The following is a 72089-nucleotide window of genomic DNA, read 5'->3' on the forward strand; positions in this document are numbered from 1 at the left end:
ACAGCTTTAGGAAAATCATAAAAATCTCAAGAATCTACTATATCTACCGTGTCACCCTTAAAGTCACACGTTAGCTTTGCGCAATCATTGTAAGTCTGAAATACCACAAATCATCACAGTTTAACTAAATTTTAATTATTTCAGTGTGGTTTAAAATATGCCTACATGAGATTCCAAAATCTTGGTTTCAGTGTCTTTTAAACTATCATCGGTATTAGTCAAGTCAAGTTGAGTGGTTTCCGGTAGTTCACTTTTTCCGTAAGTTTTCTGAAATAACCTCTGATAAGAAGGGAAACTAAATAACAATTACTAAAATCAATAAATTGGCATACTCTAGAAGATGTAAATATGCTTTGTTCTGGAATAGATATTTTTGGGAGCTCTTTCCAATTCTTGTTTTAATAAAGAAATTATTCATATTTCAGTAAGTTTTTTATTTCAGAATGTATAGGGTAATTTTTACTTGTGTAGGTACAGCATTGGATGATAAAATACGCGAAAAAGTAGATTAGTCCATAAATTGCCATAATTAACTTAACTTTAGGTACAGCATTTGCTTCCAATGATGCCTTCCATTTTGAAAGTAAATTTCATCCGGCAGAAAATGTTTACTAGACACAAAGTCATATCAAGTAATTGAAGATGGATTCTAATTTTCGCGATTTACCGCTAAAACCCAATTTCCTAGTAATTCATCATTTCTCAGAGGAAATCTTAGTGTAAAAAAAACTCTTATTCCGAGATCATTATAAAATATTTACTATAATATTACATACTTATGAAATGAGAATTTTATTTCTTTCCCAGACTGATCTTTCTTTACAATGTGAAAAAGCGTAGTTTTTAACCATTTTTGCGGATATGCTTTTAGACGCAAAAATTTAAACACGAAAAGACCGCCGCTGCGCACGACGTGATGCGCAGTGGATCGGCTTTTTTCCCCCTCTTCGCAATTCGCGTCGTAGCCATGGCGACAATGTTTAATGCGTTTGTCAGATGGCGCGTACATCGCGATTCCACCCTAATGTCAGCCTTCTAGCTCGCCTGTTTCCCTTGGGATTGGCGGAAAGGGCAGTGCTTCTAGTCTAATTTCTATGTAATCCTGTGTCGTTTTGCCTCGTGATCTGTGACGTGATTTAATGTCATGGCGGCCGTTTCAAGGCGGGGCTTAGTTATGACGTATGCCTATGACGCTACGAGCAAGCGCACAATAATAGCAAAAGCGACATATTATTATCAGGAAACTATATAGGTATACACTTGGAATGTCTAGGAAGATTTTTACGGCCGTGATGAAGCTCGTAGAAAAGGGCGTTTCTTAAAGCGGGAAAACTCACGAAAAAAACTCTCGCGCCTCGCTACCCTAATTCGATGAAAACTCGTCATTAAGCCTAGTCATGGTTATTATATTATTAGCTTACCTGATTATCTCTTTTATAACCATACAAATACCTGAAATTAGGTATCACTGCACTTCTTTCGCGAAGAACATTATGATTACTTCAAAATATTAAGTACGATAACAAATTGAGGTTTTTAAATCCATTGTTTTATAAGCCTTTTATGCGCGGGAAGATCGCCTATTTGTTACCATGACGACGCATTCTTTTCGCGTCAAACCTCCAGCCAATGAATTTGAAATGTCGTGTTACGTCTTTCGTATCACCGTCTCAATGGAACATTCCAAGTGTATACCTCTATAGTTTCCTGTTATAATTATTATCTGTATATTTTGTTATTATTATAATAGTTTTTGAAATAAATCGCTTGTCCTAATAAAAAAAATCACTCCGTATGATACTTCTTTATAAAAGTATCATCTGCTTAGAGCGATAGAGTACAGTGGCATCATTCAGTACATAATGTTATCAATAAATATACAGTGTTATCGGCTTAACCTCAAGTGTGAGCTTCCGTTTACGGTTAGAGACTAACATTACGACACTGTTTTGACGATTTTATCAGCCTACTAGAAAGATATTTGTATTATGGAACTTACAAGGCCCTATTTTTAGATAAAAAAATTAATTTAGATAATTTTATATCGAGCCGTAAACATAACATTCCTTATACGGAACCCAGACGCAAACATGCAAATTAGGATCTGACGCTTTTGAAATTCTTAACTAATTATTTTAATTAGATTTTAATCATTTCCCATTAAGCGTAATCAACTCGTAAAGTCTTCGCTATTAATTGAAAACCTTATCTTTAACTTTTTCTCGTACCACGCTTCTACGAAAGAAAGTTTTCAAGTGAGCCTTTCCATTGGCTTCAACAGAAATTTGTTTTCATCAGCCCTTAGACTCGCGCGCCATAAAATTTCTATTTTTAGAACCAGACGTTGAGCTTCGTGAATATATGAAATAAAACATAACCGGAAGTCGCCTCTTTGTCGACCAATGGCGTTCCTCCGCGTCCGGACACACCCTTTTGGCAATAAGGGTACAGGGGGGATCTTCCTGACGTTTTAGGATCAATCCTCCTAGTCCCCGCCTCCGTCTTGTTTATACTCCAGTTTCATTCCCCAAATCTGGCCCCTTCGAAATTGTACGAAAATACTTGTACGGGGCCGCGGAACGAAGAGTAGGAACTAACACGAGTCTATATAAAAAAGCACCTAGAACGACGAGCCACCGAAATAAAAAAGACGCGTTTTTTAAATCGACTATTCGGCTGTGAGAGAGGAGAGAGACTGGCGTTGGCGGGATTGGGAAATTCGACGCGTTTTCAGTTCACGTTCGGTAACCGCGATAGTCGGAAGAAGACGCGACTAGTTCCGATTTTTGTCGAGGGAATTTAGCATTCTACTTAGGCGGATCTAAAGGCGTTAATTAACAGTTTTCTTCGGCTTAATTGCAACTCTAGATTTGTCATTTCCGCTAATTTTAATTGGTAGGAACGTTCGAGCGACTTCCACTCTAGGTATTTAATTAGGAACGTACCGAGGTCGGTCAAGTTCGCGTTATTTTGGTGGATACCTTACTATACGGCCTAGGCCTTGGCAGTTAGAAATTTTATTAGTCATTTTTATTTAATTATTAAACTTAAATCCAAGTGTTATTCGTTCGGGGACGCAGTTTTGATATAAGGAGTTCGGTTCAAATTAATGGCAAGTTTTAAGAATAAAACTAGAGATGAAATTGGTAAGCGTTTTTTTTTTTAATGTTTTCGTTGCTAATTAGTAAATAATTACGGCTTATTTATAATTTGTAATTTCAATGATGGGGCGTAGCTTTTAAGACTTAACCTTGAAATTATTATTAATTAAGCGTATTTTAAAAATGAGCTGAACGAGTAAAAAACGCTGTATATTTTTTCGTGATTGGTAATCACGCGTACATAGCTAGTGCGGTATAGAGATAAGAAACTTAATTTGAATAATTCCAGTTAAAAATTAACAACCTTTATTTAACCAACAAGCGTATGCGTAAAATAATTTATTCGTATGTCGAAACAAAATAATAATTATAAAATATGATAAATACTTTCGGCGTTTATTTTAGTATGGAAAAATTTACAAACACGAAATTTATAAAAATATTACGATCAATTATTAAATGTACTTTACTTCTGTAGCCACATAGAATCGTTATTTCCTATGATACTTGGTTGGTCTCTTCTAGACCACTTCCAATGGGTGTCCCATGAAATGGAAGAGCAATTTAAAGGGACGAATTGTTTAAAGTAATAATATATAGTAATTTTCAAGTTTATCCCTTGGGCGCAGTTGTTAGGTGGTAATAACAGCCCTGCGATTAATTATGGAGTGTTGTAACTAGAACTCCTAATTATATAGGCGTAATATCAAAGTTTGTAATTGATGCGGATAATCTTGATCGTATTCGTTATATTTACATTTTCTGTAAAAAAGTTAACCGAAGATTTTATTTAATAGTGGAATATTATAATCGGATTTCTGTGTCTATAATTAATGAAATCTGATGGTCTCATAAGTTTTGCCCTATTTTTTATTTAAAGTTATTTTTTTTCCTTAAAAAATTAAATCCACCCGAGGTAATTTCCTGGGGTAAGTAGACCTTTATGTAACTTGAAAATTCCCAAAAGGAAAAGTTTCGACATACTTTATTTTTGCCATGTTTTTGATTACTTAAAATGGAAATTAACATGGATTTTTAGGGTCCCCCGTTTGAAAAAATTTCAATAAAAAAATTGTTTAAAAAAATGTACATTGAGTAAATTCAGGTTAATTTGGCCCATTTGGGGTAAAATTTTGTCAATTTACTTGCATTTTTACTAATATTTACTGAAATATACCCATTTTAAATAATAACTCGAATTTACTTGTATTTACCCAATTTTCTTATCCCAAATTAACTTGAATGTAATTTTTTTAAATATAATTTATTTTTTTAATGTTGAAATTTTTTTCAAACCATTAAATCTGTGATTTATCCATGTCAATTTCCATAGGGAAATGTAGGTTTTAAGTTACCACAAACATTTTTTGTTGCCATGGCAAAACTAAAGCCCGTCGAATTATTTCCTTTTGGGAAATTTTAAGTTACATAAAGGTCTACTTATCCTCCGAATTTGAACAAAATCTGTGAAAATCCCCTCGGGTCGTCTCCAAGTTGGAGATCAGTAACCATCTCACATTAATGGCAATTTTCAGTAGACAAACTCGTCTATGTAAGGTCTTAAAGAGCTCTGTCTACAACACTGCTAAATGGTATTGGGTTTGAAACACGTCCTTTGGGACGTTACCGCTGATTTTTCAAAATTCGTTTCTTAAAAAAAAAATACTAAGATTGGTGGCGAATGAACGCCTCTTTATAAGGGATTGGTGGCGAATGAACGCCTCTTTATAAGGGATTGGTGGCGAATGAACGCCTCTTTATAAGGGATTGGTGGCGAATGAACGCCTCTTTATAAGGGATTGGTGGCGAATGAACGCCTCTTTATAAGGGATTGGTGGCGAATGAACGCCTCTTTATAAGGGATTGGTGGCGAATGAACGCCTCTTTATAAGGGATTGGTGGCGAATGAACGCCTCTTTATAAGGGATTGGTGGCGAATGAACGCCTCTTTGTAAGGGATTGGTGGCGAATGAACGCCTCTTTGTAAGGGATTGGTGGCGAATGAACGCCTCTTTGTAAGGGATTGGTGGCGAATGAACGCCTCTTTGTAAGGGATTGGTGGCGAATGAACGCCTCTTTGTAAGGGATTGGTGGCGAATGAACGCCTCTTTGTAAGGGATTGGTGGCGAATGAACGCCTCTTTGTAAGGGATTGGTGGCGAATGAACGCCTCTTTGTAAGGGATTGGTGGCGAATGAACGCCTCTTTGTAAGGGATTGGTGGCGAATGAACGCCTCTTTGTAAGGGATTGGTGGCGAATGAACGCCTCTTTGTAAGGGATTGGTGGCGAATGAACGCCTCTTTGTAAGGGATTGGTGGCGAATGAACGCCTCTTTGTAAGGGATTGGTGGCGAATGAACGCCTCTTTGTAAGGGATTGGTGGCGAATGAACGCCTCTTTGTAAGGGATTGGTGGCGAATGAACGCCTCTTTGTAAGGGATTGGTGGCGAATGAACGCCTCTTTGTAAGGGATTGGTGGCGAATGAACGCCTCTTTGTAAGGGATTGGTGGCGAATGAACGCCTCTTTGTAAGGGATTGGTGGCGAATGAACGCCTCTTTGTAAGGGATTGGTGGCGAATGAACGCCTCTTTGTAAGGGATTGGTGGCGAATGAACGCCTCTTTGTAAGGGATTGGTGGCGAATGAACGCCTCTTTGTAAGGGATTGGTGGCGAATGAACGCCTCTTTGTAAGGGATTGGTGGCGAATGAACGCCTCTTTGTAAGGGATTGGTGGCGAATGAACGCCTCTTTGTAAGGGATTGGTGGCGAATGAACGCCTCTTTGTAAGGGATTGGTGGCGAATGAACGCCTCTTTGTAAGGGATTGGTGGCGAATGAACGCCTCTTTGTAAGGGATTGGTGGCGAATGAACGCCTCTTTGTAAGGGATTGGTGGCGAATGAACGCCTCTTTGTAAGGGATTGGTGGCGAATGAACGCCTCTTTGTAAGGGATTGGTGGCGAATGAACGCCTCTTTGTAAGGGATTGGTGGCGAATGAACGCCTCTTTGTAAGGGATTGGTGGCGAATGAACGCCTCTTTGTAAGGGATTGGTGGCGAATGAACGCCTCTTTGTAAGGGATTGGTGGCGAATGAACGCCTCTTTGTAAGGGATTGGTGGCGAATGAACGCCTCTTTGTAAGGGATTGGTGGCGAATGAACGCCTCTTTGTAAGGGATTGGTGGCGAATGAACGCCTCTTTGTAAGGGATTGGTGGCGAATGAACGCCTCTTTGTAAGGGATTGGTGGCGAATGAACGCCTCTTTGTAAGGGATTGGTGGCGAATGAACGCCTCTTTGTAAGGGATTGGTGGCGAATGAACGCCTCTTTGTAAGGGATTGGTGGCGAATGAACGCCTCTTTGTAAGGGATTGGTGGCGAATGAACGCCTCTTTGTAAGGGATTGGTGGCGAATGAACGCCTCTTTGTAAGGGATTGGTGGCGAATGAACGCCTCTTTGTAAGGGATTGGTGGCGAATGAACGCCTCTTTGTAAGGGATTGGTGGCGAATGAACGCCTCTTTGTAAGGGATTGGTGGCGAATGAACGCCTCTTTGTAAGGGATTGGTGGCGAATGAACGCCTCTTTGTAAGGGATTGGTGGCGAATGAACGCCTCTTTGTAAGGGATTGGTGGCGAATGAACGCCTCTTTGTAAGGGATTGGTGGCGAATGAACGCCTCTTTGTAAGGGATTGGTGGCGAATGAACGCCTCTTTGTAAGGGATTGGTGGCGAATGAACGCCTCTTTGTAAGGGATTGGTGGCGAATGAACGCCTCTTTGTAAGGGATTGGTGGCGAATGAACGCCTCTTTGTAAGGGATTGGTGGCGAATGAACGCCTCTTTGTAAGGGATTGGTGGCGAATGAACGCCTCTTTGTAAGGGATTGGTGGCGAATGAACGCCTCTTTGTAAGGGATTGGTGGCGAATGAACGCCTCTTTGTAAGGGATTGGTGGCGAATGAACGCCTCTTTGTAAGGGATTGGTGGCGAATGAACGCCTCTTTGTAAGGGATTGGTGGCGAATGAACGCCTCTTTGTAAGGGATTGGTGGCGAATGAACGCCTCTTTGTAAGGGATTGGTGGCGAATGAACGCCTCTTTGTAAGGGATTGGTGGCGAATGAACGCCTCTTTGTAAGGGATTGGTGGCGAATGAACGCCTCTTTGTAAGGGATTGGTGGCGAATGAACGCCTCTTTGTAAGGGATTGGTGGCGAATGAACGCCTCTTTGTAAGGGATTGGTGGCGAATGAACGCCTCTTTGTAAGGGATTGGTGGCGAATGAACGCCTCTTTGTAAGGGATTGGTGGCGAATGAACGCCTCTTTGTAAGGGATTGGTGGCGAATGAACGCCTCTTTATAATTGTTTATTATTGTATATCTGGATTCAATGAATTTGGTTTGTCCGCAGCGTCTGCAACATTGATAGCCCAATTGACTCCGATTAAGAGTGAGCACGTTTCGTTTGGAAGCGCTGAATCATGGCACTGCGCCTTCACTCCCGATGAGTCCTACTTTGCCTGGTCTTGCGGAAACAGAGTGGTCACTCTCGTTCCTTGGAATCGTTGCAAATCTACCCTGTGAGTACTCTTCTTCTTCATACACGCGCGCAGACGTTTGCCCTTTAAGATAAAGTGTTTGCCCAGGTCCGAACGCTCTCTCCGCTAAATATTTAGCCGAGAGATATTCGTAGCTCGCTCGTGGGTGTGACCCGTTTCCGTTGCCACGGTAACGGGTTTATGGCGGCTATGGCATTAAGACGTCCGTGTACGGTGGTCACGTGATTATTTGCATTGCGGGATCGGGTGACGTCTTACATCGTGATTTATGACGTCAATAAAGCCGCGTTCACACTATCACTTGTTTTCATCGAGAGTTTCTCTCGATTTCATTGGTCAAAACTCATTCAAACCGACTTAAATTGGGCTTTAAAGGCCGACTACATAAATATTCGGTTTACTCTGTTTTTCACTGGAAGTAGGCTTACTGCATGGCACAGGTGTATTGCAGTCAGCCTACTTCCAGTGAAAGACAGAGTAAACCGAAGATTTATGTAAGTCGGCCTTTAAGTTGTAGAGTGACTATCCGTAATCGCCCATACTTTTGACTGTATTTAAGTGATTACGTAATCGATTAGATATTTACAGGGCTCCCAGAGTTCCTATAATTCCTATAAATTCCTATAATTTCAATATGCTCTGATATTTCCTATTTTCTCAAAATTGTTCCTATAAATTACTATTTTTTCTAAATATTCTAGTTTTTCTATAGCTATATCCAGAAATTCCTATAATTTTAAAAATTATGTATTAGAAAACAGCCTTAACGTTTGAGAAAATTTTGCCTTCTAAATAGAGCTTAGCTCTGGCTTAGGTCCGGTGTTCCCGAAAACATCAACGGTTGGGCTCCCAGAGTTCCTATAATTTCAATTAGTGTTGGGCCCAAACCGATATGAAATCGGTATCGGTCACCAATATCGCGATTTTCCCGATTAATCGGTTCGCGTCTAAAATACCGATTTTACCCGATTATAAAAAAAAAACTTCCGATACCGATTTTACCCGATTTTTTCCCGATTATTTAAAACCGATTTTGAAATTGAAAGTATAATTTCAATTTTAAATGTACCTAAGTGAGGTAAATAACTAAATATTAAAAATTTAAATTATTTTGATTTTTTTCTAAATTCGATCAGCTATTCTCAAAATACAACCCACCCTTCATTTGATTTAGACCATTGGCAATGGTTTTTACAATTCATTAGTCTGTACAATCGGTAAAAAATCGGTATCGGTGGAAATCGGTAAAAAATCAGGAAAATCGGTATCGGTACCGATTTGCCATATCGGTAAAAAAATCGGTATCGGAATCAGTTGAAACGTGAAATCGGTATCGGTATCAGAATCGGTTAAATTACGATATCGGCCAACCCTAATTTCAATATACTCCTATAATTTCCTATTTTTGCAAAATTGTTCCTATAAATTCCTATTTTTCGCTAAAATGTTCCTATAAATTCCTATTTTTTGGCTATAAATTCCTGTAATTTCTATAATATTTAAAAAAAAATCGCTGGGAGCGCTGTAATCGGTGTACAGAATTTAAGAAAGTGGTTAGCCCCTCGCGCTTCAGTTTCTAGGCGAGAATTAGCTACGACCAAATACGCATTCAGATGAACAGAGTTCTTCGGTTTCCCCTTCCATAAAACTTGTAGAGGTTAACGGTAATAGTAAGTGTAGGGAGCTGTTAGCTCGCGTGGCATGAAGGGATTGTCACCACCCTCCTACGCGTTGCAACCCGGCTACCTGAATTAATGGCTTCAAAAGTCGCCTGTTGATTTAGGCCTAAGGTTGTGCCTTGGGTATTAGCCTAGCTCAGATATGGGTACAGCCATAAGTAACACAATAAATATAAGTATGACCCTTAATATTCACCCAATGCAATTTTTTTAATGATAATCTGTTTCGCCAATGACAATGTAAACCATTACGTACCGACGAACTGCTCCTAGTATTTGGAGGATGCCTGTAAAATCGTCGACGGTCCTGGCCGGCAGCCTTTTCGACGGACCAGCCAAGGCCTATTGAAAATGCCTTCAAAAGTGTAAATAACACTCACTTTTGGAAAATAATGATGAATTATTGAATCGGAAGATAAAAATAACTATTATAAACACTGCCTTTATTTCGAATTTTAAACCTAAACGCGCGTACGCTCGTATTTCTCGCCATCAAACTAACCAACTATTTTGCCAACGGAAAGAGTAAGAATAAACGAGTTTCCTGTTCGGAAACTTCCTTTTTCGCAATCACTCACGACAGACTGTCATTAACCGAATTCGTTCTGTGCCATACTTACGTTTATTAGGTTACTTATGGTACAGCCGATATATCGGCTATATATCACAAATCGAATACCGTTGTTTTTTAGCACCCTGCCAAATAAAAGGTATTATCAAGAATGTATTTATTTATACTCAGGGAGAATTAATATGTCGAGACTATCGACGGACACGTTGAGGCCCTAACCCCGTCACGCTAAGGGGGGGGGGGGGAGTAAAAAAAGAGGCCGTCTTATTTTTTGCGTCCTTGCTGCAGCGTTAATCGCGTCGAAAAACGTAATTTTTAAGAACCAATGAGATTGCAGTATTATTTGATTTTATTAAAGCGGAGGAGCATACCGGGGGCCCCAACGGGTTAAATTGGAGAAACGCTAAAAATAATCTCGACATATTCATTCTCCCTGAGAATGAATAAATACATTCTTGGTATTATCTAGCTTCTGAAGTCTGGCGTACGTGGCGCAGCCCATCAAATAGTAATACCGATATTAGAAAAATAGGCCGATATATCGGTGCATCCCTAGTTCTTTCGTATATTCTGTCGATAGGGGGCGGGGCGGATGGTAGGCTAAATCTCTCTCTGCTTGTAGGCGGAGAAAATCTTCCGGAAATCATGAAAACAAAGAAAATGGCCACCTAGCGAGCCCGGTCAAAGGCTACTTGTGACGCGAGAGCGGGTGCTCACGAAAACAAAGATCAATTATGTAACGCCAAAATCGACACTTACACCCCCTCGTAACAAAGATTGTAGCAATTCAATGGACCACCACCCCTAAATTATATAACACACTCTAAAAGCCCTCAATTACAATTGAATCGTATTATATTTAAACTAATAAATTACATTCAAAATGAAGGTTACTAATTGTTTTACTTCTGGAAAATTGATCGTTATATTTTAAATGATAAAAACAAGGTATTAAATTGCGACCGCAACTTAATATATTCGATAACTTAGGTTACTGTATAGAATTATATGTAACGTGGAATTCCTTATATGTTATGTGGAATTCCAGTGACCCCCCCCCCTGTTGCATTTAGTAATCCATCCCAAACTCCCTACTGCGTTACTAAATCCGTTTTAGTCTGTGTTGAGAAAGCTTTCGGTAGAGGTTTTTCCATCATAACAATAATAGTGAGTTTACTGTACAGTAATTAATAATAATAATAATAATAATAATAATAATAAGTGTAAGTTTATTGTTCAGGAATTACAAATATGAACAATGAGTTTATTGTACAGGAATTACAAATATGAACAATGAGTTTATTATTCAGGAATTACAAATATGAACAATGAGTTTATTGTTCAGGAATTACAAATATGAACAATGAGTTTATTATACAGGAATTACAAATATGAACAATGAGTTTATTATACAAGAATTGCAAATATGAACAATGAGTTTATTATACAGGAATTGCAAATATGAATAATAATTATGAGTTTATTATACAGGAATTGCAAATATGAATAATAATTATGAGTTTATTATACAGGAATTGCAAATATGAATAATAATTATGAGTTTATTATACAGGAATTACAAATATGAACAATAATAATAAACAAATAATAATAATAATAATGAGTTTATTGTACAGGAATTACAAATATGATCAATAATAATGAGTTATAACTTATTGGACCCCGTGTCTTGAGCAATAATAAAATAAAAAGAATTGCGTAGAAATGTTTAACATTAATGATAAATTTTAGATAAACAATCGAATTTAAGAAAAACATTCAATTTTAAACACGTGAGAAACCTTAATTTAACTTTCCAAAACCTTAGGAAGTGTCGTACTTTTGAAATATTATAAACTTGCGGTATTCGTGTAATAATAATTTAACAAGTGTTAGTCTCTGGGATTTACTAGAACGTTTGCATTTCTCGTGGGCGCGGCAATAGCACGTGTTTTATCTTTATTATTCGTTGTTGTAATTTCTCGTTGAGATTATCATCACTTCATACGAGGAACAGTCTAGTTTCACAAATGATGTGAAAGAACCCCCAGCGCCATCATGCGGCACTCTTATTTTTCAAAAAAACCAAAACATAAATTCTTATTTTAATTTTGAAACACGTTTTAACTAAATATTGAAGCGATATTAAACGTGATAGATGAAAATTAGTTTTTAAAGTATTTGATTTTTGTTATAAGGGTTTTTTTAATGGGGAAGATGTTCCTATATGATCCTATTTTAAGAGATTTTAGTTATTTTATCTATAAATTCTATATTTTCTGTTTTAAGTTCGTATAATTCATATAATTTAAAAATAATCTCTAGGAGCCCTGTTAATGTTAATGGACGAAAATACTTAATAAACCCAAGAGGAGTTTTATCGAAATGAATTTTTGAGTTACCTGGTTTTGGAAATAATAAATCGAAATGCAAACACGTTAATTTAAATGAATTTTTAGGCAAACTGAATTTTTCGAGTTACCTTGTTCTGGAAATAATTAATTTTCACTAAAGCCGAAATATCCCAATAGTGTTGTCGTCTGAAACCCTGCGCTTCAAAAGTCGCTTGATGACTTGGGCCTAAGGTGGTGCCTTGGGTATAAGCCTAGCTGATTATTATATTATTGTTATCTCACTTAATTTTTTTTGTAAAGTACTAAAATAGGTTTAAAAAACAAAAACTTCTATAATGATTATTAGCTTAAATTGAATACATTCATTATACATATATATAATGTAAGTCTTTAAAAAATTAAAACTTATTTGTTTTAGGTAAAATTATGATACTAAATTATATAAAACTTTGAAATTTTAATTAAAATTAAAAATCCATAAATCAAAAAAATCAATAAAATCCGATTTAAATAAAAAAAAATCTATTTATTTGATTGTTTTTTTGCCAACCCTGATACCAAATATTTTATATCCTCCATTTGTTGTGACCAGCAAATTTCTAACGTACCCATACGGACCATCTTTTATTGAAATCTCTTATAGATATATCTTTACATAATTCAACAACTGCCAGTCAGCCGCTAAACCAAGCGAACAGCTGTTTCACGCTTACACGTAGTTTACAAACTCCCCCCGTACGCAAGAACGCATTGCAGACTGACAAATCTCGATAAGCGACAAATCCATATACTGATTTCACCGAGATAAAACGGGGTTTTTAACCTTCACTTTTAATCGAACGGTTTATTACTAGAAATTTATCTTCGCTTGTTATTGAAATATTTTTACTTCCTGAAACGTATCCTCGAAATAGCCAAATATTCTCTTTCAGTCTTAAAGGCCGAGTACATAAATCTTCGGTTTACTCTCTTTCACTGGAAGTAGGCTGACTGCATGGCACACGTGTATTGCAGTAAGCTTACTTCCAGTGAAAAAAGAGTAAACCGAAGATCTATGTAGTCGGCCTTTAACTCCCTTTTCAGCGTTATTATTAAAGATAAGGTTTTTTTTTAAAAACTATCCAAGGTTTTTCCTACATTCCTAATTTATTAAGCTGTCATTTTATCGCGGTAAAATCGAATGTTTACAATAAGGAAAGTGAAAGTGTTTCCCAAAATGGTTTTGATTGGCCGAGTGAAATCAATCGGGAAGATTCGTTAAATTTTTCTTTTTAAATTTCAATAAATTGTCGATATGCATTTAAAATATTGGAATTTAATTTTATAAAATCTAAACTCAGTTTTAAAATCAGTTTCATTTTAAATAAAATTGAATTTTTTTATTTTCATGGTGAATGCAGTTCTCATTTACTTAAAGGACTTGTGCTTCCAAAACCGGGCAGTCGGTAAGAAAAATTTTATTAATTTTATCATGGTTATATCACATTTGGGGAATGTTAGAAGATGCGAACTTTTGGTCGCCTCACATTAACCAGACGTGCCTTCAGCTTCAGTGTACGCCAGAGCCATCTTGACCACCCAATTTTATTTCAGAATAAATTGTTCTTATTATTACTGTAATCATATGTAACATCATTACTCATAAGTATGCCACTGTACCTTTTACAGGGTTCGTACACGACCTGGAAAAGTCAGGGAATTTTAAAATGTTTCCAAAAGGTCAGGGAATTTTAAAATGTTTCCAAAAGGTCAGGGAATTTTAAAATGTTTCCAAAAGGTCAGGGAATTTTAAAATGTTTCCAAAAGGTCAGGGAATTTTAAAATGTTTCCAAAAGGTCAGGGAATTTTAAAATGTTTCCAAAAGGTCAGGGAATTTTAAAATGTTTCCAAAAGGTCAGGGAATTTTAAAATGTTTCCAAAAGGTCAGGGAATTTTAAAATGTTTCCAAAAGGTCAGGGAATTTTAAAATGTTTCCAAAAGGTCAGGGAATTTTAAAATGTTTCCAAAAGGTCAGGGAATTTTAAAATGTTTCCAAAAGGTCAGGGAATTTTAAAATGTTTCCAAAAGGTCAGGGAATTTTAAAATGTTTCCAAAAGGTCAGGGAATTTTAAAATGTTTCCAAAAGGTCAGGGAATTTTAAAATGTTTCCAAAAGGTCAGGGAATTTTAAAATGTTTCCAAAAGGTCAGGGAATTTTAAAATGTTTCCAAAAGGTCAGGGAATTTTAAAATGTTTCCAAAAGGTCAGGGAATTTTAAAATGTTTTCAAAAGGTCAGGGAATTTTAAAATGTTTCCAAAAGGTCAGGGAATTTTAAAATGTTTCCAAAAGGTCAGGGAATTTTAAAATGTTTCCAAAAGGTCAGGGAATTTTAAAATGTTTCCAAAAGGTCAGGGAATTTTAAAATGTTTCCAAAAGGTCAGGGAATTTTAAAATGTTTCCAAAAGGTCAGAGGAGCCGGGTTCGATTCCAGCTAGTGGCACTGGGTGAAAACTCGGAACAACTCCTTCCGCGTTGATGTTGCAAGTTCTCTCCCCACTGGTTTAAGGGGTTTTACCCGAGCTTTTCGGTTTCCCCTTCCACAAAAAAACTTGTCGAGGTTAACGGTAATAGTTAGTGTAGGGAGCTGTTGGCTCGCGTGGCATGAAGGACTCGCCATCACCCTCCTACGCATTGTAACCCGGCCACCTGAATTAATGACTTTAAAAGTCGCATGATGGCTTAAGGGGAAGCATTTTGAACTATTAGTACCAAAGAAAATCAGCAGATGGCGCTGATCGTTGCACCTTTCGCGGGTGTTCCAATCTTACTACGCCATCTACAGTTATATTTAAATTTACAAAATTTAGAAAAAAATATTTATTTAAAAATAAATATAAGTAAATATTGATAATATAAATTTATAAAATATGAATGTTATTATTATTAATTAATACGTAAAATAATTATATTTAATGTCTGTTACTTTCCTCCAAAAGCACGCGCCCGTTTATCAATCCTTTAGGGCACGATGGAATGTTATTTTAATTAACTAAAGTTCTCTTTAGGAAGCAAAATTTCTGGATTACAGTAGGTAACTGCAGTTTGTGACGTCAGTAGAGGTCAAGGTTGTCTAATTTAAATAACTGATTTAATCAAATTGATAACAAACTAAATTATAGGCGCGAATTGATTTATTAAGATAAATTTCCATTTTAGTTTACACTACCAATGCACGCAAATTATTCATAAATTTTTCAACGAAAAAAATTAATCTGTCTTTCTATAAAATAAGATACGCTTGCTGAACTTGTTTTTATGTAGGTTATTCGTCACGAAATACGTACAAGCAGGCCCGTAGCCAGAAAAAATTCTTTAAGGGGCAGTAGCTTTTTGTGAGGGAGCACATTTTTTTCGTTACCTAATTTCGAACAGGGGCGTAGGAACGTTCTAGAAGTTGGAGGGGGCAAAGAGAAACCAAAAGGGGTCTGGAGAATGTTTTTGAATTTTTAATCGAGTGTAGCTTTTCCGAATGCAAGTGTACCTTTTACTACTATGTAAATTGGCGGGAAAAGACTGAAATTGAGGTTCTATAAGCTTTTTATGCTTTTAAAATGAGAATTTGAGACTTGTGAAGATTTCAACTGACCAAAAAGTTGGAGGGGGCAATAACATTAGTTGCCCCTCCCAGCAAAATTCTAGGGAGGGGCATTGCCCCCCTTGCCCCCCCTGGTTCCTACGCCCCTGATTTCGAAAATTAACTTAACCCTTGCTTTCTGAAGCAGACCATTCTACAACTTGTATTTTATTAAGAATTAGTTACCTATAAATAAGGGGCAGAGAATATTCTTTGAGGGGGAATTGATTAAATTGAGGGGGCAAATAAAATTTCATTTGAGGGGGCAACATTTATTTTTGAGGGGGAATTGCCCTCGTATGCCCCCCTCCCTCCGTGGCTACAGGCTTGCGTACAAGTTCAGCCTATTAAATGTTTAGAAATCAAGATAATCGATAAACTTTGATTTAAGAAAAAAACAATTTAAATTTCTTTATAGGAAAAAAAATCGACCTTGGTAGAGGTAGTAAAATCAATATTTTTTGTATTTCGGGCAAAGAAAACTGGTTAGTTCTTGAAACAAAAGTGACATTTGGAAAAAAGACATTCACGTTCTCAAGTAAATGCGATACGCGCTGTTTGATGTCTGACGTATTTTATAAAACTCAGCCAGAGGGGGAAATGGGAATGCAGAATGTTGGAACATCAACTTCTATTTAATCGTGATAGATGGCGCTAGCGGAAAATCGGCGTAAATTAACCCTTCCACTATCCAGTTTGACTTATCGTCATACCTCCTCCAAAGTTGAATAACCACGATTATCTCGTTTCGAAACTTTATTGACCAGGGAAATCAAGGAAAAGTCTGTGAATTTAAATATGGGCCTAAAAAGTCCGAAACAATTTTAAGAATTTGTAAAAATTCAGAGAAAGGTCGGGGAATTCAATTTTATCTTGACACTTTTTAAAGGTAATTTTACTCTAGATCTATGACAAATTCTACGATTACCATTTATTTTCTTGAAAGTTCGGCTAAATTTTTCAACATTGCGATAACCTTTTTACCGAAATATAAGTCCATTAAATTAAACAAGTCCCGATAAAAGTAAAAATAACAAACACTATTTTGAGCTTAAAAAGTCAGGGAAAATATCTTCAAATGGTGAGGGAAAACAGGGAATTCCAACACATTGACTGTATAGATGGGAAACAGAAGTTAGTGAAACGGATTTTGAGGATTTATCAGTATCCATTACCGCTATTTCGATATTGAAAATTCTCAATCCCTGTAATACCAATATTAGTACCGGTATTGAAACTTTTTTCCTTAACAATTATTAGATCAATTTGGGGTCTTCAAAAGACATTTATATTCAACATCGATATTCGACATCGATATTCGACATCGATATTCGACATCGATATTCGACATCGATATTCGACATCGATATTCGACATCGATATTCGACATCGATATTCGACATCGATATTCGACATCGATATTCGACATCGATATTCGACATCGATATTCGACATCGATATTCGACATCGATATTCGACATCGATATTCGACATCGATATTCGACATCGATATTCGACATCGATATTCGACATCGATATTCGACATCGATATTCGACATCGATATTCGACATCGATATTCGACATCGATATTCGACATCGATATTCGACATCGATATTCGACATCGATATTCGACATCGATATTCGACATCGATATTCGACATCGATATTCGACATCGATATTCGACATCGATATTCGACATCGATATTCGACATCGATATTCGACATCGATATTCGACATCGATATTCGACATCGATATTCGACATCGATATTCGACATCGATATTCGACATCGATATTCGACATCGATATTCGACATCGATATTCGACATCGATATTCGACATCGATATTCGACATCGATATTCGACATCGATATTCGACATCGATATTCGACATCGATATTCGACATCGATATTCGACATCGATATTCGACATCGATATTCGACATCGATATTCGACATCGATATTCGACATCGATATTCGACATCGATATTCGACATCGATATTCGACATCGATATTCGACATCGATATTCGACATCGATATTCGACATCGATATTCGACATCGATATTCGACATCGATATTCGACATCGATATTCGACATCGATATTCGACATCGATATTCGACATCGATATTCGACATCGATATTCGACAGTAGTTTTTTTTAGATCATTTATTTGAAGGGGGAAGACTATAGTAAAAACCTCTTTTCCGTTCAAGCTGAACGTTTTAGTTTTAACAATTACACAATCGAATTATATTTTTATTAATAGGCCGAACCTTCCTCTAGTGCTTAAAATAATTTTGATAATTCTAATATTAAGTTAACGAGATATAAGGCTATAACTAAAGGGTAGTTTGGGCGCTTGCCCAACTTGTTTAGCTCCGGGGGTCCGAATTAAAACGTAATAATTAAATTACTTTGAAATTTGAATTTAAAATAGTCTATTCCCCCTGAAACAAAAATATATTCAACGTAATGTTTATTACATTTACGTGCTTGTCATAATATCTATGCCGTAATCAACTTTTCATTACAATAACATATCGTCCGATATTATAGCCCAAATCGGGGCATCCCTACTGATTTTGATTGTTTTAGACCATGAGCTGATTGGAAGCGTTGCTTCAAATCGCCTCAACATAACCGTTCTCCCTACAGTATAAATAAATACATTTATAAAACATATTTCGAATCAGTCTGCCAAATTTTTAAATGTTTTCGGAAAACAATTTGAGCCACCATTTTCGTATAAGTGATTTCACAGACTATTTTTCAGTAACGGCAGGTCACTTTGCGAAATATTCATTCCAACATTAGAAAAATTACATTCTTGGAAGAACGGAATATACAGGGTGTTTCAAAAGGTGATGCAAAAAAGTATGCATGTTTTTTTACCATTTTCCTACGATGAGTTAAAAGAGCGCCAGAGAGCTTCAAAGTGTGGCCTACTGGAAGTAGGCTGCAACAAGCGCAAAAATAAGCAGCAGGGACTTTAAATACTGTTTAAGTTTACATTTTTACGCTGGTTACCTCGATTTGTTTACAAACTCCTTTTTTACTTATCACCCAAACCTTAATGTTAACGTTTCCTTGCTGCTTGGTTTTGCGCTCGTTGCAGCCTACTTCCAGGGGCTAGTAGGCCACACTTTGAAGCTCTCTGGCGCTCTTTTCACTCATCGTATTAAAATGGGAAAAAACAGGCATACTTCTCAACTCACCCCCTACAACTCCTTCAAATTTTTGCAACACCTTTTGAAACACCCTGTAGGCGTATAGAGTGGGAAAGTCGGGGAATAAGCAAAACTATAAAGTAAATTTGGTTTTAACCAACTTGTTAAAATGGGGAAACAAAATCACGTGACTACCATATCACAGCCTACTTCGATTCGGTCACTCGTGTTCATAGTTGGCCGTGCGACGGTAAAGCAAAAATATTCCTTCCCGATACTGCAGACAGCTAATTAACTTCCACAAGATATTTTAATTAATAATAATAATAATCAGAAACTTTAGACGAATCGATCAAAATTTAAACCGCTTTTAGCAAAATAAAATGGATAATAGTTCGTATTTCTTAAGATAGATGGCGCTGCAGTTCTCCACAAATTCACGTGACTACCATTTTTTCAGCCCCCCTGGACTTTATAGTTTCGCGTATTATAATTTGAAAAAACTTGGTCAAATTTGAATCTATACTTAGAATAGCGTAGCAATTATCTCATGGACTTCCATTTTATGCCTAATTTGGCAGCTGCGTTTAGAGGAATTTGTAGTGTGAAAAAGCGCATATTTCGCGATCGGCGCTGCGAATTCCGAAGCGGCTAAAGGCGAGACGTGCCGCGGCCCGATATTCCGATCCAGCGTTGCCAGGTCCCAAAACTGAAATTATAGTATCGAAGCCGAAAAATTATCGAATTTTCTAGAAAATTATAGTACACAAGTACGGCCAACTTTGATTACTCGCTAGAGCGTGTTAGCACTTTATCATAGTTGGCCGTTACTAACATATTTCATTTTCGTTAGGTTACAACACGCTTGATCAAGTCAGCCGTATTTTATAGTACAAAATAAACACTCCAAGGAGTACAATATTTCAATTCTTAGCCTACTAGGAGTAACAAAAGAAACTGGAAACGCCGTTCTTATGTTAACAGATAGGAACTTTGTAAATTATCGCCTAAATATCGGAAATATAATAAAATTATAGTACAATTATCGCAAAAAGCGTACTATATAGTACTCGATTGAAATTATAGTACGGAAAATTTCGAAAGGTAAAATTATCGAAATGTACTATAATTATAGTACGGTTGGCAACGCTGTTCCAATCATTCCTTTTCGGCGATTGGCACTGTGCCCGAAAACGTTCGAAATATCGAGAGCGATGAACACGATTCGTTTTGCTCTTTTTTTGGCCCGTAATGACTTCCAAACATTTTGTTTTAAATGCCTTTTCGAGAATCTAGTTTTTGTTTTCATGAAGTGCACGAAAGTGAAGCGTCGGCGGGAATGTATGGTAACTTAAAGAGCGCGTAATATCATAAGACTGCAGTAGGAATCCATACCTCTACTTGGAATGCTTATCCTGCCGTACACTCTGACGGCTTTGGCCCCGACCACGAGTGAAAAAATCCCCTCTGGGCGCGCTCCCCTCTCACGTTGTTGTCTGTTCTGTTAACATAGTGACGTCAAAAAAAATTTAGTCATTTCGCGAGTTCCACGTTACCAAGAAAAGCCAGTCTTTTCGCGAGCCCCATGTTACTAAGATAAAAATTTAGGCCTTTCGCGAGCCCCATGTTACTAAGATAACAAATTTAGTCTTTTCGTGAGTTCCACGTTGCCGAGAAAACCCCTAGTCTTTTCGCGAACCCCATGATACTAACAAGGAGACATCCCGAAGTGTAACCCACAGATTTTGTTCAAACTCGGGGGATTGGTAGACCTTCATGTCTCATGAAAAATCCTAAAGGGAATTTATTCAATGGGCAACCGTTTTGCCATGGCAACGAAAAATGTTTTGACAACAACAAATTTAAATTTCCCCATTGAAAATAACATGGGATTCTGATCGAGTTCCACGTTGCCGAGAAAATCCCTAGTCTTTTCGCGAGCCCCACGTTACTAAGATAACAAATTTACGCCTTTCGCGAGTTCCACGTTACCAACAAAACCCATAGTCTTTTCGCGAGCCCCATGTTACTAAGATAAAAATTTAGGCCTTTCGCGAGCCCCATGTTACTAAGATAACAAATTTAGTCTTTTCGTGAGTTCCACGTTGCCGAGAAAACCCCTAGTCTTTTCGCGAACCCCATGATACTAACAAGGAGACATCCCGAAGTGTAACCCACAGATTTTGTTCAAACTCGGGGGATTGGTAGACCTTCATGTCTCATGAAAAATCCTAAAGGGAATTTATTCAATGGGCAACCGTTTTGCCATGGCAACGAAAAATGTTTTGACAACAACAAATTTAAATTTTCCCATTGAAAATAACATGGGATTCTGATCGAGTTACACGTTGCCGAGAAAATCCCTAGTCTTTTCGCGAGCCCCACGTTACTAAGATAACAAATTTACGCCTTTCGCGAGTTCCACGTTACCAACAAAACCCAGGTTTTCTTGCTCTTAGACTATACATGGATTTTCTTTTTAACATGAAATACGCGATAAATATGTTTTTCTCATAGAAATGAGATTAGAACCACTGCGCTTTCCTCCAATCCCAAAAAGGAAACGGGCAAGCTAGAAGGCTGCCATTAGGGTGCAATTGGGTTATCCGCGCCATCTGACAAGCGCGTTAATCATTGTCGCCATGGTTACGGCGGAAATTTTGAAGGCGGTGAGCCTCTGCGCATAGTGTCGTGCTCAGTGACGGTATTTTTGTGTTTGCTTTTTTCACGTTTATAAGCATAATCGCGGTAAATTCGGAATGGTAAAAAATTACGGGTTTTCTCGAACTCATGTCATAAGTACGTAATATTATAGGAATTATTTTATACTAATCTCGCAATTTAAGCGTTCTTCAAGACCCCATGTTTGGGCCTTCATCGCCATAGTTCAATTAGAACCCTAACTAATTATGTTTATCTAAAAGTTCGCTTGGCACAAAATTGCAAAATTGAAATGTTAAACAATTAGACATAAGCTTTCTAAGCTTATTTTATTTCAAGGCCATTAAATTTAAAACGTTTATTAAACGGGCTTACCTGTAATTTAAGGTAATTTAGATTATTGTGATCGTAATGATTTTCATAGTTGTTTAAACTAGGAGCAACAAACACAAGTAGAACGCAGCTAGCCTTTAAACACGCTAACGAAGGGTTGTGTACGAATTTCATTGGACGAGCGTCACGAGCCTTTACTCTGAACGTTTTACGGGCGGGGGGGGGGGGGGAGACCGTTTCGTATTTTCCCCTACCGACGGCAGCAGGCGCTAAAGCGTCTAGCCAATGAAAAACGTACGCAAGAAAATCCACGACTTTTGACGGGTTGCGTTCTCCTTGTGTGGGGTGTTGTGTTTGTTGCTCCTAGGTTTAAATAACTTATATAATGTCGTTGAAATAATGTCTTTTTTACAACTCTACCATGTCGAAATTTGATCGGAGAACATAAACAAACCAGACGACGTTGCATACGACGTTATGCCACGTGATCGTATTTAGTTTCATTTTTTTTATTAGATGGCGCGGATATGGCGATTCCACTCTAATGGCGGCCTTTTAGCTGCTACATCTCCCCCAATCCGATCGTTGTTCTAGTTTCATTTCTATTTCTGGCTATCGGAAAGCCCGGTAAAAGATTGTGGGGTTTCTTGGTTACGTAGAGCCCGCGGAAACAGTTATTTTTCGTGGTAACGTGGAGCCCTCGGATTTTCTTGCTTTTAGAGCAATTGGATTATCTTTTTAACGTAGAGTACGCAAAAATGTGTGCTTTTTTGGCGGAAAACCTAGTTCAAGCGTAATAAAAATTTATAACAGTGGTACCAGAAGTATAATAATACTCAGTTTGTGGAGAGTTGAACCCGAGGGGTCGGACATTCCCAAAAAAAGCGTCCGGGATGTCGCGGTTTCGTCGGAGATTTCGCGATTTCATAAGATTTTGCGATTTCGTCAGAGATTTTGAAATTTGGTCAGATTTTGCGATTTCGTCGTAGATTTCTTCTGAAGTGTACGGGATTTTGTACAAATGTCCGACCCCTCGGTTGAACCCCCTTACCGAGAATGTTAACAGGGTGATAATTCTTCCTTAATTTTATAATTTTCCCTATATTTCAATCCTTTCCTTTATTTTCCTATAATTCAACCATTATTCCTATAATTAGATATTATTTTGATTTTCGCGCTTTTTTTTCGAAATTCCCGCGTGCCTAGTTTGCTTTTCGTAATACAGATGGCGCTCAATGTACTAAATCCCTTTGATAAAATGTCGAGGTTTTTAAAAATCGTGCATGCAGATAAAATGTAAACTGCTTCGCCAAAGAACTGCACTGAACGGAATTAATATCGTCGTGTGCTTAATAGAAGTTCCTTTTATATTAAAACAAATTTAAATTTTATTTATGCAAATTTTCGTATATGTTCCTATATTATAAAAGAAAATTCTCCTATAAACGACTGTTGAATTTCCTATATTCCTAGAAATTTTTAGGGTTTTTAAGTGGTCACCCTGTGCTAAGAAATAACGCTTATGATTAAAGGGCAACGCAAGTGGCCATGCAGGGGGTAAATTATCTTATAGTTAAAAATAACGACTACGCACGCGCTATCTGCCCTAGCCTTTCCTTTTGTAAAAAAAAAGCAGAACCATATTTGCCGAATTTATTTTGTATCAATGCGCTTCTCGCGGATCTAAAGCTTGTTTTCCACTAGCGCGCGTCATAATGTTATTTTCTTTACGCGCGTAAAAACGTTTGAACGTTTCAATTCTGAGAAACGCGTCGTTGCGCGCGCCAGTGGAAAACAAGCTTTACGCGATAGCAAAATCCATGCATTGCGAGCAAAGCGAAGTTTTTGAGGTTACCGACAAATTGGATCCTTATACAAAAGAAATTTAATAAAACAAAGATAAATATTCTGTCGGGGTATAATGATTGAAAAAATGTTAAGGAAGACTGGATGAGGTTAGCGGCAGAGATATAAGGCGTCCAAGGCCTAATGTTTCAACTTCCATCATTGAAAATATTCAATTGGCAAATAATTTTATTCCAATACATTGTTTAATCGAAAATATCAACGTCAAACTAAATCGGTTCTTTTCTCCATAATAAAAAATTTATTCCAATACATTGACGTTGATATTTTCGATTAAACAAACTAAATCGGTTCTTTTCTCCATAATAAAAAATTAAGCTAAGCCTAAAATCTTCGGTTCGTCGGTGGTGAGCTAAGAAAATCGAATAATTCGCGAATGAGATCGAAATTGCACCACGTGGTTACACCAATTAGAATAAGGCTTCTGGGCGGTATAAAATCCTCCTTGGAAAACCAACTTACGAATTGTAGAACAAAACATAGTTCCATTCAAACCCCCTTCTCCCCCTACATTGCCCTTTAAATATCTCAATTATAATTCCCGCTGAGGTTTGAGGCCGTGAAAACGGTGAAACTAGGGTCCCCTTTGTTGGCGGTAATCCTCTGCATCTCCCGTTCTCGGAGAGAAATCTATTTATAACGGCGCTGGCAGCGTACTGGCAGCAGCCGAGGTGCGCTTGCCGCATTGTTCTCCGGATCAAGGATGGGGAAATTCTTCGTGACGTCATCGGTATCGCGGACCGCCCGGGAAAACGCTGTTTTCGGGCACCCCTCCAACTCCCTCCACCCTCCCCCCTCCACGTCATTGATTTTTATTCCGGGACTTCCGAATCCCGGATTGGATGTCGGGGACACGCCCGCTTTATTAAGACCCTTCGTTGTCCTTCTGAAATTAGGGCTTTACCCCCCTCCCTCCCCTTTCCCTATGTGTGCCGTTATTAGTTCGTTACTTCGCCGTTAGGGTTGTTTGGCTAAAGTGCGATATTCGCCTAATCTTTGCAGGCCTGTTGCTGAGTTACTTTTGTCACTTAAAATAACTTCTTTTAATTCTGTCACTAAAAGTCACTTTTTTCACCATTTATCACTTTCTTAGGATTTTTGCGTTTTTAATATTATTTCGTCTTCAAAAAAATTATCTTCTAAATTAAACTGAAATGAACTCCGTTTGATTTAGCTAAAAAAATATTTCTTATAAATCCCGCTGCAGCTGCGCTCGGAGAGTTTGAATTCGTCTGCTTGCTTTGCAGCTCGAAAACACATTTTTTTAACTTTTAAAACCTTGGTTTTTCTTCTTTTTAAGTCACTTAAATCACTACATTTTGCTGTTTAAATCGGCAACAGGCCTTTAATTGAAAGTTTCTGCCATCTAGGAGCAACAAACGCAAGGAGAACGCAGCTAGCCTTTATGCACGCTAACGCAGTGTTGTGTACAAATTTCATTGGACGAGCCTTTACGCTGAACGTTTTACAGGCGGGGGGAAGACAATTTTCGAATTTTCCCCTTCCGACGGCAGCAGGCGCTAAAGCGTCGAACCAATGAAAATTGTACGCAAGAAAAGGCACGACTTTTGACGGGTTGCGTTCTCCTTGTGTGGGGTGTTGTGTTTGTTGCTCCTAGCTGCCACAGTGACGTAACCAGGGAAGGCAACAAGGGCACGTACCGCCTCTGAAACGTATGGATATATGAACAATTTAATTTTGTGCCCCCACCCAACCAAAATCCCGGCTACGGCATTGGAGGGCTGCCACGTGTCAAGGAAAAGTTAAGGAATTTAAAATCTCCTAAAAAGTCAAGAGTTCAATTTTATCTTGACAGTATTTTTTAAGGTAATTTTTACCGTATATCTATGACAAATTCGGTGATTATTATTTAGTTCATTTAAAGTTTTTTAATGTTGCAATAACCTATGTATTGAAATATAAGTTGATTTAAATTTATTAAATTCTGATAAATTTTAAATTGTCAAATTTTGGCGTTTAAAAGTCAGGGAAAATTTCTTAAAATGGTCATAGGCGAATTTCGAGTGAGTATTAAAAATCCATACATGACATCACGAAATATGGTGCAATATTCTGTAGTCTCGATTTCTAAATTCGAGAACTGGATAAATGAAATTCTGTTAGAATTTCGAGTGGGCGTAAATTTTGAAATATCGTTCAATTATTTACATAAAAAGGGTTCATGATCGTGATGTATTTCAGAAATTCTCATTGAACTCACGATTGAACGATATTGAAGTTAAGTGTCACTTGCGCTCGCGTAATAGGCGCTTAAATAAAACATCTTCAAGGAAATCACCAAGAAATAATATTTCTGAGAGCCAGGACCCGCAAGTCACTGTTTATACAGTGTTCGTAGAAATAATGGAAACTTTTCACCTTTACGGCAGCAACAAGTGTTTCCTTTAAAACAGGTACCTTTAGTGACATGTAAAGCTTAACAAAAACACGACGTTCTGTTTACAGGGGAAAAGTTTCCATTATTTCAATGAGCACTGTTTAAACAGTGACTCGCGGTTCTTGGCTCTCGGAAATATTATTTCTTGGTGATTTCTTTGCAGATATTTTATTGAAGCGCCTATGGACATTTTTTAGTTATGACCTTTTCGCTTAAAATTTATTTCGGTAAGCAATGTAGTAGTATTATTACGCGAGCCAAGAATTCAGAGTGAATTTCCGTTAGCGTATGGCAGAACTTATTTGAAAAGCCTCTTAAAGAATACGTCACTTCCGTATTTGTTTTGCAAGAAAATACTACTTTTGTAGAAATGAACGGAGAGGAAATTACATTCATTATTTCTAATAGAAGGGGTTTGTTGAGTGGAGTGCCTGTATTGCCGTTTGTATATTTATGTCGAAAATACATTTATTTCAACTTAGGGATAATGATCTAGCTCTTCAATGACGTCAGTTTTAGGGAACCCATTGAAATACCAGGCTGATTTGATTTATGGGGGAAGGAGGTTACTGTTAGAGCGTGAGGGGGATTGCCAGCAACGTTAAAGGGGAACGGCCATGCTTTCCCAAATATGGCCTTATTTCCGTATCAAAAGATTAACAAGACGTTCAATATACTAACACGTACCTTTTTTTGTCTTGAAAAAATAGCTTTTGGCCCAAAAAGTTGAAACGAAAAATAACGCCAGGTGTTTGGGTTTGAATTTTCGCCGCCATCTTAGGGGCTGCCGCCAGCGCCCCTAACCCCGTATGAGCGATTGGCGAACTATCCTAACTTTTAAAATCGCGCAATTTAGGCTTAAGTCCAGAGCTGCCAGTTGGGCTTTTTTACAGCCCAATTGGGCTTCTTTGAAGATTCGTTTTCGGGAGAAAAAACTTTGGGCTGTTGGGCTAGTTTTGGGCTGCTTTATAAAACCTTTAGTCCGTATACGAAAATCGGCTAAAAGGTGGTTGCATTTTGGGTTTTGACCATTTTTTCCGAGAAAAAACACGGGCAATCGGCTTAATGTTAAACGTTTTTAACGCGCCACCGTGATGCCAGCAGGAGAATGGGGGCTGACAAAAAAGGGGTAAGCATTTGGTCTTTTTTTCCCACGTGATGGCATCGAAGTTCAAAACAACCAATCAGCAATTACTGTAGCTGGCGCCCTCTCTGAGTCTCTTAGGATAACGTGTTTCAAAGTATGAAATAAAACAAACAAATAAACAATGCAGTATTCAAAGTAGTTATCCTGAAAAACATTTGTTAAAAGTCGCCGTTTTCAAACGTCTTTTATCTAAATAATTTTATTAAATTTACGATAGCAACGCGTACTAGCGTTTGAAATATGCGCCTTATCCTTTTTCCGAAACTAGAACGTAAGAAATTTGGCTGGAATTTGGGCTAATTTCAAAAATACTGAATTTTATATTGGGCGGGAAATTGGGCTACTTTAAAAAGCAGTTGGGCGGTAGAAGTAATTTTATATCTGGCAGCTCTGCTTAAGTCTCTTATAACTGGAACGCGCCGCGCGTGCGAAACAATTTTTTCGCGTCTTCAGCAGCGCGCGCTTTTACGTTGTTTTTCTGTCTCACCGACTTCTCACCAGGTGTCGCGGCGGACGCGCGCTTTTCGATTTCCCGAAATTTCTTTATTTTATTAAAAATTAACCACTCAATATTTTTTTCGCCATAAATTTTAGTTTTTAATGGGCTATAGGGCTATCTAACTGGTTAAAGCTTGACCGTTCCCCTTTAAAGATCGTCGCAACTTGATCACGGTCCCTAATTTGAAATAAATGACCTTAATACCTCGTTTAAGCAAAGTTGAAACTAAGAAACGAAAAATGACAAATATCTGAAAAACCCTTTTTTATTTTGAAAAATTTCAAATTCCTGTAGAGGAATTATTAATTATTATAACTTAACAACATGAATAAGCCTATTCGGTCCGTAAAAGGTGGGCATTAGGCCCAATAAGACGGGTATGTAAAAGAGAGCACGTTAGGCTCAATAAGCTTATTCGCGTATCTTAACCTCGACATTTAAAATAATGGTTCCGGGCTTGCTCGCTTAACTTTCGGGGTTAGCGGTATTAAAATTAAAGGAAATCGTTGTCTAGGGGAATTATTAACGTATTAAAAATAATAAGAGAAACCAAAGTTTAGAAGGTTGCCAAAGTAGAGTACGTTTAATGAAATCATGAGAATTATAACACACTTGAAAATAAAAGAAATAGGTGGCCACCACTAAATGATTAACAAAATAACTAACTTTGAATTAAAAATTATAGAACGAGGCATATCTCGAGTCTTAACATTCAAAAATGCATTACGCAATTAATGTTCGGTAGTCATAATTAATGTTCGGTAGTCATAATTAATGTTCGGTAGTCATAATTAATGTTCGGTAGTCATAATTAATGTTCGGTAGTCATAATTAATGTTCGGTAACAATAATTACCTGACCTTATGGCCGTTACGCGTGAGGGTAGAATCTACCGACCGGATGATTAAATGAAAGTTCGATACTTAAATATTCTGGACATCCAATGTAGCATCGGTGGTCATCCCGAACATGGACTAATTAATGTATACACAGGGACGGTCCGCACAACGCCACTCTCTCATAAAATCGGCGACTAAGTCTTGTTAATGCTGTTCCCTCTTTTCCTCCCCCCTTAAGCAAAGTTAGCCGAGTCAAAACGTCATCAAACGGAAAACGATGCTGCCCTCTATCTGCAAGTCTTGGAGTCTATCGATGTTGGCGTCTGCTTATAATTTGAAAAATAAACGTTTTTTTTTGGTTCATTTGAATAAGGTGTATGATTTAAGAGCTTTAATTTATTTAAGTAGTTTTACAAATTAATTATGAGTAAAAAGCTGTGTGTTTACCCTTCGTGTAAAAGTGATTCGAAGTATTGTCATAAAGAACACACGAAAGATTTCTTTATACCTTTCCTGTTCATCTTTTTCTAAGCCTTGTCCAAAAAAATCTTTGAACTTTGATTTACCATTATCGGAATCACTTAAATCCACTTTTTTAATTTTATTTTTGTCTGGAGAAATTGAGAATAACGTCTCGAATGTATGGGCCGAAAAATTAATATCAATCAATTTAATAGATCTTAAAAGAAATTGATTTGAAAATCTTCATCGGTTCATTGTGTAAATTGGCGCGTGCTTGCTCGGAAGGGATAATCTTATTGGCTAAGACAAATGCAGATAAATATTGCTAAGCCCACGTGATTCTATTTTATTATCAGAATAAATAATTACACGTGCGACGAAAAAATGGGCGATATCATCGAGATTCACGCGTTTTTAATTTATACATTAATTAGTCCATGTCCCGAAGGCCATGCTTCCTGGTTGCCTCGGCTTGATGGCTGGGCTCCCTCGGCTCGGTGGCTCGGTTCCCTTGGTTGATGTCGTTGACGACCGGATCACTGCCGGTCTCGTTGCCGCATACACACGTTTTTAATTGCGAAGTCGTTTCATAGAGCGTGACTCGCGTATCGCGATCTCGTCAACTTCTGCCTTCCTTTTTTTCAAAACTCGACCGTATTATTTCTGCCAACGGTCCTGACCTACGTCATAGTACCCTCCAGAATGCGCGCACCAAAAACATCGGAAATTTACCGAGCACCATACGCGCACGTGATAAATATTTTGCAAGTACAATCATGGCAACCCTCCTTTTTTTGGATTCTTAGAAAAAAGGGTGAAGGGGAAACCACTATATTGGAAATTTTTAAAACGATTAGGAAAAACCCACTAATCCCAAGGAAAGAGAAGCGAGCATCCTCAAAAAGAAACGAAACACGAGGGCCGAGCTCTGGCCAGGGGGTCCTGACCCTCGCGAAACGTCAACACTGGCATTGACAATGGGAACGCCATATCTCCTCAAGGCCTACGCGACCAGCGCGCCCGCCAAGAAGGGACTTGGAATTCCCAGAATCAATGCCACCAAAAGTTAATAGTACACTTATTATGAAAGGGCTAATATTTGTCGTTACATTCCTATGGAAGCCGAGAAATTTAAGGTTAATGAATTTAACCTGATTTCAGTAAGATGGGTTGTCATGACAACAAGAAAGAATAATAAATGTCTTCCGTGAGATTACAATAGTTCTTTCTATATTTAAAGTAACATGGCCTTTTTGTTTTAATGTAGCTCTTACGTCACTGCATTTACCTTCTCCAACACTACGAGCGCGCGCTCGCATCACGAGGAGCTTCCTATTTTCTAACGCTCGTGCAAATTGCGCGTGCTAAGATAATTCCACCAAAGCTCAGTCTTGTGACGTAAGAGCAACATGTTATACTTCTACTTTTAACAAGTTGGGTAAGCGTAAAACATTTATAGAAAGAACTATTGAAATGTTGAACAACACTATGAACTCCGTCGTTAAACGAGCTCAAGCATATATCGTAGCCGACGGTGGCATAAATGTACCGATGTTAACTACTCAGTATTTATTTGATTTAGTCGCGTTAAAACTAATCAGATTATTTTATAATCAAACACTGAATTAATTAACCTTCAATTTATCGGCTTCTTATTGGTTCAAGGTCATTCAATTGTGCACTAGTAAATGTCCCCCCTGCACGAGGAATATTCCCCTGCACGAGGAATATTCCCCTGCACGAGGAATATTCCCCTGCACGAGGAATATTCCCCTGCACGAGGAATATTCCCCTGCACGAGGAATATTCCCCTGCACGAGGAATATTCCCCTGCACGAGGAATATTCCCCTGCACGAGGAATATTCCATAGAAATTTTAAATAAGAAAAAGTTTTTCGGTTATTTATCATTTTTCGTTTTTAAGTGGACACCCTGTGTTGTTCATTTAGGAACGAAACAAATATTTCGTGGAAGCCTAAACTTACTTTAAACCATTTCAACAGAGCTTCAGTGGACAGTACCGATGATGAAGGTCAACAGCTAAGCCAAAAATCGATAACTATCGACACTGGTAACCTGGTACGATCCGTGGCGTTTGGGTCATCCACAGCTGATAAATCCCACTTATCATCCTTGGCATTCTGGACTCGCTTCAGCCTTTCCAAGGACTTGGTTTTGGCCACCGGACACAGCAACGGACGCATCCGAACATGGGACGTCTACACTGGTGAGTTTCTCGGCGATTCCATCATTTTATTATCTTTCTCCATAAATATATTCGTATACACCCGCGAATATGGAACGTCAGGAATCCATACCTCTACTTGGAATGCTTATCGCGGCAGATTTTCGCCTCGATCTGGCTGATGTTTTTTTTGACGTCACTATGTGAACTTAACAAGCAACAACGTGAGAGGGAGTGCGCGCAGAGGGGATTTTGTCTCGCGTAGGCGGGGCCAAAGCCGTTAGAATTTTTAGCATAACGCGATACGGCAGGATAAGCATTCCAAGTACGTACATAGATCTTCTGACTAAGATGTGACTGTCGTAGAGGCGGGGCTAAGTTTATTAATTTTTATGACGCTCTAAATGCCGCTCTTAGTTGGCCCGAGCATAGCCAATGAGGAATTGGTCTAGCTCCGTCATCATTGGCGATCTCTTTTCGCAGCTAGACCGAGTTGTCATCGGCTTTTTAGCTTCTTCCTCAAATAATAGAGGAAAGAGGCTGTTATTTTCGCTCCTGATGTACGCGGTGATGATGGTGAAGGTGAATAATACAGTGGAAGCTATACACTCTTTTTTTGGGGAATTTGCTGGGCGCGTTCATGTTGAGTTTACCCCCCTTAACCCCCCTTCTCATGGGACCAAAGACCCGAGCCTAGACCCCCCACAGGTGGTTCCAGGTAATGGCCGACTAGCGGGCGGCCAAAAAGAGGGGTCGAAAAGACCGCGAAAAAGAGTTTATAGCTCCGTATAGGTCCCCGGGAATCGACGAATTCTCTTCAACGGCACTCGATTTAAATTTAATTCTGGCGCCATTCGATTGGTATTAGTTCTCTCTATCTACCTATGCCAGGGCTGAGCCGCGGTTTTTAATCAAAGGGGTAAAATCAAGAGTGCTGGATATAAGGCTAGTCGTGTAAAAACAATTTAAAGGTGACCTGATGCCTGCGGGACAGTGGGGGCTGACAAATAAGGGGGAAAATGGGGTCCTGATATCAACGTGTGTCGGCTAGGAGCAACAAACACAGCACCCCACACAAGGAGAACGTAACCCGTCAAAAGTCGTGGATTTTCTTGCGTACAGTTTTCATTGGTTAAACGCTTAAGCGCCTGCTGCCGTCGGAAGGGGAAAATTCGGAAATTGTCTTCCCCCCCCCCCCCGCCCGTAAAACGTTCAGCGTAAAGGCTCGTGACGCTCGTCCAATGAAATTCGTACACAACTCTGCGTTAGCGTGTTTAAAGCTGCGTTCTCCTTGTGTTTGTTGCTCCTAGGTGCCAGGAAGCTGTGGCTCTTTCTAAATGTCAGCTCCCCGTTGTACCACTGGCATGATATTACGACCTTTTCTCCATGCCATGAAGTCCATTTTAGAAATGGCTCTCAATAAACATTTAACACGCGGAAGATATGGAACTGGCATACTTGTATTCGACTCGGTGATTGTGCCGTACTTACGACGTTACGTTTAAAGGCAAACTGATGTTGGAGTTGATGGACCACACGAAGCTGGTGGCTGACCTGTCGTTCGCGCCGGACGGAAGCTTGCTGCTGATGTCGGCGTCGCACGATGGCTCAATGAAATTATGGGACCTGAATGACGATGGAAACATGATGAAGACTCTCAAGACGAGCAACCATCCTATTTACGCTTGTTCGTGGGCACCTGATGCCAAATCCCTGCTCTCAGTTGGCTGCTGTAAGACGGTACGTACCTCTTGCTACCCTCCGAAATTATACTTTTCTTCCTCCATCTAACCCTACTTAGCTAATATACAAACAAATAATAAAACCTAGCTAATATACAACCAACTAATAAAACCTAACTTATAAAAGCTAGCTAGTGTACACCCAACTAATACAACCTAACTGAAATAGGTTTCGTTTGTTTTTAAGTTTAGGTTTATCTGAAATAGACCTATCTAAACTGAACCTAACCCTACAGATACCCGAAACCTATCTAAAATGAATCTAACCTACAGATACCCGGAACCTATCTGGAATAGACCTAACCTTACAGAAACCCGAAACCTATCTTAAATATACCTAACCCTATAGATACCAGGAACCTATCTGGAATAGACCTAACCTCACAGAAACCCGAAAGATATCGGAAATAAACCTAACCATAAAAAAGCCCGAAACATAACTAAAATAGACCTAACTTAAACCAACTTATAAAACCAAGCTAATATAAACTCACCCATGCAGGAGACATAACTGGGAGTTAACAGCGGTGGCCCCGTTAAATGGACCCCGGCGTCGGCTAAACAAAAAACCAGTTTTTCCCAAACACACTCTTTCTACCGACTCCTCAAATTTTAGTAATGTCTCCTGACTCGCCTTCCAAGCTAATATAAACTCAACCTAATATCTCTGAAGAGTATGTACCGTAGTTTTGCCCAGGCACCATTTTAGCTTGTATATCACTTACCAACTTCGACGGTAGTGTGCAGGGCTGATACTGGGTTACTTTTTTAACTAAAAGTTACTTTTTTTTAAATCGGTTACTAAAAGTTACTATTTGTCTAATTTGGTTACTAAAAGTTACTATTTGTCTAATTTGGTTACTAAAAGTTACTATTTGTCTAATTTGGTTACTAAAAGTTACTTTTTTGAAATTTGTTAGGTTATCTCTACGAAAAAATATTTTAAGATATTTAATTGTATCATATTTAATTTTGGTACTGCCCATAGAAATCAAAAATGCCGTCTTTTAAAAAAATCCTTTATTCGTAACGAAGGGAAACGTGTTTAGCTACAAAACTAGCGGGAGAGGCCGCCACCGGCCAATTCCCTAGAAATGAAACGGCGGCTCCCTAAGCCAACTTATGTCTACTCCTATTTTGGCAGCCACATTTTAGTGCGATCTTTTTAAGCAATAAACTGTGATTTTTACTTTAAATTCGTGTTTTGAAGTTATTTCTTAGTGACTTTTAGGTTACTTTTTGGTTACTATTTTTGAAGAGGTTTGTTACTATTTCCACTAAAATTAGTGATGAATTTGGGTATCAGCCCTGTAGTGTGGAAATAACTTATTTTTTATTGCTGTAATAGGTGGATTTAGCATAAGCCTATTGCTCTGTTTCAGGGTCACGTGTGGGACATGGCGACGTACAAATTGAAAGTGAAACTGGAAGGGCATCACAATGAGATAGTGTCTGGCGATTTCTCCCCGGATGGCTGCCTGATAGCCACCGCTTCCTTCGACACCCGGGTCATTCTTTGGGACTCGCAGACGGGGAAAATGCTCAAATCCTTCGGGTAAACACGCTTCAACTCAATTAACTCGCGTCTTCACGTTTACCATCTTTAAACTGTATCTGGAAATGTTTAGACATTTGCATCCTGCCCCAAGTCTAATATTTGCCAGTGGAGCGAATGGGACTTACGTCCGAGGACTTTCCTTCTCCCGAGATGGCGCTCATATCGCGTCTGTAGCAGACGATGGGTAAATATTTTTTTAATATATCAGTAGGCGAAAATTATTTATTGCTTTGGGGCGCTAAGTGTAAAGAGTAAATCAAATAAATCTTCACGAATTATTGCCTGAGCATTAAAATCAGGCCGGGAGTAACCGAGCAGTGTTGCAAAATCGGTCTTATAGTTTCGGGGTGCGGTAGAGTACGCGAAACGTATTTATTGGTTTCAGGTAGCGATATAGTACGATAAAACCTATTTATTGGTTTCAGGGTGCGGTAGAGTACGCGAAACAGGTTAAAGGCTTTTCGGGCCAATAAAATACTGTAGTAATGTTGTGAACAGTGGCGGATTAAGTTCCCTTGAGGAACTTGGCGCAATTCTCTCATAAAGTGGTTTTCATGTTTTTTATTGCTTATATAATTTTGAGGACCCCCCCCCCCCCCCGCGCGACCTACGATGTACTAGGCGCGCGCCTATTGGATAATCCGACACTGACTGTGAGCTCTTAGGCCCTGGGTAAATCTATCGATGACCTTACAACATTGACCCGTCTTTGTTGGTGAGCGAAGTTTTCCACCCTGGTTCCCGAAACACGTTGAGGTTTCAATCAAACGCTCTAAGCAAAACGTATTTGCCAGTTTCTGTTTAGCTGTAGAGTGCGCGAAACAAACTAATTTGTTTTAAATTTATTCGAAGTAGGCAAAAAAATAACATACTTTTCATAAAGAAAAACCCTTGCTTAGCAATCGGAAGTAAAAAGAATTTTGGCACAGGTTCAACAAAAAAGTCTCAAATAGCAAATAGCGCAGTACAGGGAAATTTACACTGTTTTTGTTTTGGTACTTTATATATTATAACAAAAACAGTTCTCCGAACGAAAAAAAAACGGTTTAGAGCTCTTACTAAATAAATGAAGATATAAAATTAGAATCAAAGTAATATTTGCACCTTTAAGGCTTTAACTGGTAAGAGCGCTAAACAGTTTTTTCAGTTCGGAGAACTGTTTTTGTTATAATATATGACCATTTATTAACACTCGAAAATTAATTTTCTCTTCATTCAAACATAGTTGTCAATCTTAAAGGGAATATAACCTGCAAAGCAATCTTTATGGAAGACCCCTTCAATTTTTCAAATGTCCCTGTACAGTGGCGCCAAACATTTTTAAAGCCAAAGGCATGAGCGGCCAGAGCTGCAAGCGTTGGTGTTCCACACCAAATACCTGAGGTTATATTCCCTTTAAGATTGACAACTATGTTTGAATGAAGAGAAAATTAATTTTCGAGTGTTAATAAATGGTCATATATTATAACAAAAACAGTTCTCCGAACGGAAAAAAACTGTTTAGAGCTCTTACTAAATAAATGAAGATATAAAATTAGAATCAAAGTAATATTTGCACCTTTAAGGCTTTAACTGGTAAGAGCTCTAAACAGTTTTTCAGTTCGGAGAACTGTTTTTGTTATAATATATGACCATTTATTAACACTCGGAAAATTAATTTTCTCTTCATTCAAACAGTTGTCAATCTTAACACGTGACTTTAACACAAAAGATTATTTATGGATCACCCAACAACCAACTATCACTTACTTACGTTCTTTATGAACGACCCCCAAAACGAACTTCCCGTAGCGCATGCCCAGCATTGCGCACCAATGAGAAACTTGAGAGAAAACGAATGCCTCTACCGTAATTTCGTGGCTTCAAAAACTTATATTTTAATGGCGTTATTGATAAAATTATAAATCGTGGACAGACGGGCCTATGAAGTGAACCACCTTGTTTTAAATCCGTTTACAGAATTGAAATATGACAAATGGTTGAGGTTACAGCGCGACCCAAAAAAGGGCTAAAAGTCTCTCAAGTTGAGTTGACGTCTTCCACGACAAAACCGGTAAATTGCCAATATACGCGCAGCAGAGGTGGAAATGGGGAAAAACGTTGAGCTCTAAATATAGTCCGCGAATTTAAAATCGCAATACAGAGCAGATATCCCTCTTGAAAATAAAAACATAAATAATTAAATAGTCCTAGACCCTGCTTCTCCAGAAATGATTAATTTGCAGCTCATTTTCGGGAAAAACAAAAATGTCGGGATTTTCTGTGTATTTCAAACAAAATAATAAGATTCTGGCGGCACTGTTATCTTTTTTTTCGCCTTTAACGCTGTTTCTCTCAAAATGGGAAGCGTTTGCGCAAACGCATTTTTTTCTTCCTTTAGTTTGAATTATCGACTGAGAAGTTAGATGTTTTTAAGCAAAAATAAATATCTGCTCTCAATTAATACCTTTTTGTTAACAGTTATTTGAGATTTTGGGACATAATAAGTGAAGATGATCCCGTAGCTGTCGGTACAGTTGAGGATGCCTTGTGCTGCTCGTACTCCCCATCAGGTCGAGTTCTGGCAGTTGGGTAAGTTCGATTTCATCAATTTTTATGAAGCGTATATATATTTAAAAAAATTTTGTATTCAAAATGCTGTTTGAATTTGAGAATGTATAAATGCATTTTTTATGTAAACGTTGCTGCCAGGCTATTTCACACTAAATTTCCTAAACGTTTTGCTAAATATCCCATTATATGCGAATTTTTGTTTGAATTTGTACCTTGAAATACGCCATACCAACATATGCAAAGAAACATTTTTAACATTTATTTTATAGGAAAGCTGTTCTTGTTTTCGAAATGTATCAAGATTTTTAAATTAATAATTTTTTTAATTGTGTAATTTTGAAGTAAAATATGCACATTTTGCCACGGTTTGTTTTTAACCTTAAAACGTTTTTGGTGGAATGAGCACAACGCCGCCATCTTATGGTATTTTCTTAAAGCCCTATAATTTATCAAATTAATGTGCATAGTTTATGGATTAATTTTTCTTACGAAGTAATTTTTACAGTTGACGGTCTGCGCAAGTGCAGTTTCTGATTAGTTAATTATAATTGATACATTTTAATGATTAAAGCTTTAGATTCGATACCATACCTTTAGTTCTATCATGGACTGTTTGTTGAGCTTGCAACTGAAGATTTACGTGTTTGTTAAATGGTAGGTTAATAATTTCCAAAGATCTAGGTTTGACAAGATTATACTTCTGTCCACTTGCTAACTTTATGGTAGTGGAGTGTATTTTTTTGCATATGTTGCTGACGTAACCCATTTTTTAAAGCTTTTTGGCATTATAATTTGAAAATATTTTGGCCACATAAGTACTTAAAGTAAACGTTTATCCATTGCATTGTGGGCTAGTCGGTTATTGGATATTTTAAGGAAAAAAGCAAACAAGGGTGCCCCATATACCAGTGGCGTAACTAAGGTCTCCGCGAGGTCATTCCCCACGGGCCCTTCATTTACGCCACTGCAAAATATGCACACGATGTTTGGAATATATTTATTTTGTTTACTTTGCTAAAATTGGTTCTTAGCTTGCTTTAGTTCAATTACTCTATGAAGTACACACATTTTCAAATGAACTTGTCTTCGGACATTTGGCATTATTCCAGCTTATTTGTCGTCTGCTAAATATTAGTTCAGCAACTACAGGCTTGGAAATAAGCTTTTTGAAAGTACTGGTCTACTTATAATTAATGAACCCTTCATGAACACCACTATCCTCTTACTTTTCTTTAGTTTGGCAAAATATTTTTTTTCTAATTTCTATTTATCACAAGCAAAAGCTAAACTGGGAACCTAAACGAATCGTGAGAAATCACAGGACGTTTGTCCAAAATCCAAGAACAAAGGGGACTGGATTAAAATTCCCACGTATACAAACAATTTAGATGAAAGATGGAAACTTTTTGTTAATTACTTTCATTTTCGTAATTCTTTTGTTTTCCTTATAAAAATGAAATCACTATCACTATACCGTTGATCAATGAAAAACCGATGACTTCATTGAGCAACCGTTGACCAACGTGAAAAGGTACCGTTAGAAACAGGGCTCAACGTTTACTCTAGTGCAGCGGTTCCCAATTTTATTTTTCTATGGAACCCTAAATTATCCACCTAATTCTGGCGGAACCCCAACTCATTTTTTTTACTCATCTTAAACTCTTGACACAAACAAAGATGGCCGCGCTGCGAATTCTCGGAACCCCTGTGACCCTTCCATGGAACCCCAGGGTTGCGCGGAACACCTTTTGGGAACCGCTGCTCTAGTGAACGCGGCCCCAAGTTCTGGAAGATGGTAATTCTTACTGCTATTTCAAAAGAAGGCAACTTCTAAATTCGATATTTAATAATAATAATAATGCGTTAGAAAATAAAAAAAATACTATATTCCGAACATTGTGGAAATGAAAATAATTTTTTTAAATTTAACTTCGATTTGTCTGTCTGGCAGCAATGTCTGTGTGGTTAGGCGTCGACTTTCATAACTTTCCATTTGCAGTGATTAAGTCTCTTTGGTGGGGAATCTTCGGGGTTTAACGGAGGCGGAGCCAGCTTGGGCGGCGACACTGCGGCCACGTCCCCCTTTGACACGCCCAGCAAACCCAACGGTTAACCAATATGATAATGGTCCAATCTCATGTCTGCTTCGGCAGGTTTTTTCACCACTTTTTATCAAAAAGGTTCTTGTTCTAGGCCAAATTTAAATATATTCTAAAGAACAAAACCTATAAATACATGCCAGTTAAATTTATCTAATAGCGTAACTATACGGCAGATTAATTTGAAACTATGATAACCAGGTAAATGATTTTTGCGTTTTCTGCAGTTCATATTTGTGGAAAACCGAATTGTTAGAATTAATTACTTTCATTTCGTTCCGAAGGAAACGGAACCTAATTTTCATGTGGGCGAGGTTCTTAGAACACAGTTTAGTTTAAGAGGGGAGGAGCTCTTGCTTGGATGTGGATTATGGTCAGATATTAGTGGAGCTCTTTATTTGTGGAAGGTTTTGTTAGGATAGGTTCGGAACTCTGGGTGGAAGGTGGGTTTTGGTCAGATATTGGTGGAGCTCTTTATTTATGGAAGGTTTTGGTTATTATAAGGTTGGCCTTGCTATGATAAGGTCGGAACTCTTGGTGGAAGGTTGGTTTTGTTACGATAATGTCGGAACTCTTGGAGGTAGGTCAGTTTTGTTACCATAGGATCGGAGCTCTTGATGGAAGATTTTTTGTTACGATAGGGTTGGAGCTCTTGGTGGAAGGTAGGTTTTGATAAGATAGGGTCGGAGTTCTTGGTGGAAGGATGGTTTTGATAAGAAAGGGTCGGAGTTCTTGGTGGAAGGATGGTTTTGATAAGAAAGGGTCGGAGTTCTTGGTGGAAGGATGGTTTTGATAAGAAAGGGTAGGAGTTCTTGGTGGGTCTGTTTATTTATGATAGGGGCGGAACACCCGTCCTGACATAAGGTTTTTACAAAAACACAGTCTTAGTGTTACATGACTACTCAAAGTCTAAGATTAATTTAATGAAACAGAATTGATGTTAGAAAAACGATTTATTTACCTGGTTACATTGTAATATTACTATTAAAACAATTTTTAAATATAAAATAAGAAAATTGGCTTTAAAGTTAGATGCATGTTGAATAAAATTAGTTTACCGGTATTTGATAATTGCAGACAAACTTGGGCTATCTGCTTTCTCATTCCATGATTTCGTTATCATTGCAGAACTCGTACTGGTACTGTCAGTTTTTGGCAAGCAACCATGGCAGTAAAGCCTTTGCTCTTCCTATGCAGAATAACAATCAGGCGACAGGTGAAATCGCAAGACGTCGACAAGCTGTTCATTCCAAAGCGGTTGATCGATTACCTTCATTATAGGGAGTGGGAATAAGTGAAGCCTAAGTTTCTACATTTGGTTCACTGTTCTTTTAAAGGTTAAATTTTAGTATTGAGCTATAAAACATAAATAATTTTAAACGTATTTTTTACCACTGAGGTTAAAATTTGTTAATCTCGACGCGATCAAACCAGCCATTTTCACTGAAGATCTGTTTCTCAAACCTGGGTTATTTTATAATTTATACTTTTTACGTAACACTTCCGGTTTAAACCATCCATTTTCAAAGTGGCCGAGTATTACGAAACCGCCATCTATGGGCGAAATAAGCGATTAAAGGGTATGTGTGCTGAAAATAATTACCGAAATATAACTTAATAATTCTGAAATCTACTTAGTATTACCAACAAATGTAAATATATCAAGTCTTAAAAGTACTATATTCCATCTTCGAAGACAAATATAAGTGGAAGCTTATGTATTAAAAGAATTATATCGTGGCCTCGAATTTCAAACTTATAGAGCCATTTACATCTAGCCCCGAAATAATCATAGGGCTTTTTAATTTCGTTTAACGCAATACAAGCACCATCCCTTTCCAAATAAGAGGCTTAGAAACTGATCATCGATTTTAATTTAATTAAACAAAACTTAGTCGAAACTAAGACATCCACCATTATTGAATGGGCAATTTATTTACACGTCCATTTCTTTAACTCTTTTATGTCAGTGCCAATGTTAAGTCCTATTTCATGATATAAATGCCACTCGCGAAGCGGTTCAAAAATGCGTTTTTATTTTAATATAAAATAAGTTTTTGGTTCATCCGCAGTAAATTGCGCGTGAAATATTTCGATTTATTAAAAGATTCATAGTTTTTGTAATGAGCTTGTATACTAAGTCATATTTGAAATAAAAGGAATTAAAATGCTAGGAGTATTTATTACGTGTAGTGGAACACACGGAAACGATTTTATTGGTTTACTAGTAGGCGATAAACTAAACGTAGAGCATACTTCTAAACTTACAAATAAAATGGTATATGCGGAAATTGTTTTATTTTTCACTATGATGTTGGTACTACTTTGTGGTGACAACAAAATGTTTGAATTTACGAAACATCATTTTAAGGTAACTAAAAGGCTCAATCATTTTTAATTCAGTAATGCTTTGATTTACATATCTTGCCAGTTAATAATTAATATCCGGTACTTATGTATGGATGATACTTGACCTTAACAACTTTATGTTGAGCCCTTTACATCAAGAACTTTACGTTTGCCACTGGCTAATAAACGTGGTGAACCAAAAGCCTGATATTTTTGATATAATAATAATAATCAGCTAGGCTAATATCCAAGACGCCACCAAGTTACCTAGCGACCTTTAATGCCATCAATTCAGGTAATCGGGTTACAAGGCGTAGGAGGTATACTTTGGAAGATCTTCATGCCAGGTGAGCCAACAACTCCCTACACTCACTATTACCGTTAACCTCTACAAGTTTTTATAGAGGGAAACCAGTACCGTAATCAGAGATCGAGTCCGTCTCTTCTTTGCTGCGAGAGGTAAATTCTATCCACGTTGCCAAGACTACTAATGAAATAAAATACACGTTGTCAAAACTACTAATGGAATAAATCAACCGTGTCACTCTCGCGTTATTAAGACTATTAATGGATAAATAAACGTTGTCACAAATAATGATAATAAAGGACTAAAAAGGTGCCTTCTGCTTGCATTATACATCTAGCTAGGTGACTAGGTCACGTTGAGAGTTACTATTTACATCTCCATTTTCTTTCTAGGATAGGTTTCCACTAAATACCTTGATAGTGTATATTCCCTTTTATCGACAAAATGTTTGGATAACCGTACTTTCCTAAAAAAAATGGAAAGTTTTGTCTTTATAGATAGTGGTACGAGATATTTCAGCATAGGTTTTAAAACTTTTAATTTTTAGCCGACATTACTAACCCACCAGAATTCTAAGAATTCTTCCCTTGATAGTTAACGGGCAATGCAAGTGGCCATGTAGGGAGGGCGCTTGATTGGAACTGTTTTCTTCTACAAGTCATAAATTGGTTTTCCAAGGAGGATTTAATACCGTGCGGAAACCAGGCCCGTACATGGGGGGGGGGGGGCGCCAGGGGATGCTTAGCGCCCCCAAATGAATACTTGAGCATCCCCAATCCGACCGACCGAAAAAAATCGATTGCTCAAATACCGAAAGATATGATCTAAAATATTTGTATATTAAAAAACCGATATAACATAACATCTGTTACATGCATTTTTGTATATAAAATGTATTTAAATATTTTTAATAAAATATGTTTTCAAGGAAATCGAAATTTAAAGTTTAAAAAATAACACAATAAACCAAATGTTGGTATATATACTAATTTCATCGGTGGGGAGATAAAAATGACTCAAGGTAGCACCCCCAAAAAGAATTTGAGCGCCCCCGAGTTTTGGCGGCTGTGTACGGGCCTGGCGGAAACCTTATTATCCTTGGTGTAGTTGTAGCCACGTGGACGTTTTTTTTAGCTCAACACAGAGGTGGGCATTATCATATTTCAATGTTCAGAAATGAGTGTTCAGAGTTAAAAAACTAACTTTATTTCTGAGTGAGTTATCAAAGATATTCAGCAACTGTGACAGGTAAATACGTGAGCGTGCTCACTCTGAGCGAGAGACATATAGCTCGGGCAAAATTATCTCCGCCCACAGAGAGCAAACTCCCTCTGTTCTCAGCGCAGAGTTCAATGGCAGCTGCTCAGAGAGGACGAGTGATTTTATCCCGAATGAAAAATAATAATAATAGGCCTAAGTCATCAAGCGACTTTTAAAGCCATTAATTCAGGTGGCCGGGTTACAATGCGTAGGAGGGTGGTGGCAAGCCCTGCATGCCACGAGATTGAGCCAACAGCTCCCTACACTAACTATTACCGTTAAAAGGGGTCTTGTTCTTTTTAATTGTTCTCAGCGTCACGTTCAGTGTCGTTTGCTCACAGAGGACGAGATATTTTATCCCGAGCAAAAAGGGGTTTTGTTCGTTGTTATCGTTCTCAACGCCGCGTTCAGTGGCGGTTGCTTACTGAGGTCGAGCAGTTTTACCCCAAACGTTTTCATCGTTCTCAGCGCTGAAATTGGCGCCCCGTGCTCGGCTTTTTTTTTCTAGCTCAACGCCACTATTATGACCTCTTCGCTACCTTCCGTACCCATGCTGCGAGTTCTTTTTGGCCAATAGTAAACAATGCCGTGCTTGGAGGTATACTCTCACTCAACCCCGACGTGCAGCCGTTGGGGCACTTCTCTAGGCGCAGATGCCCTTTTTTACATAAAAAAACTCTTATTGGAATTACGCGAGGCTCTCCCCGGGAAAAGCCGGGTACAAAATGGTAGTTATTATATATAAAAATATGGTAGTTTATTATCGAGGGGCTGATCACTCCGCGTAATAGGTGTACAGAGCCGTACCTTTGACTGTACTAATGGGATTATGCGTAATCTTTGAAGTCCCTGCCTTTGGCCAAGGTTGGTAAAGATACTGTGTATTGGCCTTTGGCAGTGCTAATCTAAGCGTAATCCGGTGTATATATAAAAATATTTCGTAAATACGTCATGAAAATGTGATTTTTATTTACTGAGAACTGATAATACTTGTAATTTAAAGGAAAAGACCACCATCGTTAAAAACCATTTTAAAATGGTAGAAATACAAGTAATAAATAGGAAAATGTTGGCCAATAATAAAAAAAATATCATTAATAATGTAAATTATATTTTTTAAACCTTTCAAAAGACCCGCTTCCATAGAAATCTCATAGGTAACTAGAATGCTGCCGCCTACGGCCGAGCTTGACGCCAGTTCGCCTTGAACCTTCAGCCAATGAGAGGCCGTAGAGTGGTTCCGCCAAGGAGGATAATAATCCTCCTTGGTTCCGTTACTATAGCGGGAGATAGGTGACGTCATTCTCTCCGGTGACATTAAATTCTTGGCAGAACCGCTCTTTGAGCTCTGATTGGCTGAGATCTGGATTCGTCTGCCACGGCGTTTGGGCCATTTGCCAGTTACACGGCAGCATTCTAGTTACCTATGACACTGCCTTCTATAATACTAGGCCTAGAAATGGTAGCTACGTCGATTTTTTAAGTGACATTTTTTTTTCAAACTGACATGATTTTCGCGCTAGATGTCGCTCTTTTGGGTTTTTTTGGTTTGGGGTAAAAAAGGTTAAACGGTTGCGGCCAATCAGCAGTCTCCTATGAGATTTCTATGCCCGCTTCGCTGCGCGCCATTTTTTATCAACGAACCTTCATTGTGACCACGGCCAACTTTGATCACGCACTGTTCGCGCTACTACGGCCAACACATTCGTCGAAATTCCGCGAGCAAGGATTTTCCCCCTATAAACTGTACTATAATGTGTAGGAGTTCAGCGCCACGCTCGGTGGTTATATTGTCTTCAATGTAAAAACTATACTAAAAATAATAATCCGCTAGGGGCGCTGACGTCATACACATCTTTTGCTCATTGGTTAACACAGAAATGTCAACGAATGAGATGGCCGCTGTAGCGCGAGAGATGCGCGAGAAATCAAAGTTGGCCGTGTTGTGACGTCCCTATGGAAGTGCGATTTAAATGGATAACTTTTCGTCAATGGGCCAATGGCATTCTTAGTTTCTAAGCGCGGCCAGCGAGTGTTTATTTATTTCATCTTGACGTGTACGGCGATCAGTTTGATTTAAAATGTCTTACTGTATTATTAAAAACTGTGGCAATAAAACCTCAATTAAAGAAATACAATTCTTCGCTGTTCCTAGTTTCGTTAAAAATCCTCAACCTGCTCTGCAATGGACTGAAAATGCGAAAGATAACGTCAAAACATTCTACCAACAAGTAACGAGACCCAAGCCTTGGCCACAACAAGATAGGAAATTGGAGTTTGAAGAAGGTTTTGTTCGTAAATCCAATCCATATAGAGTGTGCGAGATACATTTTACTCAAGATTGCTTCAAAGTTAACTTAAGAGCAAAGCTTTTAAAGAATGTTTATAAGAAAGAACTTGTTGAAGGTGCTGTTCCTACATTATTTAATATTAACAGTGACCGTGACAATATCATTGAACAACCTTATGCAACTACCGCAGCAAATTTTATGCTACCGATAACTAGTGCCCAATCAAACCAAGGAACACAGACTGATGGAGTATTCATTCAAATTTTTAAGCCAAAACAAACTTCTGTTGGAACTCAAACTTCAGTATGTACTTCAGATTTCTCTACCAGCTTCAACTTAAAATTTAAGCACAAAGACTGAAAGCAGCAGAGGTTTTAGAGGATCATACTTACCCAGTTTTTCAAGCCAGTTTGAATCCATTAAACCCTGTAGATAATCCAAATCTAGAATATTCCGAAGAAGTGAAAACCCCAAGAAAAATAATACCACACTCTCATTCTACTCCTATTTCATAAGTGAAAATTTTTTAATATTTATCGCCTATTATGGAAAACCTTTCTCTTGATGAAAATTTAGACACTTCGGTTTCTACAAAAACTGAATCAACCAACAAAAATATCTCCAAGTATGTACCAAGCCTTGAAAGTGAAGATGACCCGGATGATTTTCCTATCTAAACAGAAGAGGACCAAATTCCCGAATGCCTTGTAAAAGAAACGAAATTTGTTGTTTTTGAAAGCAACTTAGATAATTTACTAAGCAGAGTTATATGTGATTGGGAATCGTGCGTCCGTGTAATAGCTAAAAGTACTGTTAAGAAATCACAAAACGAGGGTAGCCAACTTACCATACGCTTCAACTGCCTAGATGGTCATTCTAATGTTTGGAAATCTCAACCAGTCCTCGGAAAAATGCCTTGTGGTAACCTTCTCATAGCGTCATCTATTTTGTTAAGTGGGGGTACTTATCACCGAATAAATACTTTCTTTGAATTTATGGGCATGCGTGTAATAAGTAAAACTAAGTATTACGATCTACAACGAAACCTTGTTATTCCTGAAATTAATGAAGCTTGGAAGGAAGAGCAAACGCAGGTACTAAGTGAAATTAGTGAAAAAGAGTATATTAGTTTCTCGGGCGATGCAAGATGCAGTTCACCTGGCTATTCTTCAAAGGATTCCGCTTATACGCTTATGGAACAAGACAGTGATTTGATAACTCATTTTGAACTAATTAATAAAACAAACAAATTACATATCCGGAAACATGGAACTTTTGGGATTAAAGAGGTGTATGGCCAAAATGATCGAGAAAGGTATTGAAATTAATCAAATTACCACTGACCGACACATTCAATGTCGTGCATATTTAAGAGACCATCATCCTTCAGTTGATCATCAATTTGATTTATGGCACTTATCTAAAAGTATCCGAACTAAACTGTCGACTGTTGCCAAAAAAGAATCTGGAAAAGAATTAGCGCCTGGGCTTAAAGCTATAAATAGACATCTTTGGTACTGCTCTGAAAATTGCGAAGGTGATAAAAATATATTAATTGATATGTGGATGTCATTATTGTACCATGTCAGAAACATTCACAAATTTCCAGATCTAAAATTTTTTTCTGAATGTGGTCATGAACCATTAAGCTCTGAAAAAGAGACTTTGACAAGATGGTTGGATGTTGAAAGTGATGCGTGTGAAAAATTAGAGAAAATTGTTACAAACCCCAAGCTATTAAAAGATCTTGCACAAGTTAATAAATACTCTCACACGTCTGGTCTAGAGAACTACCATAGTCTAGTGAACAAATACTGCCCAAAGCAGCTAGATTTCGATCATGATGTTATGGAAGCCAGGCTTCAATTAGAAGCTTTGGACCACAATTTCAACGTTGGCCGCCAAACATTATACAGCCTAAATGAAGGCTTAGAAAGCAAACCTGGTAATAAAGAGGAATTTGCATATTACTTTTCTAAAGCTACATCGAAATGGCACGCTCGTCCACTTAAAGAGCCAAAGACGTATTTCTATAGTTACAAAATTCTTGGAAATATAATTAGAAGGAAGATCCGAGGTATTAATGAGGGCAAGGAACTTACAGTTATGCCAATTATAGCATCAACTCCTCAACCTCCCAAAGATGAATTAGTAACTGCTGCTAAGAGAAGAAAATTAAATTTTTAAATCTAAAACCCTGAAACCATCATTAGGGAAATTCACATATGAAATAACACAAAAACCAATGATTTTGACACCCACCTAACAGAGTAATAATTGGAAATATCCCCTACCCTCTAAATTACCTAACAAACACTAGAGCCCCTTCCTTAATTATAATAGCACCATAAACTATTAAACGAAAGCAAAACCAATAACTTAATTTGTGTGACTTTTGCTGTAAAGAGATTTAAATTGTATGATTAATTCCAATTACGCTGACTAAAACTGCATTCATTTAGAACAAATATTTGCGATGGTATAAATTTTGCTATAACACATCACCTACTCCTTAAAATTTTTTAGTCAATATTTTTCAAAATGTGCACCAAAAGGTTACATGGTTTTTGCCTTCAGGTGTTGAAACCATAAAAATCGAAAGTAAATTCATTTACTTATGATAAAATATTTAAATTTCTATCACAAATTAAACCTATTTGTTGTTTAAAATATAAAACTAAATTGCGACAAAAAGTTAAAATAATTGACAATTTAGGTTCCAATATAGTATGTTAGGTAGTAAATAAATAATATTTCAGCTAACCCTCGCCCTATAACACTAATACAAACCTCCACTAAGTATATTATGTAATTTGTGAATGGCCCTTTATCAGTAAAATGTATTATTGGTGAACTTTAGTATTTTTGTTTACTTGTCCAATATTAATTATCACAGAATTATCACTTTCAGGAATAGTTTAAATTAGGAACATTTAAAACTATACCTTTTTGTAAATTTAAATTTTAAACATTATAATTTTTACTAGAAATGGTTAAAAATTATTAATATTAGAAACATTTGAAATGATTTTGAGGAACAATAAAAATTAGTACTTTAGAAACATTGGCAATTAAGTAATTTTTTATGAAGGTTAAAGATGGTAAATTTTACTACTAATAATTAAAATTATCACTTTTACTAAAAATATTCTTGCCGTTCTGTAGGTACATATAAATATAGACTAGACAAACATGGTATGGTGCTAGATTTCATCAAGAGGTCTGCTTCTAATAGTTGAGCTTGTTATGTCATTGTTGTAAGCGATTTTGACCCAATTAGTGCTCCTCTCGGTATTATTAACTCCTGATAAAGTATTTCACTCAACAAAATCACTTTTTGGAAAGTTTAAATGCTAAATTATACCTAAAATTTAAATTTCTAGGACTCCTATTACCATAGTCTATTAGATACATTAAGCTTGTCCTAGAAAACGTGTAAGACTAAACGTAACATTAATATGCGCAATCCACGTTCTTAGAAGTTTCCTCTACAAATTTTCTAGCCAGTCTATATTCAATACAACTATTCAACTATTCTACTACTTTAATAAATTAGAGCTACACCTATAACCAGAAGTATATAATAAACCCCTTCAAGGGTAAGTATGAAAGATCCAATATAAAAAATCACCAAAAGAATTAAAAACAATTGATAGATTTTGAGCTTGGCCAGGGACAGAATTTGCACTTACGATCGTCCAACTAACAAAATAGTACGCTACTGTTGCACCAGATTAAGGAGCGTGAAAGTAAACTGTTGTTACTCAATTTTACCCAGCTATCATACTTCCCCTCAAAAGGGGTTATTGACTTCTGCTATAACCAACAGTTTGCTACCTGAGAGCCAAGCAAATCTAGAAATACCTATTTAACAAAGTTTTTTAATCTATATATTATTAATTTAAAACTATAGTAATCTAATAATGGAATTACGCTTAAAGAAAGTTAAAAATTGCTAAAAACAATTAAATTAAGTATTGTGTCAGTTTATTTTAAAAACACATATTTCAAATTTCCTTCCAAAATCACGTATCTCAGCTTGCTTGACTTTGAGAATTAGATAATAATAGTAATCTATTATTTACTAATTAATAATTCAGGTAAATGGTTCTTAAATTTCAATCTAAAGCATGCTGATCTTCCGGGACCCCGAAGCGTTTATATCCAACATAATCTTCTACATTTTCTTCTGGAAATTCTAACCTAATTCTTAAGAGAGCGCATACAGGAAGCATTCTGCGGTTATTTTTTCCAAGTTTTTCATATATCATATGAACATAATCCCTGTAGCTAGTGTATCTGTAAGTTTTACAGAAAAAAAATTAGACAAGATTTATTTAAATTAGATCTATAAATTCACCTATTTGAGGGTTGATCAGCTACAGGTCTGTTTCTATTTTCCAATTTGCGATAATGTAGGTAAGATTTGTAGAATGTTTCTAAAACTACTTTGTTTAAGCACATAGTTTTGAAATTTGTATTTTCAGTGATACACTTTGGGTCTCCTGGCTGATTCGGATGCTTGTTTAAAAACTTTCCAACATCAGGTGTTTGTTGGCAGCATACAACACCCATGTTTATATCATTTACATTGAGCAATCTTTTCAAACCGCTTTCCAAATTATTGTCAAATTCTTGGGGTATTTTAACACATCCATTATCACAGGAACAGTTTTCTCTAATCCGTCCAATGTCAACATCGGCTATAAGCAAAGGCCTAACAACTGCGGCACGGTTTCTTATTATTTCTAGCTCTTCCGCAGTATATTCGGGGTCAAATTCATAGCCCTGTACTCTCCTCCCTCGATTTGTACTCATTTTCGGCTTTAAATTTAATTTACTATAAAATAAAGCCACCAAATGAGCGGTTTTAGTAAGAGCTTCTGTTTTGGTTAAAAAAATAACTTGAGGAAAGGGATTAAGGGACCAATAGTTGAGCAAGAGGCCTTTAATTGAAATTAATTTAGAAACCCAAATTAACGCTAACTAAAGACCTTTTCACACGAGCCAACTTTTCAAATCAAAATGCTGAGTCAGCAAAAATGGATCAGTGATCCATTTTTTTCTCGCTTACTTTTTTGGTGGATCAACTCATCGAACTTTTATTCACACGAACCAACTAGTTGACTCAACTCAAGTTGACTCATCTAGTTGGATCAAAAAGTTGGCTCGTGTGAAAAGGCCTTTAGAAACTCTCATATCACGGCCTTTGACTAAGAATTATGTTTCAACGATGGTGAGCCTTTCCTTTAAGTATTAATTTTGCAATTAGGAAATCTTTTTCGATGTCTGAGCAATTTCTTAAATAAAATTATAAAACTAAACAACGTGGAATATTCCCACTTATGATTGGCATCGTGGACAATGCCTTACGATTTAAATGGCGGGCCTGGTACTAATATGGTAGGCTACAAAGGAGGAACTGGCTATGGGGTCACATCGACCTAGGGATCCCTGCTATAGGGTCACATCGACCATCCCTCGGAGTTTTACAAGAGTTTGATTTAAATTTGTAAACTATGCCCTATTTAACTGGGCATCACTTTGAAAGTAAGGTATCCTAGTTTGCTCCTGTACTGTTCACTACTGACGACGTGACTGATGTTATAAGTAACACTTTAGCGAAACTAACGCGTAATATTATACCTTGAAATAATTAATGTCGCCGTGTTTATTTAAAACGGCCGTACACGGTGACCTCTCTAATTTCAGCCGTTAGAAATATACAAATATAGCCAAACTGATTATGTCTAATATAATTTATTTTTTTAATCGAAATTAATTTACTTTACTCAAAACAACAATAAAGACCATCTCAAAAAAACATTTTATTTGTTAGTATTTATTAGGAGTAAGGTTCATTTTCAATCAAGATTTTATTAGGAAAGTAACCAAGCACTTGCGTCAAACGAGAAATAAATATTTACGTTATTTTCATCTATTTTGACTTAAACAAAAGAAATAATTGTAGCAATAAAAAGAAATAATTTCTCTATTAATAGGCAATAGCTATTCCGAAAGCAAATAGTGCAGGGTCCGTCTAGATTTTTCAAGTTCATTATCTCTTTCGTTGTGACAGTGCGACTAGACTAATTATAGTTAGAGTAATATTCCGTGTGGGCTCTTTGGCTTCAGGCTTGGATCTAGATTTTGGAAATATACGCTATAAGGTCCGCTAATTTGGTTTAAGAAATTTCTTTCGAGAAACCTCAGCGAGACGCAGCTTGGTTGCAACGTTCATCATCTACCAATCCAATCACCTTGGTCAAGTGACTTCCACCCTAAACTCAGGTAACCGTGAACGTTTTATATTATAGTTATTACCTAGTATTTAGATGTTAAATAAGAAAATAAATTATAGACAAAATATTGGTTGGTTAAATTCCATTTTAAATTAATTTGAAACTTCGCGCAAAAGTAAATTAGGAGTGCGATGACGAAATATCTCCCACTTGTCTCTATGCTCAAAAGAGCACTGCTGTCATAGTCTACGATTAACGCTTTTGGAAATCGAGAAGAGGTTCGAGGTCGCAGGCTCTCATAGCGCCCGGTTCGTACCCAACTCGCCCGACATTAATTTATTTACTTACAAAAATAATGGTAACAAATAATTCAATAAAATTAATGTATTAACACTTCTAAGGGCATTCAAAATTTAGATATATAACGTCAAATGTTTAAAAGGGTTAAGGGTAGATCATACCTTACAACTATAGCCTTTGACCTTCAGTTTTCACAGTGTACGTTTAGTTTGGTGACCATTACACAGTGGCGTAGCTTTATATCTCGGGCCTGCCAGCTAGGAGCAACAAACACAACACCCCACACAAGGAGAACGCAACCCGTCAAAAGTCGTGGATTTTATTGTGTACCTTTTTCATTGGCTAGACGGTTTAGCGCCTGCTGCCGTCGGAAGGGGAAAATTCGGAAATTGTCTTCCCCCCGCCCGTAAAACGTTCAGCGTAAAGGCTCGTGACGCTCGTCCAATGAAATTCGTACACAACCCTTCGTTAGCGTGTTTAAAGGCTAGCTGCGTTCTCCTGGTGTTTGTTGCTCCTAGCTGCCACTGCCAGTAATTAGACTCCGTGGGCTCTTTTTCGAATCGATCGTTTAAGAAAGAAACTTTTATGTAAACTTTCAAAAGTATGGTTCTAATTTTCGATGGGCCCCCCTAGGCTCGTGGGCCCTCATAGCTACGCCACTCAGGATATTTTTTTTCTGATTGGTCGCCGTAGCTTTAAAGGGGAACCGCCAAGCTTTTCCAAATATGGCCTTATTTCCGTATCAAAAGATTAACAAGACGTTCATTATACTAACACGTACCTTTTTTTGTCTTGAAAAAATGCTTTTGGCCCAAAAAGCTGAAATGAAAAATAACGCCAGGTGTTTCGGTTTGAATTTTCGCCGCAATCTTAGGGGCTGCCGCCAGCGCCCCTAACCCCGTATGAGCGATTTGCGAACTATCCTAACTTTTAAAATCGCGCAATTTAGGCAGTAGCCCCGCCAGGATTTTTTCGCGAGTAGGCACTGCGTGATTAAAGAGGCCCCCATAAAAAACTCCTTTGTAATTTTTGTTGTTCTTTAACTAGCCAAATTGTATATAATTAATTAAAAATTTTATTATTATTAAATCAATAAAATTTTTATTATTATTAAATTAATAAAAATGTTATCATTATTAAATTAATAAAAATGTTATCATTATTAAATTAATAAAAAATTTATCATTATTAAATTAATAAAAATTTTATCATTATTAAATTAATAAAAATTTTATCATTATTAAATTAATAAAAGTTTTATCATTATTAAATTAATAAAAGTTTTATCATTATTAAATTAATAAAAGTTTTATTATTATTAAATTAATAATTTTTTATTATTAAGTATATTATTTACAAATAAATATTACCAACTTTACTTTTAATCGAAGAATTCCACCCTACGATTACCTCTTTACCCAAATTCATCAACTACTTATTTAGGCTTGTCTCCCCCATTGTTAAGGGGGAAGACTACAGTGGCCATTGTCTAGTTTCGCGCTATTTCAAGCTGAACTGTTTTATTGTTGTGTTTTAACTTATTAAATTAATATTGATGTGTAAAACAGCCTCTTGTTTAGTGCTTAAAATAATTTTGACAATTTTAAATTTAAAAGTAATCTAATTATTACGTTTTATTTCGGACCCCCGGAGCTAAACACGTTGGGCAAGCGCCCAAACTACCCTATAGTAGTTGACCTCTTGAACAATAATTTTTCTCACTAAACTTGCTTTTAAATCATGACATTTTTTTTTAAATATCTAATATTGCAATAAAGTTTCCCCTATTCCCAATATTGTCGGCGGATGTGTAAGTGTTCCCCTGAAGTGCTAAATCTTGTTGGGCACATAAAATAATCACTTCCACGTGTGTAGATAGGACCTCTCTGTTTCTAATAATGTCTAGTCTATGGTGGTCGTTAACGGGATTTGGATTCCATGTAGTCTAAGTACATTTTGTAGGCTAGTTGGTGAGAAGATTTGTTGGAATTGTGTCCCCATATTTTCTACTGCCTAAAAAATGACGGCAACAAAAACAATACACTGCATCCTTTGCAACTGAATATTCAATCATTTGATATTTGTCATACCAAGAAGAATTGAAACCTCGATTTTTACCGCCAATTAATCTTTTAGGAAAAGGATTTAGTTTAGGCTGAACTGGAAGGCTATCTTTATCTAGACTAATATCCAAGTTATTCAACGCGTGTAAGCCCATTTATTTTGAATTGGACACGTTGTTTGATGTATTTTGTGCATGGTTAGAGTTGGGGTTTGCAATTACTTCTGCAATTTCTCCTTCATGAGTCAGTTCCATTTCCATATCAGTACTGACGTTTGGAAGAACTTCAGCAGTATTACTAAAACAGTGACTGTTATCAGTCTCCAAGGATTCTAAACCCTTTCCCAATTCTTTGACTAGGGTTTTCTCAGAACTATAGTTATGGCTTTGCGCCGACGATTTAAAAAAACGTGCCATTGCACCTTTCTGATTACTAACGAAACTATCTTCCCTTTTCCATTTTTCTCATTTTTGGGACCCAGATAAAAATTTTCTGGTACTCATATTTGAAAATGCTACTATTATATACTAATAGCGAAATAACCTTAAAAAGGTTTAAGAAAATAAAGCTTAGTTAAAGCTATGTAGTCTTCAAACAGACTTTTTAATAATACCAGCTATATCAAAGCCCTGAAAAAAGCGGTTTGAATATTTTATCTAGAATAGCTAATTAGCCTTGAAAAAGGCTTTTTGAATAATTTAGCTAGAATAGCTAATTAGCCTTGGAAGAGGCTTTTTGAATAATTTAGCTAGAATAGCTAATTAGCCTTGAAAAGGGCTTTTTGAATAATTTAGCTAGAATAGCTAATTAGCCTTGAAAAAGGCTGTTTAAAAATTAGCTTAAAACAAGGCTGTATTGGTTAAGTTAGTCTCGGAAGAGACTTAGAAAAAATTTGACTGGGAGATAATCGAAATTGAGAACTACCTGTTTGTTCAGGAGCAGAAAACGAAATGAAGAAACGCGCGTTATCTGGGACAAGTCCGACCACCTAAGGTCTAGGTCCTTTCTCTACGATCAGTGGTCACTGATATCATGTGATTTCGCAAAAGGGACAAGGAGTAAAAAAGAAAAAACCCTAATCCCCAGGACGCTCTCTATTCAAAGTAGTGACTGGTACGATGCTTTACGCTTCGACTTCAGCTCCGCTGGGATTTCCCTTCGTTTAAGCGTTGCAACGGTTTAAGTCGTATTAAAGAAATCCAGTTTCTCACTTTATGCCCCCTTTTGTAGAATTCCTAGAAACTAAGCTTATGTTTATTGTGTTGGTTGGGGCTAAGTTATCACTGAGGCGAACAGGTGGTTTTTTTTGCTGCTTTCCTTGCACGACGGACTTCCCCGTCCCGGGCCAGTTTTTTGTCATATACTCTATATCAATGTTAACAGAGTACACTACCAAAAGCAAAAACCACAGAGTTCGCTGCCTTTGTTTGTGTACTCAAGTAATATTGATTTCGAGTATAGGTGGTTCAAAAGGGAACGTTTTGTTAGGGCCATTTAGGACTCTTGGAAATTGGAATTGAATGGGAGTTCTTTTTTTAGGGGGCTAGATGACCAATTTTTAAAAATAAAATTTAAAAATCACATTTGGAGGCCCCAGAGGAAATTTTTTTAAACTTTTAGAGGCCCCTAAAATAGGCCTAAAATTTTTGAACATAGGCACGTGCCTACGTGTGCCTACTGCTGGCGGGGGCACTGAATTTAGGCTTAAGTCTCTTATAACTGGAACGCGCCGCGCGTGCAAAACAAATGTTTTGCGTCTTCAGCAGCGCACGCTTTTACGTTGTTTTTCTGTCTCACCGACTTCTCACCAGGTGTCGCGGCGGACGCGTGCTTTTCGATTTCCCGAAATTTCTTTATTTTATTAAAAATTAACCACTCAATATTTTTTGATGCGGTTTTCGCCATAAATTTTAGCTTTTAATGGGCTATAGGGCTATCTAACTGGTTAAAGCTTGACCGTTCCCCTTTAATTGCCGTAGAAGCTAACAATACTTTTGGGCGAAGTTTGAAACTAATTGAAACATTTTTGTTGATTTAAAAATAATAACCGAAACGTGTTTATGTATTTTTCTTCTATTACTAAATAAAAAATACGTTAGTTTTAATTTTTTTTTTAATATAGACGATTTTTATTCTTGTCCGCGTGCAGGATGTCGGAAAAGGGACTTTCACCTCATCGAAGTTCATCGAGTCACTCTGGTTTGCGTTCAACCAAAATCTCCTCAGAACTTTCAGAAGTTGTAGATTCCACCAAAACCAGCCTAACCAGGATAACTATGGATAAATAATTTTCAAAAAAATTGCACGCGGCAGATTTTGGGTATAAAAATATTCAGGAACATTTTGAATACATTGGAAGTGTATCAACTGATGGTGAATCGCCCTGTATGGTAGCATTGGGAAAATGCAGAGTGTGTAATAAAACTATAAGGGTACCTTCGAATAATCCAAGTAATTGGGAGCGACACATAACGGTATGTTTATTACCTCTCCGAGGGGACAAAGTCCCCTAGGAGGGGTTATACAACGACTGTGGGTGGGTCTGTGGGTGTGTCTGTCTGTCAGGACTGCGAACGCGTTCGCATTTTCGGTGCAAAGTGTAATCACTGCGTACGCAGTTTCTCAAAGGGTTGGCAAAACCACCGTGTGACGGTGAGCGTTAACGGATGCATTTGCGGTTTGGTTTGGATGGTGTTTTTTCGCTCACCGTCGTGACGGTTTGGTGTATTACGTTTTTGTAATGTTTGTGCGTAGGTTGTGAGTGTTGAATTTGTTGTGTTTGTGTTCTGATGGATGTGCATGTTGAGTCTGTTGTGTTTATATGGGCGTTTTCTCTCCAACGTCTTCTTAATGACTTTGGGACGGACCGAGTGCTGAGTGTAATGCTACCTCTCAACGTCCAATGGCAGGGTTTCCACCAGTTGTACACGGTATTCGTCTTAGTATCAATTTGCGATCGCATCGGGCGGGATTTGAACCCGAGACCTCCTGATTGACAGGCGGACGTTCTACCACAGAACCACCGACACTTGTTGAAAATTAGACCTTCAGCTTTATCGGAAGCGTATTTAATTGAGTACGAAATTTTGGTTTAATTGAAATAGAATTGAAATTGAAATTATTGCATCGAAGAAATTCTAATTTAGCGTTTCTCTATTGATTAAAAACAAATGCGCCACCCAGGTTTCGAACCCAGACCATTCGGCTTGGCAGTCGAGCGCTCTACCACAGAACCACCGATAGCTGCTTAGATTCACTGAAATTAAGACAGGCATCGTAAGCATAATAGGTAATAAAGTCTTTTTTTATTAATGAATTTATGAAGGCCTAATCTGGTATTTTTTAAAGGTTAAATCTGGTTTTAGCGCAGTCAGCCGAGATTAGAGGGTTAAAGGGTAGACCCTGTGGGTGGTCCACTTTCTTAACGACCTATATATAGTTCTGTTAATTCAAAGGAGATAATTTAACGTTAATTGCTTTAAAAGCTGGCGGTTAGTCAAGTGGCTCTCTGTGCTTTGTTGATGGTAAGGTTTTTGCTTCTTGTAAATACATTTGGTGTGGATATTTGGATATCTACGATTTCTAACGCAGTCAATGATTTCTTGGGTGTGCGAGTCATTATATGATATTGGAAATTGGACGGCATTGGTCTTTTTCATGTGGTATGCGTCACAACGTCAACAGGAAGTGAACGAGTCGTCCACTACCAGATATCTACGGTATCTTCATCAAGGGCGAGTGTTGAAATAAAATGAGCGTTAAAGATGCGGCAAGTATTTCGTAAGCGAGTAATTCCAAAAAGCCTCTGTAGATATTTCATTAAAATTTGCTTCGTATTATATTTAACTGATAAACTTGTTCTGTAAAAGGGTTTAATTCAATTGTGCATTGTTATAGTACGTCTAACTTACTGTTGTAACTACTTAACTTATGATATTCTGAATAAATTAAAATTGGTCGTTTCGTCTCAATTATTTTAATTATAATTAAAATTTTATACCGGGCGGGATAGAAATGGGTTAATATTTTTAACAAATAACTCTAAATTGCGGAGATATATCTTTAAGGGTTATCTCGAGAAATTAATACCACTAGGGACAATTCTTCCGAGGAGAGGTATATTTTGGCTTGCCAACTTGTTTTATGTTTGTTAACCAAATAATTATAAGGGACATTTATTTTCAATTTTACTGTTTTTTAATATACAGAAAATTCACAAGCTTGTTCTCCGCCTTAAATCGAGGAAAACTAAATCAAAATTGGCAATTTATAGTGCCCTCACGCCGCACGGTGGTAAGAGATATCGAAAAGCAGGTAGACAAAGTGTTGATTCCCAAAATGAAGGTAGGTTAGCGACAAAATCCATGCCTTAATACTTTAATTTAGTTCTTATTGCGCTGTTTTAGGAATATATCGGCTTACTAATTCCGAAGGAGGTGCGCATGACGCTGGATATATGGCCCAGCAGACAGCGCCAAGCTGATATCGGTTGCCGTATTCAATTTATAGATAAAAATTGGAATTTTAAAAATCTCTTACTCGCTTTCGCTCATTTCCCCGAAAGTCACACGAGGGAAAATATCTTAAATAAAATTATGGAGATTTTAAATGATGTGAATATACATCCATCTACGGTTCGTATTAAAACATCCCTGTCATTTATAATTTTTTATATTAAAAGTTAACCCACTTCTTATAAAATTACAGATATCTTGCATATGCGCGGATAACGCTGCAAATATTTCCAAAGCCGCCAACATGAACCGTGTTTTTGGAGAAAACTGGACTGTGGTGTTTCCCCGGACGATGAACCCCGAAGACAGCGACAATTCGGGTAAAGAAGATGAAGAATCTGAAGATCCGAAAGAAGTTTTCAATTTGGACGAAGGTATTTCTATTTGAAATCATAAATTACGTCAGGAAAAATAAAAGATTTTCGACACCCCCGCCCCCTCGTAACGCCGGGTTTTAGTTAGAAAAACCCTCTCCCTTAAATTTTAAATCTAAATTAAAAGTCTTGAGGCCAGCGCAGAATGTCTCTAAGGCTCCCTTTCCATTGTCTTGGTTCTCGAAATATTAAAAAAACTTAAACAAATTCAAATAAAAGGAACTCCTCCCACAACAACCCCTCTCTTGCAGTCCCGCGATCTACAGCACCCGTGCTTTTCTTACGCTATTGGTATATCTCGTTCTAACGAGGCGTGTGCTTAGCTCAACTTTTATTTTTATTGGGAACAATGTAAGACATCACGAATATTAATAGATGTCTTTTCGATTCCGTTGGCAGGGTGGAGTTCATTGGAACAAATTTTCCATCCCGATAAATATACCATAGAAACTATGAATGGTGAAAACGTCGAAAAAGCAGCTGACGAAATCTATTCGTCTTCCAACGTCGTTTCCCAAAAAATTACAAAATCAACTGAAGCTTCGGAAGACATTGACGTTCTCATAAATGACCATCCATCATGGATACGGAAACGCTGCGTGGCGTACTCACTGCAATTAGTTGTAAATGCCGCGCTCGAAAAATGTTCAAAAGCAAAAAAACTTATAGACCGCGTGAGTTCGTGGATTACGTTTTTGCATCGTTCGCCTAAATGGACGGAAAGGTTCAAAAGGCTTTCACCTAAACATTTGGATGTCAAGGCCATTGAGGGCGTTCGCTGGAATACTCTGCCATGGAACGTTTAGCGGAGGTAAGTAGTTTGTTTAGATATGCGCAATATCATAAGTTGTAAAATAGATTAGATTGCCACTTCATATTCTCCCAAGGAAAACTTTTAATGATAATTTGGCGTAAGAATGAGGGGCGATTGGACAGGGGTGCCAAATTGGATCGAAAAAGGCGTAAAATTATTTGAATAGGGGCGCCAAAAGCCGGTCCATAAGGGGGGCGCGAAATTTAAAATCCACCCCCAGTCCAAAACGTCCCTACGCCTGCCAATGACCATTCATATACATCATTATGTGCGATGGACTGTAAAGTCTCACTCACTTGTAACGGAACGCTTTGGGAAAAATTCGTTTCGTTACTAGCGTTATTTTTATTAATTTGAGACCTAAACGCGTGTTTGGGTCGTATAAAATACCACAAATAGAATAGGCATTAGGCAGCGTCGAACTTCCCGATCCTGGTCCTCCGATTACAGTACTTGGAACGATATTAGATGGATGAAATAGTTTATACTTTCTACGTAGCTTAAGTATGACATTAACGGTATTTTTGTGTAGGATGGAATGCTGGAGGGCCTGAGGGAGACCACCGAAGAAGCCAGAGAACATGAGCAGGCTGCGGGTTTGGAAATCCCGAGGGTGAGTTTCGTCCAACCAATTAAAAAGATGTTGGCTTTACTAAGGCCGAACAAGGTCGCGACTGTTATTTTTCAAGTCAACGGGCTAACCGCCCACCTCGTTATCGGGCAGCTAATGTCCATCTTCATCCAAATTCAAGAAACCCAAGCGCCAAACTTCCCAATTGGCAAACAACAACTACAAACCCAATTGGCATCCAGGTTTAAGGATGAAATCAAAGATGTCCATTACACGGCAGCGGCGCTACTGGATCCTTTCCAGAAAACTACCGTTTTTCAAGGATGTGTTAAATATATATAATTTTCTAAGTAGACGCTTCTTTGTCGTTTGCCAATTTTACATTCGCTACTGGATCCTTTCCAGAAAACTACCGTTTTTCAAGGTTGTGTTAAATATATATAATTTTCTAAGTAGACGCTTCTTTGTCGTTTGCCAATTTTACATTCACTACTGGATCCTTTCCAGAAAACTACCGTTTTTCAAGGTTGTGTTAAATATATATAATTTTCTAAGTAGACGCTTCTTTGTCGTTTGCCAATTTTACAATTTTATTCCTAAATAGACATGTACAGCAATCCTTCGTCCCCAAATGACTTTAAATCGGCTGACTTGGAAGCCGCGCTGAACAAAGTGAGAAGCTTCTTCGGACCTGACCGGCTGGAAAAGAAAGTGACGGATCAAACGCAAAAATTCAAACTCTTTCCAGCGTTATTGGCGCCGTGTATTGGGAATTTCGGGAAAGGAACTGTGTCTTCGGCGGAGAAAGAGTCGCAGACCTACCTGGCGGAAGAATTATTGGATCAGGACAACGTAAGCGCGCTGGATTACTGGCGTATGAACGAACGCCGATACCCCACCCTCGCTAAGCTGGCACGGCACGTGTTTTCCGTACCTGCTGCAACCGCCGATGACGAACGTATGTTTTCAATCGCTGGAGCCATACTTAAGCTGGTTTCACACTCGACGGAAAATTAGCAGCGTAAAGTTGAACGTTAGCGGTATATCGAATGGGAATCAATTTTCAGCTCGGCGTTTATTATCGTCTTTCCGGCATATTTTCCGTCGAGTGTGAAACCAGCTTTAGATATCGGACGAGCAGCGTAACTTTAAAACACGTGACTGCCCTTTTAACATATAGGGAATATAGATTTCTACACCAGAAGTGCGATTTAACCTGAAGCCAAAGAGAATTGTACACAATGTGATAAAGTTGATTTATCCAATAAGAAATGTATTGTTTTAAAGAAAACCTTTCGTGATTTGTAAAATGTACTTTTTTGATTTAGGTAATTGCTCATTGTATTTTTTGGAATAATATTCATATTAAAAAGGTGTTTTTCATTTTTGTAAAATCAGTATTTATTTTATTACGATAACAATATTAATTAAGGGTCAGTAACTGACGAAAGTGTTGCCGCCTTTTCAATATTATATAAAGAAAAGTGGCACCCACTAGTATTCTTAAAGCACTGCTAAAAAACCAATTGAACGGGTCGCCCTCCCCTCCTAGCTATGCTACTGAGCGAAACGTCTTTATTACCGATTCAAGTAGCGCCATAAGTAACATAAGTATAACACTTCCTATTCACCCAATGTTAATTGTTTAATGATAGTCTTGTTTCGCCAATGACAACTTAATCATTACGTGACGAAGGATTAACAAGCTTCCGCGATTGCTTTTAGTCTTTGGAAACTGCCAGGCAACGATACACGGGAAAGAAATCGCCGCGTGATGCAGCCAAGGCCCACTGAAAATTGAAGTCTAAATCATCTTTTACCACTTTCCGTTCGTAGGGACGTTTGTGACATTGTTACGCTAGTGAAATATACCAGGTCAGCGACATTCAATCTCTTTGACTTTATGACCATTAGTACTCGGCAGATGCTTGGCTTTGGAGACTCATTTTTCTTTCGGAGTACTGGGACCTGGAACTCGTTGCCAAATGACATCAGGGAGAAGGCCACTTAGCTTTCAATTCCGCAAATTCGTCATTTAGTATCAGAATTCCTTATCGGCATTTGGTTCTCTCAAAATTCTTAATTTGTTATGTATTTTTTAATTATTTATTAAATAGTTTTTGTTGCGTTTTCTAATCATAAGTGTGATTTATATATTTGTATGGTCTTGGTAACCACCACGTATAGGCTTTGCCTCAGTTTTTGCCAGCAAAGTTGTTTTTTGTAAAAAAAAAATATTATTATTATTATAATTATTATTATTATTATTATTATTATTAAATATCGCTTACTTTGAGAAAATAATGATGAATTATTGAATCGGAAGATAAAAATTAACTATTATAAAAATTCACTTAATTTCAGAAGGTAGTTATTTTCGAATTTGAAATATAAACGGGTTTTCGCTTGTATTGATAATTACCTGAAACTGGCAACTATTTTGCCCACCGATATATTAAGAAAGGGCGCATTTCCTCTTCCGAAACTTACGGTTACGCAATCGCTTTACGACAGACTATCGTTAACCCAATTCGATCTGTGTCATACTTATGTTTATTACGCTACTTATGGTAGCGGAATGTTCGTTCGATCTTTTCTTCGGTTTCCTTACATGTATAAAAGTACTAACGGCTTTAAGCGTAACACAAGTAAACAGCTTTGAGTATTTATAATGCAATAACTAGAAAAATCTAGAGTACCTATAGCAAATTCACAAATGCAAACGTTTCCAAAGTTGAAAATTCGTAATAACAGAAGTATATAATATACCTTATGAGGTAAGTATTCATCTCCCGTTGCCGTTGCAATTATTCGCTGGGCTATCTGTTCAACTGCAGATATCGCGGATTACAAATACAGATTAAAAAACAGATACCAACCGAATGAAATAATTCTGTTCAGATAACACCGACTGTTAACTGGCTATCCGCAGATTTATTAAGAAATCCGCTAATTCACTAACCGAACATACAAAAAATTGCGGTTAGGTGAAGTGGGGTAAATGTGATTTTGGGGTAAGTGTGATCTTGGCCCAAAACCACCCCTAGATATAACAATTTACTTGTTTTTAAAATGGGAGTAGTTAGTTTGAACTGTTGTCTTTCTAAAAACCACATTTGTTGAGAAGAAAAAAAAATGTTCTGTACTTTTTCGACATTATAAAAAAGGACATATTTGAACTTGGTCTCACTTGCCCCAACAGCTCTTTCATAGGCAATGTATTATACTACTAAGCCTGAGTCACACTTGCCCCCGGTCATCGGGGAAGTGTGACCGTTCGCCCCCTTTACTATTTTGTTTTAAAACTTTTTCTCAAATTAAACAAAAAGGTTTTTTAATTTATTATTGGAGGCTTCTTGCGCAGTAGAAGTTTGTTTACCAAATTTTATCTTTCTACTTTGAGTCTATTTAGAGATACGAAATAGTAAAGTTCAACTTTACAAAATGTGGGTCACAATTACCCCACTTCACCTTTTATCTGTGTCACAATTACCCCACTTCACCTTTTATCTGTGTCACAATTACCCCACTTCACCTTTTATCTGTGTCACAATTACCCCACTTCACCTTTTATCTGTCTCACAATTACCCCACTTCACCTTTTATCTGTTTGGTATAACAGATATTGCGTTCGGTTAGAAGCACTAGCTAGAAACATGTATGTACAGTCCGGGACAAAAGTCCCGGGCCGTTTAATTTTGGCTGCCATTTTGTTGTAGTTCAACCAAGAATGTATTGAAGTGACTAAGAATATTGGACTACAGGATTCTGATTCCCATCCTCGCAGCCTTTGTTGCTTAAATTCGTCTGCTTTCCCATTCTGTCAGGCCTGCGAACGCGTTCGCATTTTCGGGACAAGGGGTAATGATTGCGTACGCAGTTTCTCGAAGGGTTGGCAAAACCACCGTGCGACGGTGAGCGTTAACGGATTGATTTGCGGTTTGATTTGGTTTGTCTTTTTTCCTCAACGCTCACCGGATATTTCGTTATTGTTATGTTAATGTGTAGGTCGTGAACGTTGAATCCGTGTTGTGAATGTTGTGGGTGTTGAGTTTGTGTTATGACGGTTGTGGGTGTTGAGTCTGTTGTGTTTGTATGGGCGTTTTCTCTCCAACTTCTTCTTAATGACTTTGGGACGGACCGAGTGCTGAGTGTTTTGCAACCTCTCAACGTCCAATGGCAGGGTTTCCACCAGTTGTCCACGGTATTGGTCTTAGTATCAATTTGCGATTTTTTGGCGCTGGCTGGGAATCGAACCCGGGTCTGCCTCGTGCAAGAGATGTACTCTAACCACTCAGCCACCAACGCTTGTTAATTTAAGGTGTTTTTCTAAAAAACAGCTTTGGCGAATGTCCTTTACAAAGTTATAACTTTAGGTACTATAATTTATTCTACATCATTTTAAATATTTATAAATTATATTAATCTTATATTTAATGAAATATTTATAAATTATATTAATCTTATATTTAATGAAATATTTATAAATTATATTAATCTTATATTTAATGAAATATTTATAAATTATATTAATCTTATAATTAATGAAATATTTTAGTATTTTACTGTAAAATTTGATCGTGATCAGGAATTGAACTTGGGTCGCATTGTAACAATGCGCATAGTTCACCGCCGAGCCATTGACTTCCTTAGGAAACCTATTAAAGTAAAGGAACAGATATGATAAGGCGGGTTTTTTTACTAAACGGATTAATACAATATCTGTATATATTGTTTATTGAACTTTGTTTGTTTATTCTTTGGTACGGTTTTTTTGTTTTAAATTTTTGTTAAATTCTTAACAAAATTTCGTTAAAACACAAAAAGTAGTTCATTGTTACCTTTTAATAACGCTTAGAAAAAGGATAATTATTCAAAACTCCCGTGGAAACTATATCAAAGTAATAATATAGCGCAACCGTATGGGGAACTATCAATCAAACCGGGTAAAAAATATAATCTCTTCAATTTTTCGAACTTTAGTCAAATCTCGACGGGTCAAAAAAAAAACACAAAATAAAGGTACATAAAGCCGTTGCCGTCAATATAGAAGAAATCGTCTTTCTTAGTTCTTGGCTGTCAGACGAACTACTACAGGACGGGGTCCTGGTGTCGGTCAAAATTTATGAGGTAACTTTGCGGTTTTAATTAGTATGTTCGGTCTTCGGTCAAGAAAAGAGTTAAATTGTGTTTCGCGTTTGGAACGTGAGTGAATGGACTTAAGTGTATGAACAGTGCGTGTTTAAGACAAAGTGTTAAAGTAATTGTGAACTAACTCAAGTCCGCGGTAAGATAAAATTGATTATTATTATTTTTTGAATTGGAATAACCTAATTATACCCTTGAAATTATCAACTCAACCTGTGAGGGTAATTAAGTAGATTGGAAGTAATTAGTAGAGTACAGCTCTCAGCTGTTAATTTAGACAGAGTTTATATTTAGGTAGTTTGAATTTAGTTAAAATTACTCAGTATAATTTATGATATTTACTTAAGTGTAAGTGTGTTTTGGTTTATGTTTCAATCACGATGAACTAAGACAAATCTAGTCTTAGACACTTGAGTACCAGTTCTGTACAATTACGTAGAAGTGATATATATTGTTGTGTCATTGATGAAAGTTAAATCTAGAGCGTTAAATAGACTGTTCTGAATAAAAATAAACATTTATAATTTTGCATAATTCTGGTTGCCATTTTATTTTCTAATCACTCGCCCACAACATTACAGTTCTGGCAATCCCGAATCAAATAAATTTTCGATATAACGGCGACGGGAAATTATTCTCGTAAATTTATCGCGCGGCCTTAGGGAATATTCTTTTAACAAAATTTCGATAAACTATCGTTTAATTAAAATCGGCCACATTCCGTTAAAATTATAAACCAAAAAGCGGTCGTTATAATACCCTCTGTAAATATTTATTTCATTAAAATTTGTTTCGTATTATATTCAACTGATAAACTTGTACTGTAAAGAGGGTTTAATTCAATTGTGCATTGTTATAGTACGTCTAACTCACTGTTGTAACTACTTAACTTATTTTAGGGTGTATTGGCTTTGTATTGTTTTTTTTTTAGTTAATAACCTGTGTAATAACCGTCGGATGGTTCCTTCAAAGCAACTAGTTGAAGCGGCCGCCCGTAAAATGTTTCTTCGGCGAGTAATAATATAAAAAATTTATTTACATGCATAATACATAATACATATAATAAATATATTTACATGTATAATACATAATACATATAATAAATATATTTACATGTATAATACATAATACATATAATAAATATATTTACATGTATAATACATAATACATATAATAAATATATTTACATGTATAATACATAATACATATAATAAATATATTTACATGTATAATACATAATACATATAATAAATAATATATTTAATAAATAATATATTTAATAAATAATATATTTAATAAATAATATATTTAATAAATAATATATTTAATAAATAATATATCTAATAAATAATATATCTAATAAATAATATATTTAATAAATAATATATTTAATAAATAATATATTTAATAAATAATATATTTAATAAATAATATATTTAATAAATAATATATTTAATAAATAATACATATAATATATAAAAACTGTTCATTGTAAAAAAAAATGTTTTCAGCAGCATCACTATACCTCCAGTTATAAGTTAACATCCAACGACGTAGCAGTAGTATAGCCAGGATTTGATTTCGGAGGGGGGGACATGTTCTATAAATTTATACCCCGCTGTTTCGCTAGGCATTACTTTGGCACATGTGACTAATCAAGCCGGGACAGTTATGCACTAAAGCAAAACGCGCGGTCTACTATAAGGCACCCATAGAGAGAATACCACACAGACGGCTGCAATAGACCCCTCATCACGGACCGTCAAAAGGCGGGACCACGGGCTGCCTGAACCCACCCCCGCACAACTGAGGACTAGATTAGGATATCTCGACCATTGCAACTACCGTCGCCGGGAGGTCAAGAAATGTAGAGTGTGGATCAAAGTACCCAGTGACCCCAGGGGCCCCCCAGTTCAGGACAATGGTGGTCTGGTCACATTTACACTGGCGTGGAGACGGGCAGCGGGCGTTCGTTCAACAAACGAACCATTAAACGAACCTGTAACCGGGCGCACAAACCGCTGGCCCTCAACGCACGCAAGCCCTCCACCCCCACCACGACAAGGCGTGACCTCTAGGGGCTTCGACAGTAATAACGGGTAAGGTCTATTTTAAATTTATAAAGAAAACGATTTTATCATTATTAAGTCTAAAAGATTAGTTTGTTCATCGCGCCGTTAGCAACTGCCCCGAATGCGATGCGACGATGCTCTAAAGCGGTTTTTCTGGGCGCTGAGAGCGATGAAAACGTTTGGGGTAAAATTGCTCGTCCTCAGTAAGAAACCGCCACTGAACGCGGCGTTGAGAACGATGACAACGAACAAGACCCCTTTTCTTTCGGGATAAAATCACTCGTCCTCAGTAAGAAACCGCCACTGAACGCGGCGTTGAGAACGATGACAACGAACAAGACCCCTTTTCTTTCGGGATAAAATCACTCGTCCTCAGTAAGAAACCGCCACTGAACGCGGCGTTGAGAACGATGACAACGAACAAGACCCCTTTTCTTTCGGGATAAAATCACTCGTCCTCAGTAAGAAACCGCCACTGAACGCGGCGTTGAGAACGATGACAACGAACAAGACCCCTTTTCTTTCGGGATAAAATCACTCGTCCTCAGTAAGAAACCACCACTGAACGCGGCGTTGAGAACGATGACAACGAACAAGACCCCTTTTCTTTCGGGATAAAATCACTCGTCCTCAGTAAGAAACCGCCACTGAACGCGGCGTTGAGAACGATGACAACGAACAAGACCCCTTTTCTTTCGGGATAAAATCACTCGTCCTCAGTAAGAAACCGCCACTGAACGCGGCGTTGAGAACGATGACAACGAACAAGACCCCTTTTCTTTCGGGATAAAATCACTCGTCCTCAGTAAGAAACCGCCACTGAACGCGGCGTTGAGAACGATGACAACGAACAAGACCCCTTTTCTTTCGGGATAAAATCACTCGTCCTCAGTAAGAAACCGCCACTGAACGCGGCGTTGAGAACGATGACAACGAACAAGACCCCTTTTCTTTCGGGATAAAATCACTCGTCCTCAGTAAGAAACCACCACTGAACGCGGCGTTGAGAACGATGACAACGAACAAGACCCCTTTTCTTTCGGGATAAAATCACTCGTCCTCAGTAAGAAACCGCCACTGAACGCGGCGTTGAGAACGATGACAACGAACAAGACCCCTTTTCTTTCGGGATAAAATCACTCGTCCTCAGTAAGAAACCGCCACTGAACGCGGCGTTGAGAACGATGACAACGAACAAGACCCCTTTTCTTTCGGGATAAAATCACTCGTCCTCAGTAAGAAACCGCCACTGAACGCGGCGTTGAGAACGATGACAACGAACAAGACCCCTTTTCTTTCGGGATAAAATCACTCGTCCTCAGTAAGAAACCGCCACTGAACGCGGCGTTGAGAACGATGACAACGAACAAGACCCCTTTTCTTTCGGGATAAAATCACTCGTCCTCAGTAAGAAACCGCCACTGAACGCGGCGTTGAGAACGATGACAACGAACAAGACCCCTTTTCTTTCGGGATAAAATCACTCGTCCTCAGTAAGAAACCACCACTGAACGCGGCGTTGAGAACGATGACAACGAACAAGACCCCTTTTCTTTCGGGATAAAATCACTCGTCCTCAGTAAGAAACCGCCACTGAACGCGGCGTTGAGAACGATGACAACGAACAAGACCCCTTTTCTTTCGGGATAAAATCACTCGTCCTCAGTAAGAAACCGCCACTGAACGCGGCGTTGAGAACGATGACAACGAACAAGACCCCTTTTCTTTCGGGATAAAATCACTCGTCCTCAGTAAGAAACCGCCACTGAACGCGGCGTTGAGAACGATGACAACGAACAAGACCCCTTTTCTTTCGGGATAAAATCACTCGTCCTCAGTAAGAAACCGCCACTGAACGCGGCGTTGAGAACGATGACAACGAACAAGACCCCTTTTCTTTCGGGATAAAATCACTCGTCCTCAGTAAGAAACCGCCACTGAACGCGGCGTTGAGAACGATGACAACGAACAAGACCCCTTTTCTTTCGGGATAAAATCACTCGTCCTCAGTAAGAAACCGCCACTGAACGCGGCGTTGAGAACGATGACAACGAACAAGAAACCTTTTCTTTCGGGATAAAATCACTCGTCCTCAGTAAGAAACCGCCACTGAACGCGGCGTTGAGAACGATGACAACGAACAAGACCCCTTTTCTTTCGGGATAAAATCACTCGTCCTCAGTAAGAAACCGCCACTGAACGCGGCGTTGAGAACGATGACAACGAACAAGACCCCTTTTCTTTCGGGATAAAATCACTCGTCCTCAGTAAGAAACCGCCACTGAACGCGGCGTTGAGAACGATGACAACGAACAAGACCCCTTTTCTTTCGGGATAAAATCACTCGTCCTCAGTAAGAAACCGCCACTGAACGCGGCGTTGAGAACGATGACAACGAACAAGACCCCTTTTCTTTCGGGATAAAATCACTCGTCCTCAGTAAGAAACCGCCACTGAACGCGGCGTTGAGAACGATGACAACGAACAAGACCCCTTTTCTTTCGGGATAAAATCACTCGTCCTCAGTAAGAAACCGCCACTGAACGCGGCGTTGAGAACGATGACAACGAACAAGACCCCTTTTCTTTCGGGATAAAATCACTCGTCCTCAGTAAGAAACCGCCACTGAACGCGGCGTTGAGAACGATGACAACGAACAAGACCCCTTTTCTTTCGGGATAAAATCACTCGTCCTCAGTAAGAAACCGCCACTGAACGCGGCGTTGAGAACGATGACAACGAACAAGACCCCTTTTCTTTCGGGATAAAATCACTCGTCCTCAGTAAGAAACCGCCACTGAACGCGGCGTTGAGAACGATGACAACGAACAAGACCCCTTTTCTTTCGGGATAAAATCACTCGTCCTCAGTAAGAAACCGCCACTGAACGCGGCGTTGAGAACGATGACAACGAACAAGACCCCTTTTCTTTCGGGATAAAATCACTCGTCCTCAGTAAGAAACCGCCACTGAACGCGGCGTTGAGAACGATGACAACGAACAAGACCCCTTTTCTTTCGGGATAAAATCACTCGTCCTCAGTAAGAAACCGCCACTGAACGCGGCGTTGAGAACGATGACAACGAACAAGACCCCTTTTCTTTCGGGATAAAATCACTCGTCCTCAGTAAGAAACCGCCACTGAACGCGGCGTTGAGAACGATGACAACGAACAAGACCCCTTTTCTTTCGGGATAAAATAACTCGTCCTCTGTGAGAAACCGCCACTGAACGCTTCGTTGAGAACGATGACAACGAACAAGACCCCTTTTCTTTCGGGATAAAATCACTCGTCCTCAGTAAGAAACCGCCACTGAACGCGGCGTTGAGAACGATGACAACGAACAAGACCCCTTTTCTTTCGGGATAAAATCACTCGTCCTCAGTAAGAAACCGCCACTGAACGCTGCGTTGAGAACGATGACAACGAACAAGACCCCTTTTCTTTCGGGATAAAATCACTCGTCCTCTGTGAGAAACCGCCACTGAACGCGGCGTTGAGAACGATGACAACGAACAAGACCCCTTTTCGTTCGGGATAAAATCACTCGTCCTCTGTGAGAAACCGCCCCTGAACGCGGCGTTGAGAACGATGACAACGAACAAGACCCCTTTTCGTTCGGGATAAAATCACTCGTCCTCTGTGAGAAACCGCCACTGAACGCGGCGTTGAGAACGATGACAACGAACAAGACCCCTTTTCTTTCGGGATAAAATCACTCGTCCTCAGTAAGAAACCGCCACTGAACGCGGCGTTGAGAACGATGACGACGAACAAGACCCCTTTTCTTTCGGGATAAAATCACTCGTCCTCAGTAAGAAACCGCCACTGAACGCGGCGTTGAGAACGATGACAACGAACAAGACCCCTTTTCTTTCGGGATAAAATCACTCGTCCTCAGTAAGAAACCGCCACTGAACGCGGCGTTGAGAACGATGACAAAGAACAAGACCCCTTTTCTTTCGGGATAAAATCACTCGTCCTCAGTAAGAAACCGCCACTGAACGCGGCGTTGAGAACGATGACAACGAACAAGACCCCTTTTCTTTCGGGATAAAATCACTCGTCCTCAGTAAGAAACCGCCACTGAACGCGGCGTTGAGAACGAGGACAACGAACAAGATCCCTTTTCTTTCGGGATAAAATCACTCGTCCTCAGTAAGAAACCGCCACTGAACGCGGCGTTGAGAACGATGACAACGAACAAGACCCCTTTTCTTTCGGGATAAAATCACTCGTCCTCAGTAAGAAACCGCCACTGAACGCGGCGTTGAGAACGATGACAACGAACAAGACCCCTTTTCTTTCGGGATAAAATCACTCGTCCTCAGTAAGAAACCGCCACTGAACGCGGCGTTGAGAACGATGACAACGAACAAGACCCCTTTTCTTTCGG

The 72089-nt window shown here is 38.0% G+C and overlaps 3 protein-coding genes across 6 annotated transcripts; all 3 read left to right on the forward strand.

Annotated features, from left to right (window-relative positions):
• The first annotated feature begins 2588 nt into the window (after positions 1 to 2588).
• LOC149958470 (WD repeat and SOCS box-containing protein 1-like) lies at positions 2589 to 41558 on the forward strand. 4 transcript variants are annotated; one of them, XR_016478504.1, is made up of 10 exons: positions 2589 to 3146; positions 7505 to 7673; positions 13657 to 13701; positions 31254 to 31477; positions 32943 to 33175; positions 34560 to 34732; positions 34806 to 34919; positions 37196 to 37306; positions 39288 to 39468; positions 40516 to 40652. XR_016478504.1 is itself a non-coding variant. In XM_090165885.1 (10 exons), the coding sequence occupies exons 2-10, from the start codon at positions 3110 to 3112 to the stop codon at positions 40679 to 40681; spliced, it is 1272 nt and encodes a 423-aa protein (XP_090022011.1). In that variant the 5' UTR covers positions 2595 to 2973; positions 3059 to 3109; the 3' UTR covers positions 40682 to 41558. The 4 variants fall into 4 exon arrangements, 2 of the variants coding, with proteins under 2 accessions (XP_090022011.1, XP_090022010.1); XR_016478505.1 differs by lacking the exon at positions 40516 to 40652 and adding an exon at positions 40465 to 40479; XM_090165885.1 differs by lacking the exon at positions 39288 to 39468 and having other exon boundaries at positions 2595 to 2973; positions 3059 to 3146; positions 40516 to 41558.
• A 14791-nt stretch (positions 41559 to 56349) lies between these two features.
• On the forward strand, positions 56350 to 58692 carry LOC149958471 (uncharacterized). Its single transcript, XM_090167189.1, has 4 exons — positions 56350 to 56398; positions 56513 to 56673; positions 58408 to 58543; positions 58606 to 58692. The coding sequence occupies exons 1-4, from the start codon at positions 56350 to 56352 to the stop codon at positions 58680 to 58682; spliced, it is 423 nt and encodes a 140-aa protein (XP_090023315.1). The 3' UTR covers positions 58683 to 58692.
• Positions 58693 to 58757: 65 nt separating this feature from the next.
• LOC149958472 (uncharacterized) lies at positions 58758 to 59654 on the forward strand. The gene is made up of 4 exons (XM_090167190.1): positions 58758 to 58833; positions 58907 to 59087; positions 59487 to 59593; positions 59637 to 59654. The coding sequence occupies exons 1-4, from the start codon at positions 58795 to 58797 to the stop codon at positions 59652 to 59654; spliced, it is 345 nt and encodes a 114-aa protein (XP_090023316.1). The 5' UTR covers positions 58758 to 58794.
• The last annotated feature ends 12435 nt before the right edge of the window (positions 59655 to 72089 follow it).

Source organism: Leiobunum rupestre, chromosome 2 (assembly GCF_980474605.1).
Source record: "Leiobunum rupestre chromosome 2, qqLeiRupe1.1.hap1, whole genome shotgun sequence".
NCBI classification, from domain to species: domain Eukaryota; kingdom Metazoa; phylum Arthropoda; class Arachnida; order Opiliones; family Sclerosomatidae; genus Leiobunum; species Leiobunum rupestre.

Coding starts and splice junctions, on each gene's coding strand:
- LOC149958470 (XM_090165885.1), top strand. CDS start 3,110: ATGGCAAGTTTTAAGAATAAAACTAGAGATGAAATTG. Junction 7,674..13,656: donor AATCGTTGCAAATCTACCCT/GTGAGTACTCTT, acceptor TGGTGAATGCAG/TTCTCATTTACTTAAAGGAC. Junction 13,702..31,253: donor CTTCCAAAACCGGGCAGTCG/GTAAGAAAAATT, acceptor CCATTTCAACAG/AGCTTCAGTGGACAGTACCG.
- LOC149958471 (XM_090167189.1), top strand. CDS start 56,350: ATGTCGGAAAAGGGACTTTCACCTCATCGAAGTTCATCGAGTCACTCT. Junction 56,399..56,512: donor AAGTTCATCGAGTCACTCTG/GTTTGCGTTCAA, acceptor TGCACGCGGCAG/ATTTTGGGTATAAAAATATT. Junction 56,674..58,407: donor ATTGGGAGCGACACATAACG/GTATGTTTATTA, acceptor TTTAATATACAG/AAAATTCACAAGCTTGTTCT.
- LOC149958472 (XM_090167190.1), top strand. CDS start 58,795: ATGGAGATTTTAAATGATGTGAATATACATCCATCTACG. Junction 58,834..58,906: donor TGAATATACATCCATCTACG/GTTCGTATTAAA, acceptor ATAAAATTACAG/ATATCTTGCATATGCGCGGA. Junction 59,088..59,486: donor AGTTTTCAATTTGGACGAAG/GTATTTCTATTT, acceptor TTCCGTTGGCAG/GGTGGAGTTCATTGGAACAA.